This window comes from Bufo bufo, chromosome 6 (assembly GCF_905171765.1).
Source record: "Bufo bufo chromosome 6, aBufBuf1.1, whole genome shotgun sequence".
In the NCBI taxonomy this organism is placed as follows: Eukaryota; Metazoa; Chordata; class Amphibia; order Anura; family Bufonidae; genus Bufo; species Bufo bufo.
The window spans coordinates 14,761,513-14,833,601 of record NC_053394.1 but is presented as its reverse complement, the minus strand read 5'-3'; positions in this window follow the sequence as shown (position 1 = coordinate 14,833,601).

Sequence of the window (72,089 nt, the reverse complement as noted above, 5' to 3'; positions counted from 1 at the left end):
TGTAAATGTGTCCGCAAAAACTAGCAAAGCAACTTAATACATAAGTCCTAATATGTGAAGCATCTTTTTGGAAATGTCTGGCCTGTAAGTACCGCTGGGCGGAGGGAGTTGAGTCATATATTATATATGGTGCCCTAATTTCTGACATACAGTACTTGTGCCACTTTTCTGTCACAGACAGATCGCTGTTTATTTCTGTCGCTGAAGGTCACAATGTATTAAGCTCCTCTCATCAGAATTGCTTCTAGTGCTGTAATCCAGAGCAAAGCTAATAAACACATATTTGCATGATATTGTGACTCTAGGCAACGGGGCTTAACATCTAGGCACCTATCTCAGCTCCAAAGTCAATCTGTAGATGCATAGGGGTCCTCTTGTAGGCCTGATAATGCCTTCAGATCCGAGGCATGATCCAGCCAGAAACCTGTGCAAGAAACCCCGAAAGCAGGGGTCTACCATAGCAGGGGGCGCGGACCCCAACGGATTAAGGTAAGCGTCACCCACCAGCATTAGAAACCTGCTGCAGGCTTGCACACAGGACAACATAGTATGTCTATGAATATATGATGTTACTATATACAGTACTGTGTAGAGATGAGTGAATTGATTGTAAACATATTGGATTTGTTAGAAAACTTCTCAAAAACTCAGAAATTGATTTATACTGTAAAAAAACATTTCCCGAACTCGGGTTCGGTTCTAAGTGGTACTTTGCGAGACTTCGCGAAGTAATAACTTCGGCTCATCGGAGCCAATTCATTCTAATACTGTACGGAGCGCTCGCGCCGTACAGTATTGAAACGAAGTTTTATGCAAATCGACTTCGGATGTTTCATCTGAAGTCGATTCGCTCATCCCTACTTATAACCTGAGAGTCAGAATGTGGGTGGTGGCAGCAACAGCCATCCAGCCAGTAGTAGTAGTAGCAATAGGCCACATATATTCTGATTGGCGCCACATTATTATTGAGAAGAAAGAGCATGAGATTATGAACTGGATGGCTCACTCCTTATCTCAGTCACAGCAGGATGATGATTATACCCATTTTAGTGAAAGCATTTTCTGCAAAGACTGCATTATTGTACCTGTGTTACTGAACGCGTTTTAATGCAAAAACTGCATTATTATATCTGTTTTAAGGAAAATGTTATAGTAATTCAAGATACCATTCAGTTACAGCAAACAATTTTTGTATAAAAACTGCAGTGGTACCAAATTCAATTGTCAATACCAGTGTGCAGGGTGTTTGCAAAACATAAGGATGATTAATTGTGGATCTATCTTTAAATTACAGAGAAAACACTTGCAATATTGTGAGTACCATTCAATATTCTGTGTACCAAAGCTGTGGTTTTTCATATAGGTCTCATAATAAAATGTCTGGTATATGGAAGAATGCAAAGTAAAAGACCTAGGCCTCTTCATCAGAGAGTTAGAATGTGGATAGTACTGCAAACAGCAGTAGCAGCACCAGCCATCTGGTCAGTAGAAGCAGTAGTAGGCTGCAGTTATTCCAGGCTTCAAATAGGCACCACATTACTATTAAGGACAAAGAGCATGAGATTGAGGCTTACTCCTCCTCTTAGTCACAGCAGGATGATATGGAAGTCACCTATGAGTCTGACACCATGCCTTGGAGTCAGGGGTCAAATCATTCCTCCTGCTTCCCCTTCTTGAAGCCCCAGAAACACCTTTCAGTTGCATACTCTCTGTCTTCACTATCCTAGTGCTAGTCCTTCTTTTTTCATATGGCAGATAGTCAAAAGACCCTCCGTTTTGATGACTTGTGTCAGAAGAGTCAGCATTTGGACAGTTAAGAGGAGGAAGCTCAGAGGGAGATGCGGGACCCCATGATTTGCTGTGCTGGTGGTAGTGGTAGCAGTAGTAGTTTTTGTAGACATGATGGTGGCAGTAGGGACAAAGGTAACAACAGTGGCACTCAGGTCAAATACAGAGCAAGGGATCAGGAGGAGCCCACGATGACATATCACAGTTTGATATAAGTGGCGTGGAAAGTGAGGGCTACTATGATGATTGTGTGTTGGACAGGACCTGGGAGCCTCTTCAGGGTGCTGAGGAGGAGGTAACATCAGAGGAGGAGGAGGGTGGTGGCCAGCAATAAATAATAGACGCAACATTTGGCCAAAACAATCAAAAGAACTAGCAGGGCCAGATCTGCTTTTCTTATGGTCAGCTTGGGAACTGGTGATGCCGCTGATACTGTGTGCGCAGGCTGAAAACATGCCAGACCTAAGCCAAGCTCAGCTGCTGCTAGCTGTATGCGAGTACGTGTATCTCCCATCTGGCAGCGCCAGAAGACAAAAGCATTGTCATCTGCAGGATAGAAAATAATCCATGGGCGTTCAAACACAAATGTAGCGACCAGGGCTACAGCACATAAAGCAGCATCACCAATTACTGTGGGAAACTAAAAGTGTACACCACTTAGAACAACAACAGTGTCCTCCTTCTCTCAGTCTTTTTTTTGGCAGCCTGACCACATCCACGTGCAGTACAGTGTCTTTGTAATCATCATTAATAGTTACTGCTCCTCCTCCTCTGCTCTGTCAACAGTGATGGACAACAGAATGTGCGATCGGAAAGCAAATCTACATGCCCTGCAATCCACCAGTGCTTAAGTTTATCTCACACCTGGCCAAGTTGCTAGTGGTAAAGTCGCTGCCATACCACTTAGTGGATTCTGTTGCCTTTAGGAAGCTGATGGTGCATGCCAACATGGACACCTGGAGAAGCTGTTCAATGTCTTTCACTGCCCACAAAAGCAACAAAGCCAGATCCTATTGACACCTCCTCGGTCTGGTTCCCACACCACATGCTCATCCATAGCCTCCTCCATGAACATCCTACCATCATCAACAGCAGCAGGACAAAGAGTCACATGCCGTGTTAGAGCTGATCAGCCTGGGTGAGAGTAGCCACACAGCCAATCGCTTACTAAAGTAAGTCAAGCAGAAAACATCCCGCTGGCTGTCTCCCTGCCAAATCCAACTGGACAAGGAGGTCAGAGAAAATGGCAGGAACATCATGGCCGCACTTCATTTGAGGGAATAACACATGCAGTGTGTTAGCACATACCAAACAGACTTCTGGGCAGGCAGGCTGGAACAGTGGTACTATAAGGCCTCTTTCACTCGGAATTGCTCTGGATGCGTCGCGTTTGCAATGCGGGAAACCCGCATGAGTAGTCACGCAATTTCAGTCAGTTTTGACTGTGACTGCGTTCCGTTGTTCAGTTTTTTCAACGCGAGTGCAATGCGTTTTGCACGCGCGTGAGAAAAAACTGACTGTGGTACCCAGACCGGAACCCGGACTTCTTTACTGAAGTTCGGGTTTGGATTAGGTGTTCTATTCATTTTATTATTTAGTCTATAGAAGATCCTTCTATCTTCATTCAGCAGGACCTGCGCTGACGTCACCACGTGGTGAGCGCGATTACATCATCAAAGGTCCTTTTGCAGATCCTGAAAGATGAAGAAAGAAGACGATGCCGCAAGCGCGATCAATTGCATAAGGTGAGTTAATATATATATTTTTTTAACCCCTCAAGCCACATTTTAGTAAGCATTCTGTATTGAGAATGCTATTATTTTCCTTTATAACTAACATTATCTCCTAGCAACCATGCGTGAAAATCGCATTGCATCCACACTTGCTTGCAGATGCTTGCGATTTTCACGCATCCATATTCATTTCTATGGGGCCTGCGTTGCGTGAACAATGCAGAATATAGAACATGCTGCGATTTTCACACAACGCACAAATGTGATGTGTAAAAAATCACCGCTCATCTGAACAGCCCCATTGAAGTGAATGAGTCCGGATTCAGTGCGGGTGCAATGCGTTCACCTCACGCATTGCACCCACTCTGAATTCTCACCCGTTTGAAAAGGGCCTAATACTGCCTCCTATGTACAAGAATATAACTACCATAATACTACCTCCGACGTACAAGAATATAACTACTATAATACTGCCTCCTACGTACAAGAATATAACTACTATAATATGGCCTCCTATGTACAAGAATATAACTGCTATAATACTGCCTCCTATGTGCAAGAATGTAACTACTATAATACTGCTCCTGTGTACAAGAATATAACTACTATAATACTAATCCTATGTACAAGAATATAACTACTATAATACTGCCTCCTATGTACAAGAATATAACTACTATAATACTGCTCTTATGTACAAGAATATAACTACTATAATACTGCTCCTATGTACAAGAATATAACTACTATAATGCTGCCTCCTATGTACAAGAATATAACTGCTATAATACTGCTCCTATGTACAAGAATATATATACTATAATACTGCTCCTATGTACAAGGATATAACTACTATAATACTGCCTTCTATGTATAAGAATATAACTACTATAATACTGCCTCCTACGTACAAGAATATAACTACTATAATACTGCCTCCTACGTACAAGAATATAACTACTATAATACTGCCTCCTACGTACAAGAATATAACTACTATAATACTGCTCCTATGTACAAGAATATAACTACTATAATACTGCTCCTATATACAAGAATATAACTACTATAATACTGCTCTTATGTACAAGAATATAACTAATATAATACTGCTCCTATGTACAAGAATATAACTACTATAATACTGCTCCTATGTACAAGAATATAACTACTATAATACTGCTCCTATGTACAAGAATATAACTACTATAATACTGCCTCCTATGTACAAGAATATAACTACTATAATACTGCTCCTATGTACAAGAATATAACTACTATAATACTGCCTCCTATGTACAAGAATATAACTACTATAATACTGCCTCCTATGTACAAGAATATAACTATTATAATACTGCCTCCTATGTACAAGAATATAACTATTATAATACTGCCTCCTATGTACAAGAATATAACTATTATAATACTGCCTCCTATGTACAAGAATATAACTACTATAATACTGCCTCCTATGTACAAGAATATAACTACTATACTACTGCCTCCTACGTACAAGAATATAACTACTATAATACTGCCTCCTATGTACAAGAATATAACTACTATAATACTGCCTCCTATGTACAAGAATATAACTACTATAATACTGCTCCTATGTACAAGAATATAACTACTATAATACTGCCTCCTATGTGCAAGAATATAACTACTATAATACTGCCTCCTATGTACAAGAATATAACTACTATAATACTGCTCCTATGTGCAAGAATATAACTACTATAATACTGCTCCTATGTACAAGAATATAACTACTATAATACTGCCTCCTACGTACAAGAATATAACTACTATAATACTGCTCCTACGTACAAGAATATAACTACTATAATACTGCTCCTATGTACAGGAATATAACTACTACAATACTGCCTCCTACGTACAAGAATATAACTACTATAATACTGCTCCTATGTACAAGTATATAACTACTATAATACTGCTCCTATGTACAAGAATATAACTACTATAATACTGCTCCTATGTACAAGAATATAACTACTATAATACTGCCCCTATGTACAAGAATATAACTACTATAATACTGCCTCCTATGTACAAGAATATAACTACTATAATACTGCCTCCTATGTACAAGAATATAACTACTATAATACTGCCTCCTATGTACAAGAATATAACTACTATAATACTGCCTCCTATGTACAAGAATATAACTACTATAATACTGCTCCTATGTACAAGAATATAACTACTATAATACTGCTCCTATGTACAAGAATATAACTACTATAATACTGCTCCTATGTACAGGAATATAACTACTATAATACTGCTCCTATGTACAAGAATATAACTACTATAATACTGCTCCTATGTACAAGAATATAACTACTATAATACTGCTCCTATGTACAAGAATATAACTACTATAATACTGCCTCCTATGTACAAGAATATAACTACTATAATACTGCCTCCTATGTGCAAGAATATAACTACTATAATACTGCCTCCTATGTACAAGAATATAACTACTATAATACTGCCTCCTATGTACAAGAATATAACTACTATAATACTGCCTCCTATGTACAAGAATATAACTACTATAATACTGCTCCTATGTACAAGAATATAACTACTATAATACTGCTCCTATGTACAGGAATATAACTACTATAATACTGCTCCTATGTACAGGAATATAACTACTACAATACTGCCTCCTACGTACAAGAATATAACTACTATAATACTGCTCCTATGTACAAGAATATAACTACTATAATACTGCTCCTATGTACAAGAATATAACTACTATAATACTGCCCCTATGTACAAGAATATAACTACTATAATACTGCCTCCTATGTACAAGAATATAACTACTATAATACTGCCTCCTATGTACAAGAATATAACTACTATAATACTGCCTCCTATGTACAAGAATATAACTACTATAATACTGCCTCCTATGTACAAGAATATAACTACTATAATACTGCCTCCTATGTGCAAGAATATAACTAATATAATACTGCCTCCTATGTACAAGAATATAACTACTATAATACTGCCTCCTATGTACAAGAATATAACTACTATAATACTGCCTCCTATGTACAAGAATATAACTACTATAATACTGCTCCTATGTACAAGAATATAACTACTATAATACTGCTCCTATGTACAGGAATATAACTACTATAATACTGCTCCTATGTACAAGAATATAACTACTATAATACTGCTCCTATGTACAAGAATATAACTACTATAATACTGCCTCCTATGTACAAGAATATAACTACTATAATACTGCCTCCTATGTACAAGAATATAACTACTATAATACTGCTCCTATGTACAAGAATATAACTACTATAATACTGCTCCTATGTACAATAATATAACTACTATAATACTGCCTCCTATGTACAAGAATATAACTACTATAATACTGCTCCTATGTACAAGAATATAACTACTATAATACTGCCTCCTATGTACAGGAATATAACTACTATAATACTGCTCCTATGTACAAGAATATAACTACTATAATACTGCTCCTATGTACAAGAATATAACTACTATAATACTGCTCCTATGTACAAGAATATAACTACTATAATACTGCTCCTATGTACAAGAATATAACTACTATAACACTGCTCCTATGTACAATAATATAACTACTATAATACTGCCTCCTATGTACAAGAATATAACTACTATAATACTGCTCCTATGTACAAGAATATAACTACTATAATACTGCTCCTATGTACAAGAATATAACTACTATAATACTGCTCCTATATACAAGAATATAACTACTATAATACTGCTCCTATGTACAATAATATAACTACTATAATACTGCTCCTATGTACAAGTATATAACTACTATAATACTGCTCCTATGTACAAGAATATAACTACTATAATACTGCTCCTATGTACAAGAATAGAACTACTATAATACTGCTCCTATGTACAAGAATAGAACTACTATAATACTGCTCCTATGTACAAGAATATAACTACTATAATACTGCTCCTATGTACAAGAATATAACTACTATAATACTGCTCCTATGTACAAGAATATAACTACTATAATACTGCTCCTATGTACAAGAATATAACTAGTATTATACCACCTCCTACCCTATACTATGATCCGGTACCAGGTAGTGTAAGTTTCTTAGGTACAGTATGTAGAGGTTTAGTTTTCTGTCGTTTACACTGTACATCTTGCACTTTCTGCTTCTCACATTTCAATATCTCTTTTCCCCATTTTTCGGATAATAATCTATATTCAGGGTCAATGTTGATTATTTTTTCATTACGTTTTCTAGTCTATAATTTAATATTTATGGAGCTTCGATATTAAACTGTGAAGGGACGGGCGGATAATTCTTTGGTATCGATAACATGGAGCAAGATTTGTTTTCTTGTAATGAAATGATCCCGTCTCGCGCTCCCCTCCCCCACCGCTTCATTCTGTATCCCCATAGGGGGCTCCTGTGTACAGATATCTTCTGCATTCTCATATCAGCGCAGAGCCATGAATGACTAAATTAAATTATGCATAGCAAATGATTGGGTGGCGAGGCGGCGATTTTACACCGGAGAAACAATAGCTGTTATTCTACGTCTCACGCAGTAAACAATTTGACCCGGTGTCTCATTACTGTGTTTCCAGTGCGTGCAGAATTACAGGAACGGCTCCGAGAAAAACTGACATTAATAAAATGTGTCCTCGTTTAACAGATTACGGCCCTGGCTGCAGAGTAACCTGCAGTATTATTTTATTACAGGGTTTATTCAGGATACAAGGCAGCTTTAGTTAATGCATTGTTTATCTGTTTAATGGCCGGACTGCAGGGGGCGCTATAGCCTTCTAGTATATTCTTATCTCCACTGGCTTTACGGTAGACGCCTATGTATGGGTGTCTGATGTCGGGGTGAAAATGGATCTGTCTTGTCGGATTTCACAGCTAGTGGTGTCGGGCAGCAGTTTACTCCCCTGCCCTTTCACGTATAGAACACATGCATACTCAAGAATGCAAGTATATGTGGGGTCATGAAGAATAGCTGTCGGCCAAACCTGCATTTGTGTGGCCATTTATGTCTTACCAATCCATGAGTATAGCACTTAAAGGGGCTTTCCATTATTTGATATTGATCAATGTGTGATAGATGGAAGTCCTACATGGAGGATGACCACCCATCAGTAGCAGTAAGAACACTGTCCCTTAGGCTCTGTTCACATCTTCTCCATCAAAGATTGTACCAACAGGGCCACTAGCGCTAGTAATATCCATCATGGTGGTTTACATTATGAAAAAAATCCACAAGGCTAGTGTGAACAGAGACTAAACACAAGTAGCCAGTGGAGCACAAAAAGTAGAGAAGGTCCCATAGCGAAGTCCTCCATTGCAGTGCCTGGTATTGCACCCAGGACAGGTGCTCCTTCCTCCCTTACAGTCTTTTGCCAGTTCCTGGCCCCTTGTATGCAGCAGTTTCTTGCATATGTTCTCATAGTAATAGAGTTGTAACCAAATAAACAGGCGCCCTTCTCTCCAAGGGCCCCATGGGTGCCACACAGTCTGCCTCTTTAGTACATATGTTCAGCCAGCCCAAGTGAACTATACCAGAAGTTTACATATCAGTGGCTCACTCTGCTCCATCGAGAGCCACTGCCCTTCTTTTTGATGTTCAGGATTTTTTTTCTAAGGATTTCCTGAATGGATCTAAAACAAGTGGCATGAAAAGAAGATGCTGCTCCTCGGCCCATCTCGAAGAGTGAGAAGAATAGAAGCAGTGAATAGGGTGTGACTGTGACCCTAATTCTGAGTAGCCCATTGTTTCATAGCGTGTTCTTTATGCAGAAGTGATATGAACAGCTCTGTATGAAAACTTGGGATAAAGCAGCTTCTTCTCCCTTTCTCCCAGCAGGAAGTAACAGCACCATATTAATCACCAACTAAAATGCAGCCAGAAACTATAGACTGTCCTGTATGTTTTCCTAAATGCTGGTTATAATCTTCCTCACCAAGGCGAGGGCGACTTTTTGTATTGCTACTTTCTAATTTTTACAGTGACAGGTTTAGTTCATAGGAGTGTACTGCTCAGAATGCAACTCCATAAAAAAAAAAAAAATACAAGTCAACTGTGTTTCTCGGGATTGTAATACTGATTGTGATGATGATTGATGATCTTTAGGAAGAGCCATTGATATCTGATCAGTGGGCGACCATTTCCCAATACCCAGGAGTGAAGACTGCACCTCCTTCACTGTTTACTGAGGCACAGCACCATACTTTGGCTGTGGTTGTACCTGGTACTGCAGATGAAACGAGCTCCATTCTCTTGAGATGCAGTACCAGTTCAGACACGTCCATCTAGGATTTACCAGTCAGGGGCAGCACTGATTAGACAGTGTCAGACTGTTTAGGAACACGGCCCCCAACTCTTACCCCTCAGCTGGATCCCTATTACAGACTGTTGGTAATTCATTCATAAAACTCTAGTAGGAATCATAGAGGAATGGCATAACCTAGAGTCATAAGAATACACGCTCCAGAATTGTTATTACGTGGGGAATGCAAGTGGTTTCTAAATCAGACATGTCAGGAGAGGTCCGCTTTAAGAATGGACTATCACCAAAAAAAATTAAAAAAACTTTAATGCGGCCCTCCGATGAGCTTTCCACTTTAAATTCATTTCAAAATAAGTCGTATTGGTTTTAACCTAAAATGAGATACAATACCATAACTCCCAACTTTCTAAATGAACAAAGAGGGACACATTTCTTTGCGCGCCGCGGCAACTTCTTTCCACACTTGGCCACGCCTCTAACTTAGAGTGGCCACTGGCTTCACCCAAGAAAGGCGGACCTCACCGGCCACGCCCCCACCTCCGTGAAGCTATGCTCAACCCCCCCCTCCCCCCATCGCCAGCTGGGGAAAAAACGAGGGGAGGAGAGGGAAGACATTTCTGAGGGGAAGGTGAGCTGGGGGCAGCCGGGGTGCTTCTCTCCCCTCAGTCAGCCACAGGGAGCCATGTCTGCAGCTTTAGTGACTGGGGGTAAGAGAAGCCTCAGTCAGTTGCACCAGCTCAAGCTCAGACAGCGCAATGCTGCTGTCTGAGCGTGAGCCACTGAAAGGGTGGACATCCCTGTGTCCGTCCAGGCCCTGCGCCCGACGGAAGACAGGGAGCCAGAAACCCGGACTGTCCGGCCTAAAACCGGACGTCTGGCCACCTAACTCCACCCAAAACATAACTATGGACCTAATTCAAAACAGTCCTTTTAATGCCCCCACATAGTAATTATTCCCCCTCCATGCCACTGAACAGTAGTTATGCCCACATTGTGCCCCCTCACAGAATTATGCCCAGCTGTGCCCCCAGTAATATGACCAGTTATGTGCCCCCAGTAATATGCCCAGATGTGTCCCCAGTAATATGCCCAGATGTGTCCCCAGTAATATGCCCAGTTAATTGCTCCCAGTTATATGCCCAGTTATGTGCCCCCAGTAATTTGACCTGTTATGTGCCCCCAGTAATATGCCCAGCTATGTGCTCCAGTAATATGCCCAGCTATGTGCTCCAGTAATATGCCCAGCTATGTGCCCCCAGAAATATGTCCTGTTATGTTCTCCCAGTAATATGCCCAGCTATGTGCCCCCAGTAATATGCCCAGCTATGTGCCCCCAGTAATATGCCCAGCTATGTGCCCCCAGTAATATTCCCAGTTATGTTCCCCCAGTAATATGCCTTGTTATGTGCCCCCAGTAATATGCCTTGTTATGTGCCCCCAGTAATATGCCCAGCTATGTGCCCCCAGTAATATGGCCTGTTATGTGCCCCCAGTAATATTCCCAGTTATGTTCCCCCAGTAATATGCCTTGTTATGTGCCCCCAGTAATATGCCCAGCTATGTGCCCCCAGTAATATGCCTTGTTATGTGTCCCCAGTAATATGCCCAGTTATGTGTCCCCAGTAATATGCCCAGTTATGTGTCCCCAGTAATATGCCCTGTTATGTGCCCCCTGTAATATGCCCAGTTATGTGCCCCCAGTAATATGCCCAGTTATGTGCCCCCAGTAATATGCCTTGTTATGTGCCCCAGTAATATGCCTTGTTATGTGCCCCAGTAATATGCCTTGTTATGTGCCCCAGTAATATGTCTTGTTATGTGCCCCAGTAATATGTCTTGTTATGTGCCCCCAGTAATATTCCATGTTATGTGCCCCCAGTAATATGCCTTGTTATGTGCCCCCAGTAATATGCCATGTTATGTGCCCCCAGTAATATGCCTTGTTATGTGCCCCCAGTAATATGCCTTGTTATGTGCCCCCAGTAATATGCCATGTTATGTGCCCCCAGTAGTATGCCTTGTTATGTGCCCCCAGTAATATGCCTTGTTATGTGCCCCCAGTAATATGCCATGTTATGTGCCCCCAGTAATATGCCTTGTTATGTGCCCCAGTAATATGCCTTGTTATGTGCCCCAGTAATATGCCTTGTTATGTGCCCCAGTAATATGTCTTGTTATGTGCCCCAGTAATATGTCTTGTTATGTGCCCCCAGTAATATTCCATGTTATGTGCCCCCAGTAATATGCCTTGTTATGTGCCCCCAGTAATATGCCATGTTATGTGCCCCCAGTAATATGCCTTGTTATGTGCCCCCAGTAATATGCCTTGTTATGTGCCCCCAGTAATATGCCATGTTATGTGCCCCCAGTAGTATGCCTTGTTATGTGCCCCCAGTAATATGCCTTGTTATGTGCCCCCAGTAATATGCCTTGTTATGTGCCCCCAGTAATATGCCTTGTTATGTGCCCCAGTAATATGCCTTGTTATGTGCCCCCAGTAATATGCCATGTTATGTGCCCCCAGTAATATGCCATGTTATGTGCCCCCAGTATTATGCCATGTTATGTGCCCCAGTAATATGCCTTGTTATGTGCCCCCAGTAATATGCCTTCTTATGTGCCCCAGTAATATGCCTTGTTATGTGCCCCCAGTAATATGCCATGTTATTTGCCCCCAGTAATATGCCATGTTATGTGCCCCCAGTATTATGCCATGTTATGTGCCCCAGTAATATGCCTTGTTATGTGCCCCCAGTAATATGCCTTCTTATGTGCCCCCAGTAATATGCCATGTTATGTGCCCCAGTAATATGCCTTGTTATGTGCCCCCAGTAATATGCCATGTTATGTGCCCCCAGTATTATGCCATGTTATGTGCCCCAGTAATATGCCTTGTTATGTGCCCCCAGTAATATGCCTTCTTATGTGCCCCCAGTAATATGCCATGTTATGTGCCCCCAGTAATATGCCTTGTTATGTGCCCCCAGTAATATGCCTTCTTATGTGCCCCAGTAATATGCCTTGTTATGTGCCCCCAGTAATATGCCATGTTATGTGCCCCAGTAATATGCCTTGTTATGTGCCCCCAGTAATATGCCATGTTATGTGCCCCCAGTAATATGCCATGTTATGTGCCCCCAGTAATATGCCTTGTTATGTGCCCCCAGTAATATGCCTTGTTATGTGCCCCCAGTAATATGCCATGTTATGTGCCCCCAGTAATATGCCTTGTTATGTGCCCCCAGTAATATGCCATGTTATGTGCCCCCAGTAATATGCCATGTTATGTGCCCCCAGTAATATGCCTTGTTATGTGCCCCCAGTAATATGCCTTGTTATGTGCCCCCAGTAATATGCCATGTTATGTGCCCCCAGTAATATGCCTTGTTATGTGCCCCCAGTAATATGCCTTGTTATGTGCCCCAGTAATATGCCTTGTTATGTGCCCCCAGTAATATGCCATGTTATGTGCCCCCAGTAATATGCCATGTTATGTGCCCCCAGTAATATGCCATGTTATGTGCCCCCAGTATTATGCCTTGTTATGTGCCCCAGTAATATGCCTTGTTATGTGCCCCCAGTAATATGCCTTGTTATGTGCCCCAGTAATATGCCTTGTTATGTGCCCCCAGTAATATGCCATGTTATGTGCCCCCAGTAATATGCCTTGTTATGTGCCCCCAGTAATATGCCTTGTTATGTGCCCCCAGTAATATGCCTTGTTATGTGCCCCCAGTAATATGCCATGTTATGTGCCCCCAGTAATATGCCTTGTTATGTGCCCCCAGTAATATGCCTTGTTATGTGCCCCCAGTAATATGCCTTGTTATGTGCCCCAGTAATATGCCTTGTTATGTGCCCCCAGTAATATGCCATGTTATGTGCCCCCAGTAATATGCCATGTTATGTGCCCCCAGTATTATGCCTTGTTATGTGCCCCCAGTAATATGCCTTGTTATGTGCCCCCAGTAATATGCCATGTTATGTGCCCCCAGTATTATGCCTTGTTATGTGCCCCCAGTAATATGCCTTGTTATGTGCCCACAGTAATATGCCTTGTTATGTGCCCCCAGTAATATGCCATGTTATGTGCCCCCAGTAATATGCCTTGTTATGTGCCCCCAGTAATATGCCTTGTTATGTGCCCCCAGTAATATGCCCTGTTATGTGCCCCCAGTAATATGCCTTGTTATGTGCCCCCAGTAATATGCCATGTTATGTGCCCCCAGTAATATGCCTTGTTATGTGCCCCCAGTAATATGCCTTGTTATGTGCCCCAGTAATATGCCTTGTTATGTGCCCCCAGTAATATGCCTTGTTATGTGCCCCTAGTAATATGCCATGTTATGTGCCCCCAGTAATATGCCATGTTATGTGCCCCCAGTAATATGCCTTGTTATGTGCCCCCAGTAATATGCCTTGTTATGTGCCCCCAGTAATATGCCTTGTTATGTGCCCCCAGTAATATGCCTTGTTATGTGCCCCCAGTAATATGCCTTGTTATGTGCCCCCAGTAATATGCCTTGTTATGTGCCCCAGTAATATGCCTTGTTATGTGCCCCCAGTAATATGCCTTGTTATGTGCCCCCAGTAATATGCCATGTTATGTGTCCCCAGTAATATGCCATGTTATGTGCCCCCAGTAATATGCCATGTTATGTGCCCCCAGTAATATGCCTTGTTATGTGCCCCCAGTAATATGCCTTGTTATGTGCCCCCAGTAATATGCCATGTTATGTGCCCCCAGTAATATGCCTTGTTATGTGCCCCTCACAGAAAGTTAAAAAAAATAAACACCACATACTTACCTTGTTCCTAGCAGCAGCAGGACATCGGCTGCTCTGGTCTGTGAACGAGGCGGAGCTGAGGCTGACTGCCGGCTGGCCCCGCCCCCTGCACAGACCAGAGGTGTGGAGAGCCAGCAGGGGGAGGTATGATGAAGCAGGGAGCCGATTCCGGCTCTCTGCTTCATCATAACACAGGCAACTGTCTCTTCTTCCTATGGATGCTGAGACAGCTGCCAGAAAGCGGGACATAGCTCCCCTGTACCGGGACAGCGGGACAGCCACTGAAATCCGGGACTGTCCCGCCAGATCTGGGACGGTTGGGAAATATGCAATATGTACAGTACAGACCAAAAGTTTGGACACACCTTCTCATTCAAAGAGTTTTCTTTATTTTCATGACTATGAAGGCATCAAAACTATGAATTAACACATGTGGAATTATATACATAACAAACAAGTGTGAAACAACTGAAAATATGTCATATTCTAGGTTCTTCAAAGTAGCCACCTTTTGCTTTGATTACTGCTTTGCACACTCTTGGCATTCTCTTGATGAGCTTCAAGAGGTAGACCCCTGAAATGGTTTTCCAACAGTCTTGAAGGAGTTCCCAGAGATGCTTAGCACTTGTTGGCCCTTTTGCCTTCACTCTGCGGTCCAGCTCACCCCAAACCATCTCGATTGGGTTCAGGTCCGGTGACTGTGGAGGCCAGGTCATCTGGCGCAGCACCCCATCACTCTCCTTCATGGTCAAATAGCCCTTACTTTCAAAGTTTTCCCAATTTTTCGGCTGACTGACTGACCTTCATTTCTTATGTAATGATGGCCACTCGTTTTTCTTTACTTAGCTGCTTTTTTCTTGCCATAATACAAATTCTAACAGTCTATTCAGTAGGACTATCAGCTGTGTATCCACCTGACTTCTCCTCAACGCAACTGATGGTCCCAACCCCATTTATAAGGCAAGAAATCCCACTTATTAAACCTGACAGGGCACACCTGTGAAGTGAAAACCATTTCAGGGGACTACCTCTTGAAGCTCATCAAGAGAATGGCAAGAGTGTGCAAAGCAGTAATCAAAGTAAAAGGTGGCTACTTTGAAGAACCTAGAATATGACATATTTTCAGTTGTTTCACACTTGTTTGTTATGTATATAATTCCACATGTGTTAATTCATAGTTTTGATGCCTTCAGTGTGAATCTACAATTTTCATAGTCATGAAAATAAAGAAAACTCTTTGAATGAGAAGGTGTGTCCAAACTTTTGGTCTGTACTGTATATGTACCATATGTAAATAATAAGATGAAACAAAAAGTTCAAAAACTTTCTCAGCTATCGCTTTCTTTTATAGCAGGGGTAAGCAACCTCCGGCACTCTAGTTGTTGTTAAACTACAACTCCCAGCATGCATACTTGCACTGCTCTTCTGAGAACTATCATAGACATGAATGGAGCATGGGAATTGCAGTTTCACATTAGCTGGAGTGCCAAATGATTGCTGACCCCTGTTCTAGAGGTTCTAATAAAGTTTCTATCACAGTTTCAACAGGAATTCACTTCTTGTCCCGGTTGGTTTCTTGGCTGGAGTTCAGCTCTGTGGAGACTTGATGAAATACATCTTAATGAAAATCTAAAAAGGATTTTAAAAAAATTATCCCATATGATGCTGGATCTGGAACCCTTTCACTGCTGAGGAGGAGAAACAGCCCTGATTACTGGGGTTCTGATTGCTAATGGAAGAGTTAAGGAACCCCCCTTCCCCCGTCCCCCGAGGAGCCAGATTGGAAAGCTGCAAATCAAGTTCCCGGTTCCCTGTCGAGTTTTAAGGACTTCAGCAGCAATGAAAGGATTCATCAGGAAGCCTGCTTAACCTCGCTCCTCTCCCACTGTGTAAAATAAACATCTGCACTGCGAGACAAACCTGTATTTACAGCGCCGAGCACGCAATTCCTTAAAAGCCTATAAAAGCCTATAAACACAGTCAACGCGAGCGCCACTTCAGCTCACCCACCTGCATCATTATAAATGTGTGCAAAAAGCCAGAACAGACTCCCGACGAGCAGTTAAATTATTTGTAGGAGGGGGAAAAAAAAACCCTTAGTAACTGCTTTAGTGGAACCTTTTGTCACCGTAATGGGACAGCGGAGATTTAGCTGAATTTGGTGTAAATGAACCATTAGCGAACGCGCAGTGGTGTGTGGAGCATCTGCAGGGCGTGTGGCGGAGTCATAAAAGTGCATACAGAAGCCTCCGACAGCGCCGCATTTATCTCTTTTCCGATATGATGAATCTGCAGCTTAAGGCGACAAGCAGATGGTCGTTTTATCGCTCTCCGGGACAAGTCCTTTGGATGAAGCTCAGGCCAGAGGAGGATTTCAACTCCAAACTTACTCCATCATCGTGACAGGAGAATGATACGGCTGAGAAGACAAGCCACCGAGTCCCACAAGATCAGGACACGTAACTTTGCTTCAATCAATAGTACAATTGACAATGAGATACTTTGTATCTCCTTTCTCCACCTCCTGAAATAACATCCTCTGCTAAGTCCGTCTGGAGACGAGACTGGCTGCCTGCTTACTGAAGGATCACATTACATGCTGCCCATGCACAAATACAGAGAGGAAAGGGATGAGGAGAAATGAGCAGCTAGACGGAGAAAGAGGCATTTTCTTCAGATAAGATTTATTCCACTGTTTCTCATATTCACTTGTACTGTTGATTTATACAAAGCTTGATGAAAGTACAGAAAACACTTAAATTCTCTGTGTTGCTGGGGAAACTAGTCTGTGACCTCCAACAAGATCAACATGCTCTTCTTTTGAGAATCTTGATAAATACACTATGTAGCTATGATCTTCCGCTTTTACCCGATCCGCTGCTCACATCATGATAGCCCTGCCCTTGCTAACACCATGACTTCAATGAACAAGCCATTGCCCACGAAAAGATCAGCAACTTCCTCTCCTAAAATACTCTGTGCTGCTGGGGATCTTGATCAACATACTATGTAATTGTGATCTTCACTTGTCTCTGTACCCTTCCCCACATCATGACAGTCTTGTCCTCCGTAACACCATAACTTGAATGAACAGATCACTGCCGAAAAAATATCAGCACCTTCCGCTCCTGAAATACTTTGTGCTGAAGGGAAACCTGCTTGTTCCAGGTCACGTGCAGCCCTGTCCTCACTATCACTAACATAATCACAAATGAACAGTTCACCACTCGTAATCCTCTCCTGACATTCTCTGTGCTGCTAGTGGCACCGGCCTCAACAATATCATGCAGCCTGATCCTCTAGAACATGTTAAAGGGGTTGTCCCATTAAAAATATTCTACATTTTTTCAAACCAGTACCTGCATATAGCTGCTGAGTTATTAAATAAAACCTGTCTTTAAAGTGCCGCCTGTTGCTTGCTCTTTTCCTTATTTCTCTATCCACCTCACTGAGATGGTCGCACATGCTCAGTTTAACCCTTTCGCCACCAGCGCCATACATGTACGCCGCTGGAGCGATGTGTAAACATGGCGCCCGCTTGCATGTGCAGCGGGAGCCATGGCCGGCAGATCTCTGCTGTTTCAAACAGCAGAGACCTGCGGCTAATTACCGTGACTGGCAATAATGCCGATGGCGGTACATAAATGCTTTAGATGCAGTTACCGAGTGAGATCACGGCATCTAAATGCGCAAAAACTGATGCCCCGTGTGGCCAAATGGGGCATCGGCAGTTGCGCTGAACACTTTCAGCCTCGCTGACTAAGCTGAAAGTGTTCATTCTAAAATTCTTATTTTGTTTTCCAGATGGCAGGCCAGGATAAGAAATGAGCAATATTGGGTTTAAATGGCATTTTAAAAATCCCTGATAGAACAAAATCAAAAATTAAAAAACATTATTTATAGGCTCATATATCAGCTTGAAAATGATCACAAAAAATTTAAAAAAATTTAAAAAAAATATATAAAAAATATAAAAGTTTAAATCACCCCGCTTTCCGTACAATTAAAAAATAAATACCTAAATAACAATAAATATAAACATAATGGGTACCATTGCGACTGAAAACGCCCATACTATTAAAATCTAAAAAAAAAAATTCAATACGGCGAATGGCGTAACGGGAAAAAGGGTAAAAATGGCCAATTTGGCATTTTTTCATTGCTTCTCTTACCCCAAAAAAGGTAATAAAATTAGAGTTGAGCGAACCCGAACTGTAAAGTTCGGGTTCGTACCGAACTTTAGGTTTTTCAGCACCCGGACCCGAACATTTACGTAAAAGTTTGGGTTCGGTGTTCGGCGCTTTCTTGGCGCTTTTTGAAAGGTTGCACAGCAGCCAATCAACAAGCGTCATACTACTTGCCCCAAAAGGCCATCACAGCCATGCCTATTATTGGCATGGCTGTGATTGGCCAACTGCAGCATGTGACCCAGCCTCTATATAAGCTGGAGCCACGTAGCGCCGCACGTCACTCTGCTCGGATTAGTGTAGGGAGAGGCTGCAGTGTTGGCTACCTATTCCTCCTTCGCCGCCGCTTCCACCTAGACCGCCACGTGAGCCTACACCGCCACATCCACCCATTCACCGCATTTTCAACCTCTTCCTCCTACATCATTCCTAATTTTTATCTTTTTAAGGTCTTTCATGTTTTTTTAAGACATTTCCCTATCCACATTTGTTTGCAGAGCATTTGCCATGCTCTTAAGCACATTTTAGTGCCTTTTGCAGCCCTCTAGCTTTTTCCATGACATTTTTACAGCCATTTCCATCAACTTGCAGGATGACAGGCCGAACTGGATGGACAAATGTCTTTTTTCGGCCTTATGTACTATGTTACTATGTTATTTTAGTGCTCAAAAGTTCGGGTCCCCATTGACTTCAATGGGGTTCGGGGTCAAGTTTGGGTCAAGTTCGGGTCCCGAACCCGAATTTTTTTTTCAAGTTCGGCCGAACCTGCCGAACCCGAACATCCAGGTGCCCGCTCAACTCTACCTGTAAACGTACGACTAAACTCTATTTCTATGAGAAGGCACATACTTTAAGCAACTAATCTGTACCTTGGACCGTGGCCCCCAAATGTTTCTCCTGGGACGTCTGAGGTCAAAGGTTCATTTCTGTGATGGACACTAATACCAATACTGTATGGTAAGCGGATGAGCTGATGTTATATATTGATCTTAGCGTCCACCTTGATGTCTGGAGTAAAGGATCAAGGATTACAGTGATTTAGCTTCTCATTCATCCACAGTCAATGTATCATTGCAGCTAATGCCCTCCGCAGTGCCCGTCATTACAATAACCCCCCCTCCCCCCTTCCCAATCCCTCCTCCTTCAGTAGTGGAATAAAAGATGTAGTGGAGCTGGAAATGTGTGCAACCAGCAGATAGAAAGACCTTTCCTTCCCTCTGCAGCCTTCTCATTTTCTATACAAACGCAAAACACAAATGCAATAGCACTCTGCAACCAGCACTCTGCCCTGCCTCTATGCTGGATGAGGCATTGGTGTACATTTTGGCCAAAGCGTAATAAGCCACTCACCACGTCAAGGTCGCCTCTATGAGTGGTCCCTAACACTAGTACCTACCTGTTTATGGGCCATGATAGCCACACAAAGTCCAGGGAATGCAGGTACAGCATGCAAGCCAAGTACACTCTGCTTTTAACCCCGTCCGGTGCCGTGACAGCTTTCATTGGATCCAGGGATGCAAGTACCAACATGCATGCTGAGCCCACCATATACTTCTCCTGGAGCCAAATGGCTACTGGTAGGCGCTGTAAAAGTAGACTCAGTCTTATACTGACTTTAAAACCAGCCTCCAGGGCGCTCCCTGGACTTTGTGTGGCTGTCATGGCCCATAAACGGGTAAGAACTAGTGTTAGGGACCCCTCATAGAGGCGACCTTGACGTGGTGAGTGGCTTATTACGCTTTGGCCAAAATGTACACCAATGCCTCATCCAGCATAGAGGCAGGGCAGAATGCTGGTTGCAGAGTGCTATTGCATTTGTATTTTGCGTTTGTATATGTATTTCGCCATAGCGATGTGCATCTGCATACAGGGTTGTGCTGACTGAATCCCCCACATTTTTTCTCATTTTCTATGCCGGAGGATTTGTGGGCTCCTCAAGGTGACAACATCCATGCGGTGAGGTCTCTCCCCCATCCTCCCTCTCACAGCATGCAGCCTCATAGACATAGAGAGAAACTGCAGCTGCATCCTCCTCCTCCCTCTCTGCCTTGTATTTTTTTTTCTGGGCAGATTTCTTGGTAGTTCCTGAACATTAAAGGGGTTGGTGGCCACTTAAAGATGTTTGGCGTTATTTAAAGTAATAGAAGAAGTAAATGGAAATCTATCAGCAATTTTGACCATGCAAAAATCCTAACCGCACTGGGAAGGAGCTGGAGATAATAGTACAAACAGATCGTTCACTGAGTTTTTATCATCAGGATTAGTGTGAAAATGAGGTTTTATTCTGCCTAAGGCTACATGCACACATTGAAATGAATGGGTCCGCATCCTATCCGCCAAAAATACGGAACGGACACGGAAACAAACAACGTTCGTGTGCATGTAGCCTAATACTCTTCTTGCAAGTGCCATGGTTCCTATTGACAGCAGCATCTGAGGAGTTAAACTGCCAGTATTAATATTATCTCCGATCCCAGCTGTTGCAGGCGGGTGTCAGCTGTATAACATAACTGGACAATCGCAATACTGATTGCAGTGATGAGCGGCTTCATGCAACTTTGTGACAGAAATAAATAAATGGGGGAAGCTGGACAAGGAAGCTTAAAGGGGTATTCCCATCTCAGACAATGAGGGCATATCACTAGGAAATGCCCCCTTTGTCTGATAGGTGTGGGTCTCACCTCTGGGACCAGCACCTATCCCGTAAAAACTGAGCTGGCAAAGTGAAGGAAGGCTCAACGCACATGAGCGGCCGCCCTCTATTCATTTCTCTGGGGTCGTTGAAAATAGCCGAGTACTGGCTCGGCTATTCCCATCGATCCCATTGAAGTGAATGTAAGTGGTGGATACGCAAGCCCGATGCGCTACCATTCATTTATAGGGGGGGGGAAAGGCGGTGTAAATATCCGAGCTAGCACTTGGCTATTTTCGGCAGCCCCGGAGAAACGAATGGAGGGTGGTCGTGCATGCGGTGTGCACCCTTCTTCACTTTGCCAGCTCAGTTTACAAGATAGGTGCAGGTCCCAGAGGTGGGTCCCGCACCTATAAGACAATGGCGGCATATCCTAGCCATATGCCCCCATTGTTTGAGATGGGAATACCGATTTAAGTCTGTAAGGGCCTATCAAAAATGCACATATTTCTTTTTTTTCATCATTTATTTCTTGATATTGGATTATTTTTAGGGATCCCTACAATTTTCTATAATGCAGTTGCTTTACCTGCAGTCCTAGGGAAAAATGTAGGTATATCCTCATAATATTCTCCTTATTCTCCACTTGGCTTTTCCCTGGGGCCCCATGACTATTAGTGATGAGCGGCAGGGGCTATATTCGAATTCACGATATTTCACAAATATTTTGTAAAATATTCGTCATATATTCGTGAATTTCGAGAAATTGAGATTATTTAAATGAATGCGAAAGATCGGCAATGTAAAATTCGAGTAATGCGAATTTGTAACGCGAAATACAGGCGTGGGTCACTTTGGCTAAATTTTTCAAGCTGCTAGAAGTTTCACGAGTTTCTCCTGAGACTGGAGCAAATGGTTGGCACGGCAGAACATTACAATAGCTTTATCTGCAGATAGAGTCAAGTGCCCCAATATATTCGCGATTGCACTAATCGGCAGTGATTAGAATATTTTTTCGCACTACGTGAAACTTCACATTTTAGCGGGTCTGACTACAGATTACTGATTGGCGCACTAAGTATTGTTGTGAACTTGACATTGCTTCCTTCTCATTGGCCCGCAAGCAAGAAGCAGAGAGAGGAATCATGTGTTCAGATGGAAAAAAATGCTGAATATTCGATAAAACAAATATATAGCACTATATTCAAAATATTCGCGAACTCTCGAAGTGACGATATTCGCAATAAAAATTTGAATATTCGTGCTCAACACTAATGACTATAAAGGGTCCACCATGTAACTTTTGTAGAGAGTTGGCAGGAGATGGAGTAGTTAACAAAAATGAAACCCAAAAATCTTAAAAATGCAAAGTTGAAATACTTAGCGGATTACAGCCATGAGTAATTGCGCACCTTCATGCAACTTTGCGACAGAAAGAAAAAAAAAAATGCATGAAAGTTCAATGATGACCAGATTATTTTGTTGTCAGCTGTTAAATAAGACCCTAATCACAGCTCCAGACACAATTCTGAACACATTTAAACCTGTTCTAGTCAAGACAGTAGACTTACGCCCTTGCTTGGTAAAGCCCATCTCTGCTAGGACATGAGTCTCCTATAACCGTGGCAGAGAACGGGCTAAATGTTAGCGGTTGCGTCTGACTGCTTTTCCTGGGCACCGAGTAAATCCGAGTTATTAGAAACTTTTTTCTTCTCATTCATCTCTTGCATTTTGATCATTTTTAGGGCTCCCTGCAACTTTTTGAAATATAATCGAACATATACATATGCAATGGATTACAGACATCAGACGCCTTCACGCAACTTTGTGCCAGAAGGATATATATTTTTTTTTTCTAAATGACATCTAACCATGCTTCTGTAGCCAACCCTCTTACAAGCTAAATGTGTTAGGAGATATTTGTCTTTTTGTTTGCCTTCTTGGTAAAGAAGATAAATTTTACTCTTCTTGACCATGGGGCTGGACTGGGAATGAAATTCCACCCTGGCATTGTTAAAGCCATTTTCTGTGTGTTGAAGGTGGAATACAGGAGAGAGTATAGAGTATCACATACCTGTTACATTTAGTGACATCTCCTCTGGTGCAGAAGCTCTTCTTCCTCATCTTCTCTATTGGAAGCAGACATCTTAGATTTCTCACTGAACAGTGTTAGCCCCAATACTGTGCCTGCTGTGCTCCCCAATGTCCCCAAATACTATACTGAAGAAATAACAGTACCATACAATGGTCCCTAAAAGTTCTCCAAAAAGTCCCACCAATTGTAATTCTCTCCCAGAGTGCCCTCACTTCTAATAGTGCCCCCTACAGTGAGAATGCTCCCCAATAGTGCCCCCATTAGTAGTTGTGCCCTCCATATTGTACCTAATAATAATTCTCGATAGTGCCTCCAGTAGTGATCAAGCTCCCCAAAGTGCCCTCAGTAATAATACAGCCCCTAAAGTGCCATTATAGTAATAAGGTCACTTAAAGTGCCCCCTGTAGAGTCCCCCTTAGTAATAAGTCCCCTAAAATGCTCACTGTAGAGCCCCTATTAGTAGTAAGGCCCCCTATAGTTATTACACAGTTATAATGCATCCCTATAGTGCCCCCAGTAGTTATAATGCCTCCCTGTATTGCCCCAGTAGGTAATAAAATGCCCCCCTCCCCCCCCAAAAAAGTCATACAAGTTATACTGCTTCACTGTTTTTTATTGCCCCAGTACTTATGTCCCCCCACTAGTTATACTGCTCCTCTATGTTGACCCAGGACGTATGTCCCCCTATAGTGCCCCCACTAGTGATACTGCTCCTCAATATTGTCAAAGGATGTATGCCCCCCTGTAGTGCCCCCACTAGTTATACTGCTCATCTATGTTGTCCGAGGACGTATGTCCCCCAGTAGTGCCTCCACTAGTGATACTGCTCCTCAATATTGTCCCAGGATGTATGCTTCCCCTGTAGTGCCCCCACTAGTTATACTGCTCATCTATGTTGTCCGAGGACGTATGTCCCCCAGTAGTGCCCCCACTAGTGATACTGCTCCTCAATATTGTCCCAGGATGTATGCCTACCCTGTAGTGTCCCCACTAGTTATACTGCTCCCCAATATTGTCCCAGGACGTATGCCCCCCCTGTAGTGCCCCCACTAGTTATACTGCTCCTCAATATTGTCCCAAGACGTATGCCCCCCTGTAGTGCCCTCACTAGTTATTCTGCTCCTCTATGTTGTCCCAGGACGTATGTCCCCCCTGTAGTGTCCCCACTAGTTATTCTGCTCCTCTATGTTGTCCCAGGATGTATGTCCCCCCTATAGTGCCCCTCAATATTGTCCCAGGATGTATGCTTCCCCTTTAGTGCCCCCACTAGTTATACTGCTCCTCTATGTTGTCCGAGGATGTATGTCCCCCAATAGTGCCCCCACTAGTTATACTGCTCCTCTATGTTGTCCCAGGACGTATGTCCCCCCTGTAGTGTCCCCACTAGTTATACTTCTCCTCTATGTTGTCCAAGTACGTATGCCCCCCCTGTAGTGCCCCCACTAGTGATACTGCTCCTCAATATTGTCCAAGGACGTATGCCCCCCCTGTAGTGCCCCCACTAGTTATACTGCTCCTCTGTATTGTCCCAGGACGTATGCCCCCCCTGTAGTGCCCCCACCAGTAATGCTGCTCCTCTGTATTGCCCCAAAAGTAACAGTAAAAAAAAGCAAAATACTCACCTGAGCGCTGCTCCATGCTTCAGTTTTCCATGATCCGGTGCAGGCAGTTGCAGTGATGTCATCACTTCGCGAACGCCTGCATTACATCATAGCCTTCCAGCCTAGTGGTCTATTAGAGTGAATGGATCCTCTGGTTCCCATGCCCCACTGTATTATTTTACAGTTGCATCTTCGGCGGTCACTACTTTCAGGGCACTGGGAAAAACATGCAGGGCCCAAGCATTGGACTTTTGTCCTAGTGACTAGGGATGAGCGAACCCGAACCCGAACATTTTCGTAAAAGTCCGGGTTCGGGTTCGGTGTTCGGCGCTTTCTTGGCGCTTTTTGAAAGGCTGCAAAGCAGCCAATCAACAAGCGTCATACTACTTGGCCCAAGAGGCCATCACAGCCATGCCTACTATTGGCATGGCTGTGATTGGCCAGTGCAGCATGTGACCCAGCCTCTATATAAGCTTGGGTCACGTAGCGCTGCACGTCACTCTGCTGATTCAAGCATAGGGAGAGGTTGCAGCTGCGACGTTAGGGCGAGATTAGGCAGATTAACTCCTCCAAAAGACTTCATTCTGTGATCGATCTGCAGCTGTGGATCATTGAAGTGCTATTATTGACTTGCTCACTTTTTTGAGGCTGCCCAGAGCGTTTTTAGATCACTTTTTTTCTGGGGTGATCGGCGGCCATTTTGTGACTTGTGGTGCGCCAGCATGAGCTATCACCAAGTGTATTTAACCATCGATAGTGTGGTTATTTTGTGCTATATCCTACATCAGCTGCAGGCTGAGCCTGTGTCACCGAAGTGCATTTAACCATCAACAGTCTGGTTATTTTTTGGCCATATACTACATTAGCTGCAGGCTGAGCCTGTGTCAAAGAAGTGCATTTAACCATCAACAGTCTGGTTATTTTTTGGCCGTATACTACATCTGGTGCAGGCTGAGCCTGTGTCACCCAAGTGCATTTAACCATCAACAGTGTGGTTATTTTTTGGCCATATATTACATCAGGGGCAAGTTGAGCCTGTCAACCAGCGCCTAAAAAAAAAAACCTGACATTTCTATTCAACCAAATCTGCACAGTTTTAGCTGGTCAAGTTATTTGTAGTGACCGTAAAAGCAGACTTTTTGTTCTGGGTTGAAAAAGCATTCCCAAATTTGCCATTCTCAAAATTACTAGTTTGTGGTATTTGAGGCCTACTTGAAATCTATCCCAAAAAGAAAATCTTACATTGAAGGTATTGATAGTGTGATTCAGAAAAACCTAAGACACACGCTAGCGTGCTGATAGAAGTGTCATTCTGTGATTAAACCTATAACTGTCACACAGCGCAAAAAAAAAACAGGTCTCACATCTCTATTCAACCAAATCTGCACAGTTTTAGCTGGTCAAGTTATTTGTAGTGACCGTAAAAGCAGACTTTCTGTTCTGGGTTGAAAAAGCATTCCCAAATTTGCCATTGTCAAAATTACTACAGGGAGTGCAGAATTATTAGGCAAGTTGTATTTTTGAGGATTAATTTTATTATTGAACAACAACCATGTTCTCAATGAACCCAAAAAACTCATTAATATCAAAGCTGAATATTTTTGGAAGTAGTTTTTAGTTTGTTTTTAGTTTTAGCTATTTTAGGGGGATATCTGTGTGTGCAGGTGACTATTACTGTGCATAATTATTAGGCAACTTAACAAAAAATAAATATATACCCATTTCAATTATTTATTTTTACCAGTGAAACCAATATAACATCTCAACATTCACAAATATCCATTTCTGACATTCAAAAACAAAACAAAAACAAATCAGTGACCAATATAGCCACCTTTCTTTGCAAGGACACTCAAAAGCCTGCCATCCATGTATTCTGTCAGTGTTTTGATCTTTTCACCATCAACATTGCGTGCAGCAGCAACCACAGCCTCCCAGACACTGTTCAGAGAGGTGTACTGTTTTCCCTCCTTGTAAATCTCACATTTGATGATGGACCACAGGTTCTCAATGGGGTTCAGATCAGGTGAACAAGGAGGCCATGTCATTAGATTTTCTTCTTTTATACCCTTTCTTGCCAGCCACGCTGTGGAGTACTTGGACGCGTGTGATGGAGCATTGTCCTGCATGAAAATCATGTTTTTCTTGAAGGATGCAGACTTCTTCCTGTACCACTGCTTGAAGAAGGTGTCTTCCAGAAACTGGCAGTAGGACTGGGAGTTGAGCTTGACTCCATCCTCAACCCGAAAAGGCCCCACAAGCTCATCTTTGATGATACCAGCCCAAACCAGTACTCCACCTCCACCTTGCTGGCGTCTGAGTCGGACTGGAGCTCTCTGCCCTTTACCAATCCAGCCACGGGCCCATCCATCTGGCCAATCAAGACTCACTCTCATTTCATCAGTCCATAAAACCTTAGAAAAATCAGTCTTGAGATATTTCTTGGCCCAGTCTTGACGTTTCAGCTTGTGTGTCTTGTTCAGTGGTGGTCGTCTTTCAGCCTTTCTTACCTTGGCCATGTCTCTGAGTATTGCACACCTTGTGCTTTTGGGCACTCCAGTGATGTTGCAGCTCTGAAATATGGCCAAACTGGTGGCAAGTGGCATCTTGGCAGCTGCACGCTTGACTTTTCTCAGTTCATGGGCAGTTATTTTGCGCCTTGGTTTTTCCACACGCTTCTTGCGACCCTGTTGACTATTTTGAATGAAACGCTTGATTGTTCGATGATCACGCTTCAGAAGCTTTGCAATTTTAAGAGTGCTGCATCCCTCTGCAAGATATCTCACTATTTTTGACTTTTCTGAGCCTGTCAAGTCCTTCTTTTGACCCATTTTGCCAAAGGAAAGGAAGTTGCCTAATAATTATGCACACCTAATATAGGGTGTTGATGTCATTAGACCACACCCCTTCTCATTACAGAGATGCACATCACCTAATATGCTTAATTGGTAGTAGGCTTTCGAGCCTATACAGCTTGGAGTAAGACAACATGCATAAAGAGGATGATGTGGTCAAAATACTAATTTGCCTAATAATTCTGCACTCCCTGTAGTTTGTGGTATTTGAGGCCTACTTGAAATCTATCCCAAAAAGAAAATCTTACATTGAAGGTATTGATAGTGTGATTCAGAAAAACCTAAGACACACGCTAGCGTGCTGATAGAAGTGTCATTCTGTGATTAAACCTATAACTGTCACACAGCGCAAAAAAAAAACAGGTCTCACATCTCTATTCAACCAAATCTGCACAGTTTTAGCTGGTCAAGTTATTTGTAGTGACCGTAAAAGCAGACTTTTTGTTCTGGGTTGAAAAAGCATTCCCAAATTTGCCATTCTCAAAATTACTAGTTTGTGGTATTTGAGGCCTACTTGAAATCTATCCCAAAAAGAAAATCTTACATTGAAGGTATTGATAGTGTGATTCAGAAAAACCTAAGACACACGCTAGCGTGCTGATAGAAGTGTCATTCTGTGATTAAACCTATAACTGTCACACAGCGCAAAAAAAAAACAGGTCTCACATCTCTATTCAACCAAATCTGCACAGTTTTAGCTGGTCAAGTCATTTGTAGTGACCGTAAAAGCAGACTTTTTGTTCTGGGTTGAAAAAGCATTCCCAAATTTGCCATTCTGAAAATAACTAGTTTGTGGTATTTGAGGCCTACTTGAAATCTATCCCAAAAAGAAAATCTTACATTGAAGGTATTGATAGTGTGATTCAGAAAAACCTAAGACACACGCTAGCGTGCTGATAGAAGTGTCATTTTGTGATTAAACCTATAACTGTCACACAGCGCAAAAAAAAAACAGGTCTCACATCTCTATTCAACCAAATCTGCACAGTTTTAGCTGGTCAAGTTATTTGTAGTGACCGTAAAAGCAGACTTTTTGTTCTGGGTTGAAAAAGCATTCCCAAATTTGCCATTCTGAAAATAACTAGTTTGTGGTATTTGAGGCCTACTTGAAATCTATCCCAAAAAGAAAATCTTACATTGAAGGTATTGATAGTGTGATTCAGAAAAACCTAAGACACACGCTAGCGTGCTGATAGAAGTGTCATTCTGTGATTAAACCTATAACTGTCACACAGCGCAAAAAAAATAACTAGTTTGTGGTATTTCAGGCCTACTTAAAATCTATCCCAAAAAGAAAATCTTCCATTAAAGTTATTGATAGTATCATTCAGAAAAACCTAAGACACACGCTAGCGTGCTGATAGAAGTGTCATTCTGTGATTAAACCTATAACTGTCACACAGCGCAAAAAAAAAACAGGTTTCACATCTCTATTCAACCAAATCTGCACAGTTTTAGCTGGTCAAGTTATTTGTAGCGACCGTAAAAGCAGACTTTTTGTTCTGGGTTGAAAAAGCATTCCCAAATTTGCCATTCTGAAAATAACTAGTTTGTGGTATTTGAGGCCTACTTGAAATCTATCCCAAAAAGAAAATCTTACATTGAAGGTATTGATAGTGTCATTCAGAAAAACCTAAGACACACGCTAGCGTGCTGATAGAAGTGTCATTCTGTGATTAAACCTATAACTGTCACACAGCGCAAAAAAAAACAGGTCTCACATCTCTATTCAACCAAATCTGCACAGTTTTAGCTGGTCAAGTTATTTGTAGTGACCGTAAAAGCAGACTTTTTGTTCTGGGATGAAAAAGCATTCCCAAATTTGCCATTCTCAAAATTGTTGTGAACGGGAACAATGAGAAAAACATCTAATAAGGGACGCGGACGTGGACATGGTCGTGGTGGTGTCAGTATACCCTCTGGTGCTGGGAGAGGACGTGGCCGTTCTGCCACAGCTACACGTCCTAGTGAACCAACTACCTCAGGTCCCAGTAGCCAGCAGAATTTACAGCGATATTTGGTGGGGCCCAATGCCGTTCTAAGGATGGTAAGGCCTGAGCAGGTGCAGGCATTAGTCAATTGGGTGGCCGACAGTGAATCCAGCACGTTCACATTATCTCCCACCCAGTCTTCTGCAGAAAGCGCACAGATGGCGCATGAAAACCAAGCCCATCGGTCTGTCACATCACCCCCATGCATATCAGGGAAACTGTCTAAGCCTCAAGTTATGCAGCAGTCTCTTATGCTGTTTGAAGACTCTGCTGCCAGGGTTTCCCAAGGGCATCCACCTAGCCCTTCCCCAGGGGTGGAAGAGATAGAATGCACTAACGCACAACCACTTATTTTTCCTGATGATGAGGACATGGGAATACCACCTCAGCATGTCTCTGATGATGACGAAACACAGGTGCCAACTGCTGCGTCATTCTGCAGTGTGCAGACTGAACAGGAGGTCAGGGGTCAAGACTGGGTGGAAGACGATGCAGGGGACGATGAGGTCCTAGACCCCACATGGAATGAAGGTCGTGCCACTGACTTTCACAGTTCGGAGGAAGAGGCAGTGGTGAGACCGAGCCAACAGCGTAGCAAAAGAGGGAGCAGTGGGCAAAATCAGAACACCCGCCGCCAAGAGACTCCGCCTGCTACTGACCGCCGTCATCTGGGACCGAGCACCCCAAAGGCAGCTTCAAGGAGTTCCCTGGCATGGCACTTCTTCAAACAATGTGCTGACGACAAGACCCGAGTGGTTTGCACGCTGTGCCATCAGAGCCTGAAGCGAGGCATTAACGTTCTGAACCTTAGCACAACCTGCATGACCAGGCACCTGCATGCAAAGCATGAACTGCAGTGGAGTAAACACCTTAAAAACAAGGAAGTCACTCAGGCTCCCCCTGCTGCCTCTTCTGCTGCTGCCGCCTCGGCCTCTTCTGCTGCTGCTGCCGCCGCCTCGGCCTCTTCCTCTGCCTCTGGAGGAACGTTGGCACCTGCCGCCCAGCAAACATGGGATGTACCACCAACACCACCACCTGCGTCACCAAGCATCTCAACCATGTCACACGGCAGCGTTCAGCTCTCCATCTCACAAACATTTGAGAGAAAGCGTAAATTCCCACCTAGCCACCCTCGATCCCTGGCCCTGAATGCCAGCATATCTAAACTACTGGCCTATGAAATGCTGTCATTTAGGCTGGTGGACACACACAGCTTCAAACAGCTCATGTCACTTGCTGTCCCACAGTATGTTGTTCCCAGCCGCCACTACTTCTCCAAGAGAGCCGTGCCTTCCCTGCACAACCAAGTGTCCGATAAAATCAAGTGTGCACTGCGCAACGCCATCTGTGGCAAGGTCTACCTAACCACAGATACGTGGACCAGTAAGCACGGCCAGGGACGCTATATCTCCCTAACTGCACACTAGGTAAATGTAGTGGCGGCTGGGCCCCAGGCGGAGAGCTGTTTGGCGCACGTCCTTCCGCCACCAAGGATCGCAGGGCAACATTCTTTGCCTCCTGTCTCCTCCTCCTCCTACTCAGCTTCCTCCTCCTCTTCTTCCACCTGCTCATCCAGTCAGCCACACACCTTCACCACCAACTTCAGCACAGCCCGGGGTAAACGTCAGCAGGCCATTCTGAAACTCATATGTTTAGGAGTTGTGGCGGGGTATAGAACAACAGACCGATGAGTGGTTGCTGCCGGTGAGCCTCAAGCCCGGCCTGGTGGTGTGCGATAATGGGCGAAATCTCGTTGCAGCTCTGGGACTAGCCGGTTTGACGCACATCCCTTGCCTGGCGCATGTGCTGAATTTGGTGGTGCAGAAGTTCATTCGCAACTACCCCGACATGTCAGAGCTGCTGCATAAAGTGCGGGCCGTCTGTTCGCGCTTCCGGCGTTCACACCCTGCCGCTGCTCGCCTGTCTGCGCTACAGCGTAACTTCGGCCTTCCCGCTCACCGCCTCATATGCGACGTGCCCACCAGGTGGAACTCCACCTTGCATATGCTGGACAGACTGTGCGAGCAGCAGCAGGCCATAGTGGAGTTTCAGCTGCAGCACGCACGGGTCAGTCGCACTGCGGATCAGACACACTTCACCACCAATGACTGGGCCTCCATGCGAGACCTGTGTGCCCTGTTGCGCTGTTTCGAGTACTCCACCAACATGGCCAGTGGCGATGACGCCGTTATCAGCGTTACAATACCACTTCTATGTCTCCTTGAGAAAACACTTAGGGCGATGATGGAAGAGGAGGTGGCCCAGGAGGAAGAGGAGGAAGAGGGGTCATTTTTAGCACTTTCAGGCCAGTCTCTTCAAAGTGACTCAGAGGGAGGTTTTTTGCAACACCAGAGGCCAGGTACAAATGTGGCCAGACAGGTCCCACTACTGGAGGACGAGGAGGACGAGGATGAGGAGGAGGTGGAGGAGGATGAGGATGAAGCATGTTCACAGCGGGGTGGCACCCAAAGCAGCTCGGGCCCATCACTGGTGCGTGGCTGGGGGGAAACACAGGACGATGACGATACGCCTCCCACAGAGGACAGCTTGTCCTTACCTCTGGGCAGCCTGGCACACATGAGCGACTACATGCTGCAGTGCCTGCGCAACGACAGCAGAGTTGCCCACATTTTAACGTGTGCGGACTACTGGGTTGCCACCTTGCTGGATCCCCGGTACAAAGACAATGTGCCCACCTTACTTCCTACACTGGAGCGTGATAGGAAGATGCGCGAGTACAAGCGCACGTTGGTAGACGCGCTACTGAGAGCATTCCCAAATGTCACAGGGGAACCAGTGGAAGCCCAAGGTGAAGGCAGAGGAGGAGCAAGAGGTCGCCAACGCAGCTGTGTCACGGCCAGCTCCTCTGAGGGCAGGGTTAGCATGGCAGAGATGTGGAAAAGTTTTGTCACCACGCCACAGCTAACTGCACCACCACCTGATACGGAACGTGTTAGCAGGAGGCAACATTTCACTAACATGGTGGAACAGTACCTGTGCACACCCCTCCACGTACTGACTGATGGTTCGGCCCCATTCAACTTCTGGGTCTCCAAATTGTCCACGTGGCCAGAGCTAGCCTTTTATGCCTTGGAGGTGCTGGCCTGCCCAGCGGCCAGCGTTTTGTCTGAACGTGTATTCAGCACGGCAGGGGGCGTCATTACAGACAAACGCAGCCGCCTCTCTACAGCCAATGTGGACAAGCTGACGTTCATAAAAATGAACCAGGCATGGATCCCACAGGACCTGTCCATCCCTTGTGCAGATTAGATATTAACTACCTCCCCTTAACAATATATTATTCTACTCCAGGGCACTTCCTCATTCATTACTATTTTTAATTTCATTTTACCATTATATTGCGGGGCAACCCAAAGTTGAATGAACCTCTCCTCTGTCTGGGTGACGGGGCCTAAATGTGTGACAGTGGCCTGTTCCAGTGGTGGGTGACGTGAAGCCTGATTCTCTGCTATGACATGAAGACTTATTCTGTGCTGACATGAAGCCAGATTCTCTGTTACGCGACCTCTCTCCTCTGCCTGGGTGCCTGGGCCTAAATATGTGACAGTGGCCTGTTCCAGTGGTGGGTGACGTGAAGCCTGATTCTCTGCTATGACATGAAGACAGATTCTGTGCTGACATCATGCCAGATTCTCTGTTACGGGACCTCTCTCCTCTGCCTGGGTGCCTGGGCCTAAATGTGTGACAGTGGCCTGTTCCAGTGGTGGGTGACGTGAAGCCTGATTCTCTGCTATGACATGAAGACAGATTCTGCGCTGACATCAGGCCAGATTCTCTGTTGCGGGACCTCTCTCCTCTGCCTGGGTACCTGGGCCTAAATGTGTGACAGTGGCCTGTTCCAGTGGTGGGTGACGTGAAGCCTGATTCTCTGCTATGACATGAATACAGATTCTGCGCTGACATAAGGCCAGATTCTCTGTTACGGGACCGCTCTCCTCTGTCTGGGTGCCGGGGCCTAAATGTGTGACAGTGGCCTGTTCCAGTGGTGGGTGTCGTGAAGCCTGATTCTCTGCTAAGACATGAAGACAGATTCTGCGCTGACATCAGGCCAGATTCTCTGTTACGGGACCTCTCTCCTCTGCCTGGGTACCTGGGCCTAAATGTGTGACAGTGGCCTGTTCCAGTGGTGGGTGACGTGAAGCCTGATTCTCTGCTATGACATGAATACAGATTCTGCGCTGACATAAGGCCAGATTCTCTGTTACGGGACCGCTCTCCTCTGTCTGGGTGCCGGGGCCTAAATGTGTGACAGTGGCCTGTTCCAGTGGTGGGTGACGTGAAGCCTGATTCTCTGCTATGACATGAAGACAGATTCTGCGCTGACATAAGGCCAGATTCTCTGTTACGGGACCTCTCTCCTCTGCCTGGGTACCTGGGCCTAAATGTGTGACAGTGGCCTGTTCCATCGGTGTGTGACGTGAAGCCTGATTCTCTGCTATGACATGAATACAGATTCTGCGCTGACATAAGGCCAGATTCTCTGTTACGGGACCTCTCTCCTCTGCCTGGGTGCCTGGGCCTAAATATGTGACAGTGGCCTGTTCCAGTGGTGGGTGACGTGAAGCTTGATTCTCTGCTATGACATGAATACAGATTCTGCGCTGACATAAGGCCAGATTCTCTGTTACGGGACCTCTCTCCTCTGTCTGGGTGCCGGGGCCTAAATATGTGACAGTGGCTTGTTCCAGTGGTGGGTGACGTGAAGCCTGATTCTCTGCTATGACATGAAGACAGATTCTGTGCTGACATAAGGCCAGATTCTCTGTTACCGGACTTCTCTCCTCTGCCTGGGTGCCTGGGCCTAAATGTGTGACAGTGGCCTGTTCCAGTGGTGGGTGACGTGAAGCCTGATTCTCTGCTATGACATGAAGACAGATTCTGCGCTGACATAAGGCCAGATTCTCTGTTACGGGACCTCTCTCCTCTGCCTGGGTGCCTGGGCCTAAATGTGTGACAGTGGCTTGTTCCAGTGGTGGGTGACGTGAAGCCTGATTCTCTGCTATGACATGAAGACAGATTCTGTGTTGACATAAGGCCAGATTCTCTGTTACGGGACCTCTCCCCTCTGTCTGGGTGCCGGGGCCTAAATATGTGACAGTGGCTTGTTCCAGTGGTGGGTGACGTGAAGCCTGATTCTCTGCTATGACATGAAGACAGATTCTGTGCTGACATCAGGCCAGATTCTCTGTTACGGGACCTCTCTCCTCTGCCTGGGTGCCTGGGCCTAAATATGTGACAGTGGCTTGTTCCAGTGGTGGGTGACGTGAAGCCTGATTCTCTGCTATGACATGAAGACAGATTCTGTGCTGACATAAGGCCAGATTCTCTGTTACGGGACCTCTCTCCTCTGCCTGGGTGCCTGGGCCTAAATGTGTGACAGTGGCCTGTTCCAGTGGTGGGTGACGTGAAGCCTGATTCTCTGCTATGACATGAAGAAAGATTCTGTGTTGACATAAGGCCAGATTCTCTGTTACCGGACCTCTCTCCTCTGACTGGGTGCCTGGGCCTAAATGTGTGACAGTGGCCTGTTCCAGTGGTGGGTGACGTGAAGCCTGATTCTCTGCTATGACATGAAGACAGATTCTGTGCTGACATCAGGCCAGATTCTCTGTTACGGGACCTCTCTCCTCTGCCTGGGTGCCTGGGCCTAAATGTGTGACAGTGGCCTGTTCCAGTGGTGGGTGACATGAAGCCTGATTCTCTGCTATGACATGAAGACAGATTCTGCGCTGACATAAGGCCAGATTCTCTGTTACGGGACCGCTCTCCTCTGTCTGGGTGCCGGGGCCTAAATGTGTGACAGTGGCCTGTTCCAGTGGTGGGTGATGTGAAGCCTGATTCTCTGCTATGACATGAAGACAGATTCTGTGCTGACATGAAGCCAGATTCTCTGCTATGGCATGAAGAGACTGATTCTGTGCTGACATGAAGCCAGATTCTTTGCTATGGCATGAAGAGACTGATTCTCTGCTGACGTGAAACCAGATTTTCTGCTATGGGACCTCTGTCCAATTGATATTGGGTCATTTTTTTTTTTTTTTTTTTAATTCATTTCCCTATCCACATTTGTTTGCAGGGGATTTACCTACATGTTGCTGCCTTTTGCAGCCCTCTAGCTCTTTCCTGGGCTGTTTTACAGCCTTTTTAGTGCCGAAAAGTTCGGGTCCCCATTGACTTCAATGGGGTTCGGGTTCGGGACGAAGTTCGGATCGGGTTCGGATCCCGAACCCGAACATTTCCGGGAAGTTCGGCCGAACTTCTCGAACCCGAACATCCAGGTGTTCGCTCAACTCTACTAGTGACGCCTGCAGCTGCCGGCTCTGGGATTGGCCCATCTAGCATTTGTCGGAATTGCCAGATGGTCAGTCCGGCCCTTCCGGACCCACTGTCAAAAACAAAAATGCCTCAAACTCTCGTACCAGCCGACGGCAGACACAACACCTTGTAGGCTCTAGACACAATGGCTCGGCTCCTCGTCTAATCACTCCACACAGAAGGCCTTATGAGAAGCCATTAATAAGAGAATATGAAATTGTGCCATTAAAAACCCCCGACATGGCACTCCGGGCCCTAATGAGATAATGCATCTGAGAATCACAATAAACACAGATGTGTAATGGATCATTAAAAGGCGAACAGATGACTTGCAGGAGCTGTACCCAAAGTGTCAGCTGTAATTGGAAGATAAATTAAATGATCCATCTGTTTCCCATCATCTCATCTCCTCTTGCCCTGGATGCACCAAGATGAGGTGCTCGCGGCATTATTAATAATAATTGTTCACAAACAGAAGAAAAACTCCAATATGGAATTCGATCGCGGGTGAATGATGATTTCCCTGAAACGGTATTAACTTCGTAGAGCGGTGGAACCTGCTGACACCGGTGGAACAAGAGAAAAAAGAAGCCGGAATCTCTCTCTGGGGCTCGGACACGTGTTACGTGCGTCCTCCTGCAACTTGCTCCAGATGGCTTATTATTACACAGCACAAAATATTGCAGACACGTTGGGTTCTGGGAATCTCAATCCAAATGAGAATTTCATTTTCCACAAAATAAACGTTTTTAGATCGAAATTGGCTTCTGCTCACCTTGAAATATTGCATGGAAATAACTACATTGTTAATCAGAATTAAAGGAGTCGGGGAACTGTAACTTGCACAAGATACATTGTTTCTTATGTGACAGAATGTTCTTAAAGGGAACTTACTGTTACAATGTATCGAGGCAGCGATGAGTGAGTTTTTTTTTTTTTTTTGCTAATATATGTGTTAAGGTCCTGCTACTTATAGTTGTAAAACTGTGCTGTCTGTTATTACCACTAGGGGGCCATCTTTGGACTCTTTGGCCTCTTTCACACGGGCGTCACGTGTGAGGGCCGGATAAGATGATGGTGCGTTGCGGGAAAATGCACGATTTTTTCACCCGAGTGCAAATCGTTTTAATGGGTTTTGCACGCGCATGAGAAAAATCGGCATGTTTGGTACCCAGACCCGAACCCGGACTTCTTCACAGAAGTTTGGCTTTGGGTTAGGTGTTGTGTAGATTTTATTATTTTCCCTTATAACATGGTTATAAGGGAAAATAATAGCCTTCTTAATACAGAATGCTAAGTAAATTAGTGATGTAGGGGTTAAAAAATAACAAAAAAATTATTAAACTCACCTCATCCACTTGTTCGCGCAGCCCGGCTTGTCTTCTTTCTTCTTCTTTGAGGACCTTGGAGGAAAAGGACCTTAAGTGACGTCACTGCGCTCATCACATGGTCCGTCACATGGTCCATCACCATGGTGATGGACCATGTGATGAGCGCAGTGATGTCACCAAAGGTCCTTTTCCTCCCAGGTCCTCAAAGAAGAAGAAAGAAGACAAGCCGGGCTGCGCGAACAAGTGGATGAGGTGAGTTTAATAATTTTTTTGTTATTTTTTAACCCCTACATCACTAATTTACTTAGCATTCTGTATTAAGAAGGCTATTATTGTACTAAGCATTCTGTATTAAGAATGCTATTATTTTCCCTTATAACCATGTTATAAGGGAAAATAATAAAGATCGGGTCCCCATCCCGATCGTCTCCTAGCAACCATGCGTGAAAATCGCACCACATCCGCACTTGCTTGCGATTTTCACGCAGCCCCATTCACTTCTATGGGGCCTGTGTTGCGTGAAAAACGCACAATATAGAGCTTGCTGTGATTTTCACGCAACGCACAAGTGATGCGTGAAAATCACTGCTCATGTGCACAGCTGATTGGAGTGAATGGGTCCGGATTCAGTGCGGGTGCAATGCGTTCACCTCACGCATTGCACCCGCGTGGAATTCTTGCCCGTGAGAAAGGGGCCCTTACTGACCTGAATAGGAACCATTTGTAGTGTGTCCCCCAGTGGCAGCAAAGAGAAGGCTGCATTGTTAGAGGTTTGAATGGGAGGAACAAAAGGTACAGTGACCCGTCCTAAAGAAATGGAGCCCAGATGAAGTATTTTAAGAAAACGTTATAGAGGCAGTTGCCCCGAATATAAAAGTCCTATCTACTGTAGTAGTTTAGAGTCCTGATCGCCTTCCTGCAACTTTGTAGCACATAATGATTTTTTGCCAAAATGGCAAGAAAATGCAAGCATGTGACTTAAAAACTGACACCCAAACAGACCTGTTATCGTCATATGACCTTCTGAAGATGGAAGGCCAAAGTGTGTGAGGTTTATACTCGCTTGTCTTCACATAAAGCGCCAAAAATACAGGGGTGCAAAGATTCGTTTCCCAAGAATTTTTTTTGAGAATTTTCAATGTGCAGGTCATCATCAGGCAAAAAATCAACCCAAACTTTTCATATTTCAGAAGAAAGCGCAAAGCTGTACAACTGTAATATGAGATTACAGCCCTGACCACCTTCATGCAACTTTGTGACAGAGATTATTTTTTATTTTTTTAATCGCATGAAGGTACAATGGTGATCACACTATTTTTGGGGATGAAGAGTTAAGAGCTTTGAAATATGTCCCAAATCACAGCCGCAGACACAATTGTCAAATATTAAGAGTATTTTATAGCCAAAATATTAGACTAGAAAATGTTATCCCTGCCAGATCAATCCCAAGGCCACAAGAAAGGAGATAAGATATGATGAGGAGACCGGGGCACCTTGTGTGAATGGAGGGGTGGTGTGCATGTGCGACCACTGATATATTCACTTCCATGAGACGGCTTGAGAGGTCATGACAGGAGAATGGAGTGGTGGTTATGCAACTTTTTGAAATGCAGTCGATTTACCTGCGGTCCTATGGACAACAACATACATTGTGCCAACTGGCAAACAGCTGCTCTTCATGCATATCCCTCACCCTTAAAGGGGTAAAAGAAATAAAGGGGTTGTCCCAGCAACTTGTCACCTACCTGCAACATAAGAGATTGTTCACTTGGGGTTGTACCTAGGATTGAGCAAATAATGGACTTCGATCCACAAAGCCGAATCTCCTTGTGCTTCGTGGTAGCGAATCGATTTTCCCTGAATGGTGGTAAAAAATAAATAAATCACTTATCCGATTGAGTGCAAAGAGATGGACGCAGTCTTGATTGAAGATCCCGCACGAAATCACCATGTCACCATGCCGGCCGATGTGATAACATCATCACGGGCCACGCGAGATCTCGCTCTAGATCTTCAATCGAGATGTCGGTGGCCAACTCTTCACGATCAAATAGATGAGGGAAGTATGATGTTTTTTATTTTTATTTTAAACTGTAATATCAATGTCACATGCTGCTGTCATCTATGAATGTGGCATATGAGGGGTACAATGACGGGGGAGGGGGGGGGCCCAATCGCCACTCCCTGTTGTTGCACCCACTACTTACAAAGAATTGCACTTCGTTTTTGTAAAATTCAGCTGGCAGCTGAATCAAATCTTGGCGTACTTTGCACATCACTAGTTGTACCAATAGGGTTTTCACCAATCCCAACAGTGGAGCTCCAATTAATTCCTTAGGGGACTGAAGATGATAGCCAAGTCCTATAGAGGATGAATGGAGTGGAGTTTCTCCTGATCCATGGGGTTCCCAGAAGGTGATCATTTGTAATGGTGGAAATATCTCTATAAAGGAACTTCCACTGACCCTTCTGGCCCCTGCAATCGAGAGCTGCCACTCCGCCCCGGCCCCAGGCTGCAACCAGTGATTTATTGTTGCGTTGGCCAAGGTGGTGTCCCATATACTTGCCTCGGAGGTGTCCGACCTAAGAGCTCTGAGGCCAGTGATTGGCTGCAGTGGTGTACGGGACATCACATTAATTCCCGGTGAGAGGAAGGAGCGGCTGCGCTGGATCGGAGCTGGCTGTAGTGGTGAGTGAAAGTGCTGTTATTATTTTATCAAGGCCCAAGCTATTTGGATTTATTAAAAAAAAATAAGGTGGACAGCCCCTTTAAGTTTTGCTAGGAATCTTCCGGCAATGATTTTCATACAGCGTTACCTTCTGACTATGCATGTCATTCAAACACTTTACAGAACATAATAACATTGCTGGAAAATCCTGCTGTTTCCAAGCATTGTGTCATTTAAATAACAGGATTATTTCAAATGTTGCTTGGCAACAACTTCCCGAAATTAAACATTTATTTCAGTGATTTCCATAATGCGGCCCAAGGTCCATCTGAGGAAAATGTGCGCAGTGGAGGAAGAGTGCGACATTTGTCAGAAGTTATCTTCATTTTCTTCTATTCATTTTCATAAATCAGGGACTGATTTTGGACAGTTTTGTTAGGAAATGACCCCAATGATGGGATCTCCAGAAATCTGAAGTGATCTATAAGCGAATCTCGCAACAAATGTTTCATTTCCCTACAGCTCCCCTAGAGGTGGAATGAAGTATTGTGCCATTCATATTGAAATCAATCAGATAGTACATGGGTAGGCAACCTCTGACACACCAGCTGTTGTCAAACTACAAGTCCCAGCTTGCATACTTGCTCTGCTCTTCTAAGAACTCTCATAGAAATGAATGGAACATGCTGGGAATTGTAGTTTCCCAAAAGATGGAGTGCCGAAGGTTGCTGATTCCTGAGCTAGTAATGTAAGGCCAGACATACAGATTGTGTCTGGCATGGAGGCTGTATGGCAGTGCATGGAGGCTGTATGGCAGTGCATGGAGTATGTATGGCAGTGCATGGAGTATGTATGGCAGTGCCTGGAGTTATATGGCAGATTGGTTGCATGCGGGATGTATGGCAGTGCATGGAGGCTGTATGGCAGTGCATGGAGGCTGTATGGCAGTGCATGGGGGCTGTATGGCAGTGCATGGAGTATGTATGGCAATGCAATTAGAGGACTGTCTCCCTGGAAACAGCTGCTGATGACTGATCTTAGGCTACTTTCACACTTGTGTTTAAATACAAAATGCTTTTCGTTCCATTTGGTCGCATTCCCATACCGGAAACTGCAGTTTTTTTTTGTGCCCCACTTACTAGCGCCCCAACAAAATGAACAGCGCCATCTATTGGTTTCATAGTCTTATGACAAGACTATTAGTCTTGTCATAAGACTATGAAACCAATAGATGGTGCTGTTCATGAGGAGTGTAGATTGCGAATATTCTAATCGCAAATTTTTATCGCAAATTTTCCATGCAAAAGGCTACACTAATAATCTTGTCATAAGACTATGAAACCAATAGATGGCGCTGTTCATGAGTAGTGTAGATCGCAAATTTTCCATGCAAATGGTTTTTTAGCTGAAAAACAAAGCAGATTCAGCTTATTTGCATGTCTTTCCTATATGCCCATGTTTATGCAAATGAGTTTTTACATGACAAAACTGTATAGAAAGGTTATTGAATTTTATGTTAGGACAATCAGAAAACTTTGTCGCCCTAATGATATTGATCTAGGTGTGCAGGTCCACCCAAGCCATCCAACAGATGCAAAATAACTTTGAGGCTTACTGGTTCTCAGTCAGATGAGAGCTGGTTTTGAATGTCTCATAGTGCACAAGGCTGCCATTGTAAGGTATGCTGGCTGTTATCTGTCTCATGGATAGATTGTTGGCTTGCACATATGTGGCTTTTGGCATATAGCCTTTGTGTTGTTGTCTATTGTATGTTGTAGATAATAGGAGTCCAAGATGCATCCAGCCATCCTCTTAATGCTGTTTCCAAACTGTTTTGATGGGGCTTCCATCAATTTCTAACCTTTCTTTGTGAACCAGACACCCTCTTCTCTTCCGAGCAGGGGTTGCCTGGGGTTCTCCCATTGACTTCCATTGTGCTCGGTAGAGCACACGAGCATACCGATGTGTTTGGCCAGAGCACCCGAGCACACAAGCACTTTGGTGCTCGATCAACACTAACAGTTTCCTTGCTGTCTTACATTTAGAAAATTTTCTATGCCTAAAACAGGTATAGAAAATGATAAATGACAGGGCCCAGCCGGTCCGTCCTCTTCACATGGCGTTCAACAGAATCTGCGCCAGATATACGCCACAAAAGTGACTTATATCTGTTCGTAAATGACCCCGTAGTATTTTTGTCTGGTGCATGTGAACATGGATATTAAAACCCCATTCACATGTATTGGAAGAGGATTTCAGAGCAGAATTTACTTTTTAATACTTTTTAGTGTAACTTTGTTGCTAGTTTTATATAGAAGTAGCTAAACACATCAGTCACTGAAAAAGGTCTGCTGCTCCTGTATGTTCCATGTTATGGGGGACACACTGAACCTTCACTGCCCCCTTTCTGGTGCTAGCTGCTGGTGATGGTTTCAGATTTGGGGAGGAGGGCTCCTCTCATCGGCCGAGTTACTGTCTGCCTCCTTACATGCTGTAAATGAGGAGTTTTCCATCAGACACTTGGTGCCTTACTGAGTTTAAACGTCGTCTCGTCTTTTTCTTTACTTGTCTTGATTGACAGTCCCTTCTCATCTAAGCAGCTCTGCCTTCATCTTAAACTCTCCGAGGAGATGAACGGGAGGTTTGTTACTCTTCGGGCTTTTACTATTGTTGCTTAGATTTTTATTGAGACTATAAAATGTAAACATGGTAACAGCATCTCTTCCCTCTCCTTCCAGCTTCCTGCGTAGACATCTCATCTGGCTCTGTCAATCAAGGAGAGGGAGGGGCTGGTGGAGGAAGTGGGAGGAGCAAGGGTGCACAGAGTGGCTTGGCCCCACCCTCATTGCACTTAACAGCTCATTTGCATATAATTTCAAAATACTTTTTCTCCATAACGAAGCAACTGAACACTAAGTGAAAGGTGTCATAACGTTCAGCTGAGCTAGACTTACAAGGAGTGGTGCCCGTTTATTGACTCCCTTTAAAGACACTTCACATTGCTTTTGCCCTAACAGTTGCTGCACGTTCTCCGGAGACGAAAGCGTCTTTTTTTCTGTATTTCCCACATCCATTGCCAGTGTTGTTGCAGTTTTTGCTCATTTTGCAGACAATGAATCACTCTCATATATGACAAATCCATCATCCAAATTTAATTTGCTCTTAAATAAATGTAACAGAACAAACACCATCGACTTCTAGGAAACGCTCATCGTGAAGTCGTCACCAGTATTGCTCGATCCTATTCTAGGAGTTTGCTATAATTAATAGACTTATGAAATTCCCTTGAAATGTTGTATCATCAGATGTGGGACTGACGCATGTATCAAAGCCAATATAAATATTATAATGGAGTAAGATAATGAGAGATAGGAGATTGTTGTACAATTTAAAGGAACACTCCAGGTAAAACCAATGCTGGGTGCACTTTGTAGTCCAGGGTCTGATTAAGGGATTCAACACATAAGTAATGCTTATTTTGTTAATAATACTATTGACTGCCTTTGCCCTAGTTTTTAGGACCCCCGAGATCCCCTCTCAGCTTTAATTCCATGTAGCACTCTGTATCAGTTCTATCTCGTGTCCATGGAAGATATCTTACCACTAGGCTTTGAATGAAGTCTCCATAGAGGGACCCATAGGATACAATGCAACAACTTAACAATGGACTGAAAACAAGTTTTCTACTGTGCTGCACGGAGGTTATACCGCAGTGTGGAAACCGTATGGCAGACTGACAGTGCATGACAGCTGTATTGCAGTGTATGTAGGCTTGAGGCATTGAGGCTGTATGGCTGTGCAAGGAGGTTATAGAGCAGCACATGTAGGCTATATGGCAGTGCATTGAGGCTGTATGGCAGTGCATGGATGATGTACAGTATGGCAGTGCATGGAGACTGCATGGCAGCGAATGGAGGCTGTATGGCAGCGAATGGAGGCTGTATGACATCGAATGGAGGCTGAATGGCAGTGCATGGAGGCTGTATGGCAGTGCATGGAGGCTGTATGGCAGTGCATGGATGATGTACAGTATGGCAGTGCATGGAGACTGTATGGCAGCGAATGGAGGCTATATGGCAGTGCATGGAGGCTTTATGGCAGTGCATGGAGGCTGTATGGCAGTGCATGGATGATGTACAGTATGACAGTGCATGGAGACTGTATGGCTGCGAATGGAGGCTGTATGGCAGTGCATGGAGGCTGTATGGCAGTGCATGGAGGCTGTATGACAGTTCATGGAGGCTGTATGGCAGTGCATGGAGTCTGTATGGCAGTGCATGGAGTCTGTATGGCAGTGCATGGAGTCTGTATGGCAGTGCATGGAGTCTGTATGGCAGTGCATGGATACTGTATGGCAGTGCATGGAGTCTGTATGGCATTGAATGGAGCATGTATGGCAGTGCATGGAGGCTGTGTAGCAGTGTATGAAGGCTGTATGGCAGTGAATGGAGGCTGTGTGGCAGTGTATGAAGGCTGTGTGGCAGTGTATGGAGGCTGTGTGGCAGTGTATGGAGGCTGTTTGGCTCCGTAAACGTCTGAGACAGATCTATCCACAGGACTACGCCATGTAGAGAAGCCCTGAGAGAAACAATCGCGTTCCCAGCTTCCCTCCAGCAAGTTATCCTTTCATTGCGACCATTTAGAGCTGCGGCTGCACAATACGAGGCAGGTGTTCGCTGACGGACGTCGACTAGACCAGTTTTACCTTTTATAGAAGTAAGTACCTATAATAGAAATACAAATCCCATTATCCAATTATCCCATTATGTTAACACCTGCGTTTCCTCTCCGCCGTTCTGTTGTGTTTAATTGTCACCAGCGACTATAATCCGGAGACGCTTCCAGAGCTCATCAGGAGAATTAAGCTTCATTATTGTCGCAAGCAGCGAGGGCGGCTCGTGCTGCGTTGTCAGTGCTACACGCTGTAGGTTGTCAACATTCGGATCAGACAATTATTTTCAGAGGACATTAATGCAGAACGGAACGGGCGGCCCATTGTAGAAATGCCGCAAAACGGACAAGAATAGGACATGTTATATTTTTTTTGCGGGGCCACGGAACGGAGCAACGGATGCGGACAGCACACGGAGTGCTATCCGCATTTTTTGCGGCCCCATTAAAGTGAATGGCTCCGCACCCGAGCCGCAAAAACTGCGGCTTGGATGAGAACCAGAACAACGGTCGTGTGCATGAGGCCTAAGGCTGTAATCACACATGCAGTTTTTTAGCCACAGCCAGGAGCAGATTAATAGGTAACATGAAATATGAAGGAAGGCCGTATACTCCTCGCGGCACAAACTGCATAATAGGGAGTAATAGGGAGGCCAACATTTGTCACACGGGTCCCCAGCAGTCACCGTACGGAGTGAGAGTGAGGGGCTGTGCGTCAGCTCAGGGCTTGTGGAGGCCCCAACACTGCAAGAGCGCCATACACAAATAAAGCTACACAAAAGCACAATCGGTACAATGGTTCATCGGGCCCATAAAGCATGTGTCCAATTAACAGTGTCCTGTGGAATAAAGGTGACACCGTAAAATAACGATGCTATACAATGCCGAAATATAGTGTCTTAAACAGCACAGTTAGGCCTCATGCACACGACCGTTGTGTGCATCCGTGGCCGTTGTGCCGTTTTCCGTTTTTTTTTCCGCTGACCCATTGACTTTCAATGGGTCCGTGGAAAAATCGGAAAATGCACCGTTGTTCATCCGCGGCCGTGATCCGTGTTTCCTGTCCGTCAAAAAAATATGACCTGTCCTATTTTTTGGACGGACAACGGTTCACGGACCCATTCAAGTCAATGGGTCCGTGAAAAAACATGGATGCACACAAGATTGGCATCCGCGTCCGTGATCCGTGGCCGTTGGCAACTTTCACACAGACGGATCACAGATCCGTCTGCATAAAAGCTTTTTCAGATATGCGACAGTATATCGGACAGTATATTCTAACACAGAGGCGTTCCCATAGTGATGGGGACGCTTCAAGTTAGAATATACTGAGAACTGTGTACATGACTGCCCCCTGCTGCCTGGCAGCACCCGATCTCTTACAGGGGGCTGTGATCCGCACAATTAAACCCTCAGGTGCCGCACCTAAAGGGTTAATTGTGCGTATCATAGCCCCCTGTAAGAGATCAGGTGCTGCCAGGCAGGAGGGGGCAGACCCCCTCCCTCCCCAATATTATATTCATTGGTGCCCAGTGCGGCCTCCCCTCTCCACCCCCCCCAGTTAAAATCACGTTGCGAATCCCCCATCATTGGTGGCCAGTGCGGCCTCACATCTCCCTCCCCCCTACCTAGTTAAAATCACGTTCCCCCATCATTGGTGGCAGTGGAGAGTTCCGATCTGAGTCCCAGTTTAATCGCTGGGGCTCCGATCGGTAACCATGGCAACCAGGACGCTACTGCAGTCCTGGTTGCCATAGTTACTTAGAATTTTTTCGAAGCATTATACATACCTGCAAGCTGCGATGTCTGTGACCGGCCGGGCGCTCCTCCTACTGGTAAGTGACAGATCTGTGCTATAAGCAATGCGCCGCACAGACCTTTCACTTACCAGTAGGAGGAGCGTCCGGCCGGTCACAGACATTGCAGCTCGCAGGTAAGTATAATGCTTCTAAAAATTGCTAAGTAACCATGGCAACCAGGACTGCAGTAGCGTCCTGGTTGCCATGGTTATTGATCGGCGCCCCAGCGATTAAACTGGGACTCCGATCGGAACTCTCCACTGCCACCAATGATGGGGGAACGCGATTTTAACTAGCGGGGGAAGATGTGAGGCCGCACTGGCCACCAATGATGGGGGATTCGGAACGTGATTTTAACTAGGGGGGGGGAGATGTGAGGCCGCACTGGCCACCAATGATGGGGGATTCGGAACGTGATTTTAACTAGGGGGGGGGAGAGGTGAGGCCGCACTGGCCACCAATGATGGGGGATTCGGAACGTGATTTTAACTGGGGGGGGGATGTGAGGCCGCACTGGCCACCAATAAATATAATATTGGGGAGGGAGGGGGTCTGCCCCCTCCTGCCTGGCAGCACCTGATCTCTTACAGGGGGCTATGATACGCACAATTAACCCTTTAGGTGCGGCACCTGAGGGGTTAATTGTGCGGATCACAGCCCCCTGTAAGAGATCGGGTGCTGCCAGGCAGCAGGGGGCAGTCATGTACACAGTTCTCAGTATATTCTAACTTGAAGCGTCCCCATCACTATGGGAAATCCTCTGTGTTAGAATATACTGTCGGATATGAGTTTTCACGATGTAACTCAAATCCGATGGTATATTCTAACATAGAGGCGTTACTATGGTGATGGGGACGATTCAAGTTAAAATATACCATCGGATTGGAGAAAACTCTGATCCTATGGTATATTAACTCCTGACTTTACATTGAAAGTCAATGGGGGACGGATCCGTTTGCAATTGCACCATATTGTGTCAACGTCAAACGGATCCGTCCACATTGACTTGCATTGTAAGTCAGGACGGATCCGTTTGGCTCCGCACGGCCAGGCGGACACCAAAACAACTTTTTTTTTCATGTCCGTGGATCCTCCAAAAATCAAGGAAGACCCACGGACGAAAAAACGGTCACGGATCACGGACCAACGGACCCCGTTTTGCGGACCGTGAAAAAATACTGTTGTGTGCATGAGGCCTTAATATGCCTTAATATGTGAATAATAGCACCACGCAGCAGCCAAGGAGGTCCATACAGTGTCCAAGTGGTGGTGTCATATAGGCTTAACTGAGAGAATCTTACAGTGCCCAAAAAATAGCGCCATGCAGCGGCCAATAGGTGCCATACAGTATCAAAATAATAGCACCATGCAATGGTAAAATAATCCTATACAGTGCCCAAATAACAGCGCCATGCAATGGTAAAGGAGAACCATACAGTGCCCAAATAACAGCGCCATGCAGTGACCAATGAGTGCCATTCAGTAACCAAATAATAATACCATGCAATAGTAAAGGAGAACCATAAAGTATTCAAATAATAGCACCAAACAGTGGCAAAGTAGTCCCATATAGTGCCCAAATAATAGCACCATGTGGTGGTAAAGGAGTCCTATACAGTGCCCAAACAGTAGCACCAAGCAGTGGCAAAGTAGTCTCATACTGTCACGGCCATGGTTATGGTCATGACTCTTTGGTCGCATGCAGTTGTCAGCGGTTTGTTCTTTGTTGTCAACCACAGATGAGGGCTCTGGGTTTGTTGCCTCAGGTGTGGTTGCCGATGGCAACATATGGTTGTTGGCAGTGTAGCAGCTGGAGCTGGTGGCTAGGCGGCTCGCTGTCACGGCATGCGGTTGCCTCTGGCAACGTGTGATTTTAAGTGTTCACTTTCTATGTTTGGTGTTAGGGAGTTTGTTCTGTGTACACTTCTCCTTTAAGTGACACTTACCTTCTTTGGTGATGAAAGGGTTAACTCCTTTCCTGCTGTGTGTGGGGGTGGCTACTTGGGCTTTTTAGCTCCTGGTGGAAGCCAGAAGTCTGAGGGGTCCTCCTGCCATGTTTATGCTGGAGTCATCCTCCTGGTTCATTTACCATCTGTCCAGTGAGGGCCACCCTTGTGGTCATAAAAGTTATGCATGATGTTAAGTTGATGTTGCTATCCTTTCTATGTTTATTGCAGCTATGGATGTCCTGGTTACCTGTGTGTTTTGTGGTGTGTGCTGTGTCCTTAGTGTTTGTGTGGACAGCAGTACTGGTGCATGGTTCCAGTCAGCGAGGCTGTGGCAGGTAGGTTTGGTACTGGTGTAGTTCACCTGCCATATCCATATGTCTGTATATGTTCCCCCTTTCCTTGCAGCTTGGCCAGTAAGACTCCTGTTCCTCCGTGTCTAGGAGGAAGAGGTTGTCTTACCCTGCTCCTAGCACAGGGTTGGTCCTGAGGGATAGTAGGGACCCTAGGTTCCAGAGTATGAGCCCTCCTACCATCTGGGTTGGCTCATACAGTTAGGAGTCAGGGTCAGCATTAGGGACGCGATAGGAGGTGACCTGCTCCCTGATCCTGTGTTCCTGGCCTAGCAGCTACCATCCATCCTCTTACATCGCACGGCTGAGAGTTTCCCCCACTCTCAGTTGTGACACATACAGTACCCAAATAATAGCACCATACGGCGGTAAAGAAATCCCATACAGTGCCCAAATAATAGCACCATACGGTGGTAAAGAAATCCCATACAGTGCCCAAATAATAGCACCATATGGTGGTAAAGAAATCCCATAGAGTGCCCAAATAATAGCACCATACGGTGGAAAAGAAATCCCATACAGTGCCCAAATAATAGCACCAAGCAGTGGCCAATGAGTGCCATACAGTATCCAAATAATAGTGCCATGCAGTGGTAAAGTAGTCCCATACATTACCCAAATAATAACACCATACGGTGGTAAAGAAATCCTATAAATCTTATACATTGCCCAAATAATAACACCATACGGTGGTAAAGAAATCCTATAAATCCCATACAGTGCCCAAATAATAACACCATACGGTGGTAAAGAAACCCCATACAGTGCCCAAATAATAGCACCAAGCAGTGGTTATGGAGTCTCATACAGTACCGAAACATTGGCGTCATTATTGTGCATAAATAGTGGCGTCATACAGTGCCCAAATAATGACAACACGGAGTAGTCACAGTGTCCCATGAAGTATTGGTGCCATATAGTGTTTAAATAAGAATCTCCACACAGTGCCCACATGACAGTCCCCTGCATTGCCCATTTAAGGTCCCTGAGTTAGTGCAATACTTGTCCCCTGCCACTCCGAGCGCTGGACTCCGCTATCCCATAGACGCTGACCCCCTTTTGTAAGAGATCCTAATGGATCCCGTTGACTTATAATGGGCCAGTCAGGGAATAATGATGGAAGTGCTCCATGGCGCCGGTGCATCTGCTGTATAATCCTGGATCCTGGTCTGGAAGGGCAGTGAGACGACCTCGTCACCATAGGACTCTGCGTCCTGCACCCAGAGAGGAAACATCACTTCTCGTCTCCAAATGCACCTTCACTGAGTGATTGACCGAGCGACAGTAAATACACCCGGTGACTAAATATTCACAGACAGTTTAATGGTCACGAATCTTGGCTTTTATGATATAATACCGAAAATCAGGGGGGGGGGGGGGGGGGGGGGGGGCGCGGGGCGACGATGATAAATCCAAGATCAGGGAGAATGGAGGCTGTTCTACGGCTGTACACAAGCACAGTAATTGTAATAACTGCCTTAAGGGTGTGTATACTTTAGCAATTTTTTTTCCTCAAATTTATCGGAAATGAAAAACAGAGAATTTTTTAAATAGAATTGATGAAACGTCTCCCATCGTTTTGTGTAAACAGCTCCTGCGCAAACGTATGGTAGCGATAACCCCGGCATTCATGTAACTACGCTCTACCTCAACCTATGACATCTACAGTCAGTAGAAGATGGGAGACGGCAAACAGAACAAAGGTATACATATCCTAGCATTTTTTATATATATATATATATATATATATATTTTTAAAATATCATTACAAAATATCAAAATAAATAATAATATCCAAATCTATATAAACAATTACATCCAGACATAATCATATAATCCCTTCAAAGCCCCGACCCATGTAATATTTTTAATTTTCAAAAATTCCCTGTATCTAATCCTGGGCACAATTGGGCACATTTGTTTTAGGCACCGGTCTTAATAAACCCCTGTGCTGGCGGAGGATCCGCCGAAGCTATGAAAAGACACTGGCTTCTGCATAACCTTGGCGCATCCACTGCTAGTCTAAATGTAAGACAGCTTCCGCGCTGTCTTACATTTAGACCGTTCTCTACACCTAAACCAGGCGCAGAAAAATGATGAATGAGACGGGCTTGCCGTCCCGTCCCGTTCCCCGCCCGCACCATGCCCACAATTTTAGACCTGGCGTGAGCGGGGCAAAGCCGCAGAAATCGACTCAGCAATTTAGGTGTATTTCAGAATAGTAAATGACCCCCAATGTTACTAATACGCAGGCTGCTGAACTTCTGCACCACTGAGGCCACATCTCAGCTTCCAGAGACGTTCTACCTCTACTTAGACACCTGCGCACGTTGTAGAGTAAGTGCGGTTTTTCTGCATGGATTCTCGAGTGGAAAAAATGCAGCATGCGGTTTGCTTTTTCATTCTGCAACAGTTATGACACAGATTTCCCCTTAGCCTTGAAAAACAGGCTGACGTGCTGTGGATTTCAATTTCTACACGGAATGAAAAAGCAAACCGCATGCTGCATTTTTTTTCACTCGAGAATCCATGCAGAAAAACCGCACTTACTCTACAACGTGCGCAGGTGTCTAAGTAGAGGAAGAACGTCTCTGGAAGCTGAGATGTGGCATCAGTGGTGCAGAAGTACCAGCTGCTCCTGGGGCATGAAGGGCTCAAATGTCCCTCAACAGGCCCAATGTAGATTTGTGAAGGTCTGATAATGACTTTTAGTCCGATGCTGCTCAAACCGAAAGTGCTTTAAATGCTTGAAATATACACTCACCTAAAGAATTATTAGGAACACCTGTTCTATTTCTCATTAATGCAATTATCTAGTCAACCAATCACATGGCAGTTGCTTCAATGCATTTAGGGATGTGGTCCTGGTCAAGACAATCTCCTGAACTCCAAACTGAATGTCAGAATGGGAAAGAAAGGTGATTTAAGCAATTTGGAGCGTGGCATAGTTGTTGGTGCCAGACGGGCCGGTCTGAGTATTTCACAATCTGCTCAGTTACTGGGATTTTCACGCACAACCATTTCTAGGGTTTACAAAGAATGGTGTGAAAAGGGAAAAACATCCAGTATGCGGCAGTCCTGTGGGCGAAAATGCCTTGTGGATGCTAGAGGTCAGAGGAGAATGGGCCGACTGATTCAAGCTGATAGAAGAGCAACGTTTACTGAAATAACCACTCGTTACAACCGAGGTCTGCAGCAAAGCATTTGTGAAGCCACAACACGCACAACCTTGAGGCGGATGGGCTACAACAGCAGAAGACCCCACCGGGTACCACTCATCTCCACTACAAATAGGAAAAAGAGGCTACAATTTGCACGAGCTCACCAAAATCGGACTGTTGAAGACTGGAAAAATGTTGCCTGGTCTGATGAGTCTCGATTTCTGTTGAGACATTCAAATGGTAGAGTCCGAATTTGGCGTAAACAGAATGAGAACATGTATCCATCCTCTGATGGCTACTTCCAGCAGGATAATGCACCATGTCACAAAGCTCGAATCATTTCACATTGGTTTCTTGAACATGACAATGAGGTCACTGTACTAAAATGGCCCCACAGTCACCAGATCTCAACCCAATAGAGCATCTTTGGGATGTGGTGGAACGGGAGCTTCGTGCCCTGGATGTGCATCCCTCAAATCTCCATCAACTGCAAGATGCTATCCTATCAATATGGGCCAACATTTCTAAAGAATGCTATCAGCACCTTGTGGAATCAATGCCACGTAGAATTAAGGCAGTTCTGAAGGCAAAAGGGGGTCCAACACCGTATTAGTATGGGGGCACTAATAATTCTTTAGGTGAGTGTATTTCTCTGTATTGGAAAATTTTACCCAAATAATTCTAAAGAAATTCTGATTCTATCGATTCAGAATAAAATAAAAAAAATTGGGTCGAATAACGAATCAATTCGCTCCACTCTAGCCCAATCCCTTGGTTCTTCGATAATTCGCCACCAGAGAGGTCTGACACACAGGCATGCTCAGCCAAGTAAAGCATTATTCACATGTCAGTGTTTCGTCAGTGATTGTGAGCCAAAACCAGGGTTGGAGCCTCCACAGAGATAAGGTATAAGGGAAAGATCTGCACCTGTTGTATGTTTAGAGCCGCAATGACAGAAACCACTGACCGAACACTGACGTGTGAATGAGGCATAAAGGATGCATGTGTATGGGGTAGTTGGAGGAGATAGATGTTGGCTTAATGCAGCTATCTGATGTGTATGGCCGGCTTAAAGGAGCCTATACTAATTCAAGGAACGTCAGCTGAACACCCATCTAATGCATATGGTGGGGTCTCCTTACCTCTACCTTTGGTGGGAAAAAGGCTCAGGCAAGTTTGATTTCAACATGCCTGATCATTGTTTCTTAAGAGAGATGAAGGCTGGCAAACATCAGAATGGGAGTCCTATCAGCACCGCCCATGAGGACCCACATTTCAGAAATCTCCAGCCCCTGAGATCCATTAGAAGTGGGTGGAGAAACACTGACCTCTTGGTGCCACTTTGAGGCAGGTTGTTGTATAAGGATATAACAAGTCCTATCTTTAGGGCTCAAAATGTCCCTTTGAGGGCGATTTAGCGCACAAATTACCTATTGGAAAGCCAATTTAGGAAGGAACTCCCAGATTTACCATTCTGTGATAGGGACATAGGGACATCGTGCAAGAAACAGCTCAATGCATCGTAGCTAAGTCTCAAACAGTCAACCAGGCGCGTTTCAGTCAAAATAATAGCTGCTTATGCCTCCAATAAATAAGTCAAGGCTCTGCAGAAGACAATAAGTCTGGGAGGCTCGAGCCTCCTAATTGTGTCTCATGAATAAACAGTCCTGTGGTTCGTAATTAGCGCTGTCATTGCATTTAATGGTATGTTATTTGCAAGGACCCATAACACATCAGCATCCCAAAACTCCTGACAGCTGCCGCAATTATCACGTGTCATGTTTACAATGGAAATTATTTTAGCAAACGCGCCCGTCAGGCACCTTAACCCCTTTTAAGCTCTGACATTCTCTTTTCGAGAGATCCACAGGGCAACAAAAACTAAAATGAGACAAGAATGGAAACAAAAACACCGGGAGGTCTATGATGAAGCCATGTAGACCTCCTTTACATACTGCATGCTCGCCAGGGGAGTGGGGTAGTTCTTGTAGTCCATGACCACGGAATGTGGAATTATCACATTTCCGGAGCATTTTGAAACACTAATTCCAGCAGTCATATTAAACATGGCTGATCCCTCCAGAAACAGCACCAATCCTGTCTATGGCTTGTGTTTGGTATAGCAGCACAGCTCTATTGAAGTGAGTTAGGCTGAGCTGCAATACCGCACACAACCTGTGCAGAGGTGTGGCACTGTTCTTGTAAGAAAGCAGCCCTGTTGCACAGCGCCGTGATTGTGTGAGTGGTTGTTCCTGATACTGCAGCTTCACGTGAATGGCACTGAGCTACAGAGATCTCCACACAGTCACTACAAAGTAAATGGCTCTGTGTCTGGTAAGCAATGGAGGGTATGAGTGGCATAGCCCTTTCAGTCAGGTTATCGGTGGTGGTGCCGAAACGCGATATCTCACTTGTCAGATATTGACAGACTACTCTAAGAACAGGTCGTCAATATACAGTAAAAGTGTCACGGGACACCGAGGGCGCACTCGGTCTCCCATCAGCCGCAGACCTGCTGCTTAGCTTCGGGAGCAAGGATCTGTGTTTGGCCTTGTTCCCAGGGCGGCTTTGCTAGCTGGGAGGCTCCCTGCTCCTAGGTCTGCCTTGAGCGCCGAGCTGATCACTCGGTGCTCGACTTGTCTGTCTGTCGGTCATGTGACGCTGGCCACGTCACATGGCCCTCAGACCCCACTATAAATACAGGCAGCCTGCTGGCCACAGGTTGCCCGTTAATTCTAGGTTCCTGGCTATTTGTTGGACTACTGAATACTCACCTGTTCCTCTTCCCTGACGATCCTTTGCATGCTCCTCCTGTACTGCGCATCCCTCCTGGTATTGTGACCTCGGCTCCCACCTGACTACTCTTTGCGGACTCCTCTGGTACTTCTCTACTCTCCTGGTATTTGACCCCGGCTTCTCCTGACCATTCTTAGCTTAACCCTTTGTACTGCGTAGCTCTCTTGGTTCTTACCCGGTCCATTCACGTTCCGTATTTTGTCTTGTCTGTCTTCCCTGCACATATCCTAAGTAAGGGACTGTCGTCCAGTTGTCCCCTGTCATCAGGACTCGTGAGGCCAGGGGTGAGGGTGGAGCGCAGTGGTCACTATCCTTTCCCCTGTGTGTGTGTGTGGATGTGACCGTCACAAAAAGTCCTTGAAAAACCTGTTTAAAGAAACACTCCAGCCTATGTAATTATTAAGGAGTAATGTAGGGACAGCAGTGTTAGCCTTGTGTATACTTGATTTAGTTGATATGTCCCTCATATATGGTTCCCTTAATGCAGCCTACTCTGGCTTTTTAGAGACAGAAGAAGCAGAGTCTCATCACATCAAGTGCATCCAATAGTAGATCAATGACATAGGACTGCTGTTCCTTGCAGAGTCCCAGTGTATCCTATGTGATGTAACTTCAGCCTGTCTCCCCTGCCCCCTGCTTGTAATAGTTTCCTCCTTTCATCCCTTTTAATCTGGAGGGAGAAAGAACAGTGTGAATTAGCATTTCATAGGATACACTGTTAATTCTACACACAGATAGTATTAACAGGTAGTGTGAATCAAGGAGAGCAGTGTGAAGCTACATCTCATAGGATACACCGGAGATTCTCCACACAGCAAACACATATAATAGAGACAGGCAGTATAAGTCAGGAGAGAGAAGTGTGTAGCAAAATGTAATAGTATACACTAGAGATTCTGCACTCAGCAAAAACATATAATATAGACAGCCAGGATAAGTCTGAAGAGAGCAGGGTGAAGCGAAATCTAATAGGATACACTGAAGATTCTACACACAGCAAAAACATATCATATAGAAGACAGGTAGTGTGAGGCAGAAGAGAGCAGTGTAAAGTTAAATGTAATAGGATACACTGAAGATTCTGCACACAGCATAAACATATAATATAGAAGGGCAGTATAAGTCAGGAGAGATTAATGTGAAGTGAAATCTAATCGGATACACTGGAGATTCTGCACTCAGCAAAAACATATAAGTTAGACAGGCAGTGTGATGCAGGAGAGAGCAGTGTAAAGTGAAATGTAATAGGGTACACTGAAGATCCTGCACACAGCAGAAACATATAATATACAAAGGCAGTATAAGGCTACTTTCACACTGGTGTTTTGGCTTTCCGTTTGTAAGATCCGTTCAGGGCTCTCACAAGCGGTCCAAAACGGATCAGTTTTGACCTAATGCATTCTGAAAGGATCCGCTCAGAATGCATCAGTTTGCCTCAGTTTGCCTCTGTTCCGTCTCCATTCCGCTTTGGAGGCGGACGCCAAAACGCTGCTTGCAGCGTTTTGGTGTCCGTCTGACGAAACTGAGCCAAATGGATACGTTCTGACACACAATGTAAGTCAATGGGGACGGATGCGTTTTCTAGGACACAATCTGGCCGAATAGAAAACGCATCCGTCCTCCATTGACTTTCAATGGTGTTCAAGACGGATCCTTTTGGCTATGTTAAAGATAATACAAATGGATCCGTTCTAAACGGATGCAGATAGTTGTATTATCTGAACGATCAGTCTGTGCAGATCCATGACGGATCCACACCAAATGCGAGTGTGAAAGTAGCCTAAGTCAGGAGAGATCAATGTGAAGTGAAATCTAATCGGATACACTGGAGATTCTGCACACAGCAAAAACATATATTATAGACAGCAGTATAAGGCAGGAGAGAGCAGTGTGAAGCAAATCTAATCAGATACACTAAAGATTTTGTATACGGCAAAAACATATAACATAGACAGTATAAGTCAGGAGAGAGCAGGGTGAAGTGAAATCTAATAGGATACACTGAAGATTCTGCACACAGCAGAAACATATAAGGCTACTTTAATACCAGCGTTTTCCCTTTCCGCTATTGAGATCCATCATAGGGTCTCAATAGTGGATGAAAAAGCTTTAGTTTTGTCCCCATTCATTGTCAATGGGGACAAAACTGAATTGAAGGGAACAGAGTGCACCAGAATGCATTCCGTTCCATTTGGTTGTGTTCACATTTTTGAGCGCGTCCTGGGATGCAGAGCAAGACGGATCCATCATGGCTCACAATGTAGACGGATCCATTTTCTCTGACACAAAAGAAAACGTCCGTCCCCCATTGACTTAGAATGGTTTTAGAGGTGGATCCGTCTTGGCTATTTTAAACTTAATACAACCGTACCCGTTCATATCGGATGCAGACGGTTGTATTATCATGACGGAAGCGTTTTTGCTGATCCATGACGTATCCAGCAAAACGCTGTTGTGAAAGTAGCCTGATATAGACAGACAGGGGAGCTTTATCATGTTAAAACTAACCCATTAGACCCTGTGTTGATACTTAATTGGATAAATCAATAATCTGCCAATACTGGATTTTGTGTGATCTTGTAATATCGATGCCTGGTGGAAAATGTTTGGCTAGGACAAGTGTAGATTAGTGTTGAGCGAGTATGATCGCTATGCTCGGCACATGGCGGTACTCGCCGTGCAGGTAAGTACTGCCCTCACTGTAATGCCAGTAGTCATGTTGGGTACTGGCATTACAGTGATTCACTTGCCCGGAACACATCATCCGGTGCTATATAGCACCCGATGATGCGTGTTCGGCTCATTTGTAGTCAGGGAGAGCTGCGCTTAGGAAGGGACAGATAGTGTAGGGAGTGCGATCGCAATCTAGTTGAAAAATGTTTCAAAAACCCAAATATCCTTTTAAGGACTATTGTGTGTGGTGGCAGCAATATAATATAACCATCAATTTTTTTGTTTCCATCATTTTCAATACTTTTTCTATAGAGGGTGTCTGCAGTGACTTGTGACATCTGTCCAATACCTTCTGTGTGTCAGGGCCAAAGACAGGAAAAATGTAAGTGAAATCTATTTTCCTTTATCCATACTTTTACGTACTTTTTCCATATACTGTGCTTGCTGTGAACTGTGACATCCGTGCCATATCTTGTGTGTCAAGCGTGCATATAACATTTAATATGAAGAAGGCGAGCAGTAAGGGACGGGGAAATGACCGTGATGCTGATGGTTCACGCAGAGGCCGTGGCCCTGGGCTCGGTGAAACTGTGCCTGCTGCTGGAGCACAAGAAAACCAATCATCCACGATACCTAGCTTCATGTCCCAGTTTGTAGGGCGTCGCAGGACAAAAGTATTGAAGTCAGACCAGTGCGACCAGGTGGTCGGTTGGATTGCAGCAGATAATGCTTCCAGTCGGTTAAGCACCACCCTGTCTTCCACCAAGTCCAGTCTCAGTAGCCAAGAGTCTGGTCAACAGAATCCTCACCCTGATCCTCCTTCCTCCCACCATGGAGAGTCTGGCCAAACAAGTGATCCCACACACGGATATTCCGAGGAGCTCTTTTCATCGCCATTACTTGACTTGGCCCTCTCGCCAAGCCCGCTTGAAGCATATAATGTTTTACAGGGTCATCTCACCTTATGATGACAGCAAAGTCTTGCCTGTTGGACATCCTCCCCCTGCTGTTCCCGAACCATTTCAGTGGCGTTTCCATTAATTTCTGACCTTTTCCTATGAACCAGGCGCCCTCCCCTCCGCAGAGCAGGGGGTACCTGGTTTAATGCTCAGGTCCTCCCATTGACTTCCATTGTGCTCGGGGGCTCGGTAGAGCACCCGAACATCCCAAAGTGTTCGGCCCGAGCACTACGGTGCTCGATCAACACTAGTGTAGATCAGTCGGGTGTCCATCTTTATAGTCAGTTTGCTTCTTATAACTTCATAGCTTTGACCATCTTTAAGATGGGAATCTCAGAAAAACAATTTGCTGGACAAATCTCAGACTCTGGAATCAACATTTAGCACCAATTTTCCCTTCACTCCCGTCTCTATCATCTATTATACATCACAGCCTACAGACTGAGGGAAAATTTTGCAATTGATGAAAGGGTGTAAATGCAGGTTTTTGGCTTTGGCTTCTGCCAAAAAGGACATGCCCCCCTAAACTGTAGTAGAGAGAGCTGCAGCAGAAAGGACATGCCCCCCTAAACTGTAGTAGAGAGAGCTGCAGCAGAAAGGACATGCCCCCCTAAACTGTAGTAGGAAGAGAACTTCCGCAGAAAGGACATGCCCCCCTAAACTGTAGTAGAGAGAGCTGCAGCAGAAAGGACATGCCCCCCTAAACTGTAGTAGAGAGAGCTGCAGCAGAAAGGACATGCCCCCCAAACTGTAGTAGGAAGAGAACTTCTGCAGAAAGGACATGCTCCCCTAAACTGGAGTAGAGAGAGCTGCAGCAGAAAGGACATGCCCCCCAAACTGTAGTAGGAAGAGAACTTCTGCAGAAAGGACATGCCCCCTAAACTGGAGTAGGGAGAGAGCGGCAGCAGAAAGGACATGCCCCCCAAACTGTAGTAGGGAGAGAACTTCTGCAGAAAGGACATGCCCCCCTAAACTGTAGTAGAGAGAGCTGCAGCAGAAAGGACATGCCCCCAAACTGTAGTAGGAAGAGAACTTCTGCAGAAAGGACATGCCCCCCCCCTAAACTGGAGTAGGGAGAGAGCGGCAGCAGAAAGGACATGCCCCCCAAACTGTAGTAGGGGGAGAACTTCTGCAGAAAGGACATGCCCCCCTAAACTGTAGTAGAGAGAGCTGCAGCAGAAAGGACATTCCCCCCTAAACTGTAGTAGGAAGAGAACTTCTGCAGAAAGGACATGCCCCCCTAAACTGGAGTAGGGAGAGAGCGGAAGCAGAAAGGACACATGCACTGAGCTGTGGTAGGGATTTCACTGCAGCAGAAAGGACACGTCCCCTGTGCCAAGAAGCGTTCCTGTGATAGATAGGAGGGAAAACCCAGAAAATACAAGATTCAATGGATCAGACGTACAGCAGAAGAATTGTCACCATTACCTACCATCCGTCATTAGGGCGGCTAATGCGCAATTTTTATTTCCGTGAATTTCATTTTAAATATGAATGCAGCTCAAAGTTGAAATAAACGTCTGGTAGGGGAACATCTGGTGGCGGAGGCGCCCGAGGAGACATCCGAGACCCACGGCCAGATGCACAGTCATGGCTCGTCTGCAGGAGCCATACATCACCCGGGCCGGCTTTGTCTGAGCAGCATCGCCACGGACCCTGGAAATTGATTATCCCATGAAAATATCTAATAGAGTCATACTTTTCTCTTGTCTGCTGGAATAACCGCGCTCCCCGCCGCTGCCTTTAAATTAATAACCCAATATTATACATTACACGTGTGCAGTCCATATATTCACATTACGGCTTCCGACGGCGTCTAACATAGAGACGCAGACTGCCGGGACCTGGTTAGACGCCCCCTCGAGCTTACATCTCTGTATAATCTTCCTGTTAGGAGGCAAATACTTGGTTCTGAACTAGAGTTACATTATTTGTTATCCTCCAGTCACATCTAGAGCTGCATTTATCATTCTGCATGCTGCGGAGCTCATCTTATATTGTATCTTATACTCCAGTCACATCCAGAGATAGATGCATAATTCTGCATGCTGCAGAGCTCCAGTTATCACATCTTAAACTCTAGTCACATCCACAGCTGCTGAGTTTAGTTTATCTTATACTCCAGTCCCATCCAGAGCTGCATTTATAATGCTGAACTCATGCTATATGATATCTCATATTCCATTCACATCCAGAACTGCATTTATATTCATGCAGGCTGAAGAGCTCATGTTATATAGTATCTTATACTCCAGTTACATCCAAAGCTGCATTTATACTGCTGAAGGCTGCTGGACTCATATCTTATACTGTAGCCATATCCAGAGTGACAGTCATAGTTCATAGTAATAGTCACAGTAATTCTGCATTCTGCTGAGATCATCATGATATATTATATCTTACACTCTAGTCACATCCACAGCTGCATGTATAATTCTACAGGCTGCTGAGGTCACTTTATATTATATCTTATATTCCAGTGACATCCAGAGCTGTATTCATAATACTCCAGGCTTCTGAGGGCAAGTTATATTGTACCTAATGCTCTGGTCACTTCCAGAGCTGCATTCATAATTAACTTGAATTAAGTGTATCCTATTGACATGCACTTGGCTATATTCTAGCTCCATCTGTATACACCTCCATTTACACATAGTCAGGATGAGTTTTCAGCCTTTAGATGCGAACATGAATTGTTCCAGTCATTGACAGCAAGCAGAGATCTTGCAAACGGTAGGAAACTGCAATGCATGCTATTTTAGAAACTTGTATCAGTTGCTGTTGATGTCTCATTGATACATTGTTTTCCCAGTCATCACCAGCAGCCAGGAAATCACAGGATCTTTCCACTATAGCTGCTGTCGTTACAATGTGTCAGGGAGAAAAGGTGGAAGATGCAGAATTATTTGGTATAATTTGGATGATCTTGGCTTACAGTTTATGAAACCCCCAAAGTCACAATCTCCGGTCCCCTTTGCTCAGGGGGTATGGATTAATTAGCCGACTAGAGGGCGACACTTTGAGCCGAGAATATTCAGCCTTTTCACGATATTCTAAATTTTCCAGTTCCACCTGTGGGGCCCGGCAATTGATCAAATGATTCCCTCTGATGATTTTCGTTGTTTTTTGAAAATCATCATATTGACTTTTTCTGTTGTGGAGCATTGTGTCAGCGCAGCCTGTGTCCTCCCCGCCGTCCTGGCACCAATAATCCAGATGCGACTCTGCACAGGCTGCGCTGACGCAGTGTTCCGGATCACCATGGGGGCTCGGCACTGACTGTAGCGACCAAATCCAATCGGAACACTGACCCTGGCGGTTTAACTTCCTAGACATCGTTTTCATAGTCATGCAGCCTTAGGCCCCTTTCACACGGGCGAGTATTCCGTGTGGGTGCGATGCGGGAGGTGAACGCATTGCACCCGCACTGAATCCGGACCCATTCATTTCTATGGGGCTGTTCACATGAGCTTGTGCGTTGCGTGAAAATCGCAGCATGCTCCTCTTTGTGCGTTTTCCATAGAAGTGAATGGGGCTGCGCGAAAATCGCAAGCATCCGCAAGCAAGTGCGGATGCGGTGCGATTTTCACGCACGGTTGCTAGGAGACGATCGGGATGGAGACCCGATCATTATTATTTTCCCTTATAACATGGTAATAAGGGAAAATAATAGCATTCTGAATACAGAATGCATAGTACAATAGCGCTGGAGGGGTTAAAAAAATAATAATAATAACTTAACTCACCTTAATCCACTTGCTCGCGCAGCCGGCATCTCCTTCTGTCTTCTTTTTTGCTGTGTGCAGGAAAAGGACCTGTGGTGACGTCACTCCGGTCATCACATGGTCCGTCACATGATCCATCACCATGGTAAAAGATCATGTGACGGACCATGTGATGACCGGAGTGATGTCACCACAGGTCCTTTTCCTGCACACAGCAAAAAAGAAGACAGAAGAGATGCCGGCTGCGAGTTAAATTATTTTTTATTTTTTTTAACCCCTCCAGCCCTATTTTACTATGGATTCTGTATTCAGAATGCTATTATTTCCCCTTATAACCATGTTTTGTTTTTTTTTACAATTTTGCGGACCCATTCATTTTCTATGGGGACGGAATGGATGCGGACAGCTCACAGTGTGCTGTCTGCATCCGCATTTGCGGAGGGCGGCCCCGATCTTCGGGTCCGCAGCTCCGCAAAAGATAGAGCATGTCCTATTCTTGTCCGCAGCTTGCGCACAAGAATAGGCATTTCTATAGGGGGTGCCGGGCGGGTGTGTTGCGGATCCGCAATTTGCGGGTCGGCAACACACCACGGACGTGTGAATGGAGCCTAACTCTGGCGGATCCACCGCCAGCTGTAGGGATTATTAAGACCAGCGTCTAAAGCACCAGTCTTAATAAATGACCCCCATAGTGATTATCCCGTAGGCTAAATGTAAAAAAAACAAAAAAAAAAGGTTTTACAAATATAAAAGATGTAAAAAAATTCTAATCTCTCCCTTCCCTCAAAAAAATAAAATTAAAAAAAAAGACCTGGCGTGAGTGTGGAAAAGTCGCAGATTGTGGCGCAAAGGACCTTAGTGCCGCAATCAACGCCAGAAATACACCTAATTTAGGCGCATTTCTGTTTAACAAAGGACCCGCTGTGTTTCTCTATTTGTTATGGTAAATGCAGCTTTAGCGCTGCTTCACATCTGTGGTGACGGACCTGACGGTGGGATTTAGTTGTTTGTGTTCCATTTTATATTTTTCTCAATTGACTGAATATGAAATTGGTGCAGTACTACAGAATTTGGGGCCACAATTTTAATTTTGCCCGGGGCCACATTTTGTCTAAAACCGGCCCTGCTCATAGTGACCGAGGCATCTAAGCAGTTACACAGAGGCTCCCACCCCTGTAAAGAGAATTGCAGGGTGCCAATGCATGGCCATGACACCTGGAGGTCTAACAAAGGCCATGACTGTACGTCTATTAGGCCTCCTGCCCACGGACGTGTACTGCCAGTGCCGCGGACTGCACAGGCAACGACCGTGGGGCAGCCGCATGCAGATCACAGACCCATTCACTTGAATGGGGTCTGCGATCCGTCTGTTCCGCAACAAGTTCTATCTCCTTGCGGAACGGAACACCGCAGAAGAGCGCCGTAGTGCTTCCGTGGGGTTCTCTTCCACATCTCCTGATTTGCTGACCCATTCAAGTAAATGGGTCCGCATCCGTGATGCGGAATGCATAAGGAACGGTGCCCGTGTATTGCAGATCCGCATATGCGGTCCGCAATACAGCAACGGGACACCTAGGGTCGTGTGCAGGAGGCCGCAGAGATAGCCCAATAGACTGTGCTGCAGAGATAGCCTAAGGCCCCTTTCACACGGGCGAGTATTCCACGCGGATGCGATGCGTGAGTTGAACGCATTGCACCCACACTGAATACCGACCCATTCATTTCTATGGGTCTGTTCACATGAGCGGTGATTTTCACGCATTACTTGTGCGTTGCATGAAAATCGCAGCTTGCTCTATATTGTGCGTTTTTCACGCAACGCAGGCCCCATAGAAATGAATGGGGTTGCGGGAAAATCGCAAGCATCTGCAAGCAAGTGCGGATGCAGTGCGATTTTCACGCACGGTTGCTAGGAGACGATCAAGATGGAGACCCGATCATTATTATTTTCCCTTATAACATGGTTATAAGGGAAAATAATAGCATTCTGAATACAGACTGCATAGTAAACTAGCGCTGGAGGGGTTAAAAAAAAAAAAAAAAAAATTAAACTCACCTTAATCCACTTGATCGCGCAGTCCGGCTTCTCTTTTGTCTTCATCTTAGCTGTGTGGAGGAACAGGACCCGTGGTGACGTCACTGCACTCATCACATGGTCCATCACCATGGTAAAAGATCATGTGATGGACCATGTGATGACCGGAGTGACGTCACCACGGGTCCTGTTCCTCCACACAGCTAAGATGAAGACAGAAGAGATGCCGGCTGCGCGATCAAGTGGATTAAGGTGAGTTAAAATTTTTTTTATTTTTTTTTAACCCCTCCAGCGTTAGTTTACTATGCATTCTGTATTCAGAATGCTATTATTTTCCCTTATAACCATGTTATAAGGGAAAATAATACAATCTGAAGAACACCGATCCCGAGCGGTTTGGGTACCAAACATGCGCGATTTTTCTCACGCGAGTGCAAAACGCATTACAATGTTTTGCACTCGTGCGGAAAAATCGCGCATGTTCCCGCAACGCACCCGCACATTTCCCCGCAACGCCCGTGTGAAACCAGCCTTATAGACTGTGCTGCAGAGAGAAAGCCTAATAGACTGTTGCCGTTTTTTGCGGTTCACAAATTGCGGATCTGCAAAACACGAATACCAGCTGTGTGCATTCCATATTTTCCAGAATGGAACGTCCTGCCCTCTGTAGAACTATTATTATTAGTTATATAGTATTAATATTATTATTATATATTACCGTGTCATAAAAATAATAATAAAGTTTATTGAAAGAAAAACCACACACACAGACTGTATCGCCGAGTTTGTTGCAACCCGTATAATAAAGATGACTTTGTAAATCACCCCGTGAACAATGTAAGAAAATAAATGTTTTTTTTCCCTATTAGGCCTTATGCACACGACCGTTCCGTTTTTTGCGGTCCGCAAACCGCAGATCCCCGAATGCCTTCCGCAATTTGCGGAACGGAACGGGCGGCCCATTGTAGAAGAATAGGACATGTTCTATTTTTTTTGTGGGGACACGGAACGGTGCAACGGATGCGGACAGCACACGGAGTGCCTTCCACATCTTTTGCGGCCCCATTGAAGTGAATGGGTCCGTATCCGAGCCGCAAAAACGGCGGCTCGGATGCGGACCCAAACAACGTCCGTGGGCATGAGGCCTTAATCAAGAAACCCAAGAAACCCAAAATTATACCAAGGGAAACTAGATTTTGCCCCGCAAAAAAACAGCCCCATATGCAGCTACATCCGCAGACAGATGGATACGTTCTGGCTTTTGGAACGCGGTGGTCTAGACTCTAGATTATCGTTTTTCCATGACATTTTTGATGACTAGAATAAAAGTAACGCGCTGAACAGTGAATGTCGTAAAGTGCAAAAACTTCTGTCAGAAAGCTTGTAACATCTTATTACGGCAGAAAAATAACAAAAGTTAATCGGTTATACCGCACGTATCTCAGAATAGTAGCGCGACAAACGCTGACTCCTCCCACAATTACAGCTCTCCTACAGCTGCAGGGAAATAAAAAAGTTATCTCTATAAAAAAATGAACCACAAATTAGGCTTAGGCCACTTTCACACTTGTGGTTGCCGGATCCGCGCTAACGCTGGCCCACCATGCCGCCAGATGTCCGCTCCGACCCCATTCACTATAAGGCTCCTGCACACGAACGTGTGTGCGCCCCGTGGTCGTGCTGCGGCCCGCAATGCACGTACACCGTCCACCGTCCACTCACTTTAACGGGTCCGCGATCCGGCCATTCCGGAAAAAGATAGGACATGTTCTATCTTTTTGCGTAACGGAAGTACGGGACGAAACCCTACGGAAGCACTCCGTACTGCTTCTGTAGGGTTCCGTTCCGTGCTTCCTTCCCGCATCATTCCGCATCTCCGGATTTGCGGACCCATTGAAGTGAATGGGTCCGCATCCGTGATGCGGAATGCCCAAGAAATGGCACCCGTGTATTGCGGATCCGAAAATGCAGTCCGCAATACAGCAACGGGGCGCGCACGACCGTTTCCCCCCCCCCCCCATTTACGAGACATTTTTTACGTTCTGTATACGGTCCGTATACGGAACCATTCATTTTAATGGTTCCGCAAAAAAAACGGAATGTACTCCGTATGCATTCTGTTTCCATATTTCAGTTTTTTCCGTTGAAAGATAGAAGATGTCCTATTATTGCCCGCAAGTCACGTGCCGTGGCTTCATTCAAGTCAATGGGTTCACAAAAAAATTGGAACATATATGGAATGTCTTCCGTATCCATTTCCGTTTTTGCGGAACCATCTATTGAAAATTTTATGCCCAGCCCAATTTTTTTTTTTTTTTATGTAATTACTGTATACTGTATGTGGCATACGGAAAAACAGAACGGAAACTGAAACACAACAGAAACAAAAAACGGAACAACGGATCCGTGAAAAACAGACCGCAAAACACTGAAAAAGCCATACGGTCGTGTGAAAGAGGCCTAATGGGGACGGGCCGGAGGTCCAGCCGCAGCACGGCAAGCATGCCGGACCCTGCTACCGCAAGTGTGAAAGTAGCCTTAGATACAGCAGCCGCACAATCCCAGCAGACAGTATCACACATGAATGGATTGGATACAGAGGCTCCACAGACAGTATCACACATAATAGGATTAGATACAGTTTCTCTGCAGACAGTATTTCACAAGGTAGGATTAGATACACTGGTTCAGCAGACAGTATCACATGCGGTCCCCGATGTGCGGGCACCATCCATGTGGCTGGCGCAGACTTCAATGGGTCCATGATCCGTCCGCACCGCAATCATGTTGCAGGCCGCAATACAGGTGCTGACCGCTGACGGCAGTGCGCATGAGCCCATAAGGCTTAGATACATGCGTTTAGGAGATGGTATTTCAGCAGAAGCAGCAGACGCGTCAGTGTGAGTGTATATAGTCCTGGTCCAGATCTGTATCCACAGGACCGCAGACGTTCCGTGGCCGCCCCCTCTCTCCTCACCCCCAGAACACGGAGCATTTTCACAGCTTATAACGTCCTTTCACACGGCAGAGATCAGCGGCCGCCTGGAACTGGCCACAGGCACAATGTGATACGCGGTGCGCTTCATCTGTGGAGAATGGTCGGTACTGGTGCTACCAGAGCCGGCCGATCAGTGACCCACATCATGTATCTCCATGATCTAATCCTACCATCTGCTGAGCCTCTGTATCTAATCCTATCCTGTGTGACACTGTCTGCTGAGCTGTGTATCTAATCCTATCCTGTGTGATACTATCTGCTGAGCTGTGTATCTAATCCTATCCTGTGTGATACTGTCTGCTGAGCTGTGTATCTAATCCTATCCTGTGTGATACTATCTGCTGAGCTGTGTATCTAATCCTATCCTGTGTGATACTATCTGCTGAGCTGTGTATCTAATCCTATCCTGTGTGATACTGTCTGCTGAGCCTCTGTATCTAATCCTATCATGTGTGATACTGTCTGATGAGCCTCTGTATCTAATCCTATCATGTGTGATACTGTCTGCTGAGCCTCTGTATCTAATCCTATCATGTGTGTGATACTGTCTGCTGAGCGGTGTATCTAATCCTATCCTGTGTGATACTGTCCGATGAGCCTCTGTATCCAGTGGCGTGCCCAGGGTGTTTGGCACGGGGTCCTTTCTCTGGCACCCCCCTCCCCCCAATACTTGACCACATGCCTCTTACTTCCAGTGACTTCTCCTGTCATGTAGACCTTCTCTTTCCTCTTCTCCTCCGTTAGACCCAGACCGCCATGGCAAATTCTTTCAGCCGCATCTCATCTCTACAGAGTTTGTAACAGACACGTTATGCCATCGTGCTGCCACCCCCAATACTGTGCCCGTTGTGCCCCCCAATGCCCCAGAAACTATGCTTCTGAAAAAATAGTGGCCCTAATAGAAATAATTGGGGTCATTTATCAAACTGGTGTAAAGTAGAACTGGATTTCCAAAAGAGCTGTCAAATAAGAAAGGTGGAATCTGATTGGCTGCTATGGGCAACTAAGCCAGTTCTAGTTTACACCAGTTTGATAAATTACCCCAAATGTTCCAATAGTGTCCACAGCAGCTATAATGTCCCCTAGAGTGCCCCCAGTAATAATAACACCCTCTGTTGTGCTCCAAGCCATAATCCCTAATTAGTGTCCATAAAAATAATAGAATGGCCCCTACAGTGCCTCCCCAATAGCAACGTCCCCCACACAGTAGTTTCCCCCACGCAGTAGTGTCCCCCACACTGCCCCCACACAGTAGTGTCCCCCACACTGCCCCCAAACAGTAGTGTCCCCCACACTGCCCCCCACACAGTAGTGTCCCCCACACTGCCCCCCACACAGTAGTGTCCCCCACGCTGCCCCCACTCAGTAGTGTCCCCCACACTGCGCCCACACAGTAGTGTCCCCCACACTGCCCCCCCACACAGTAGTGTCCCCCACACTGCCCCCACACAGTAGTGTCCCCCACACTGCCCCCCACACAGTAGTGTCCCCCACACTGCCCCCACACAGTAGTGAGCCCCCCCACAGCCCCCCACACAGTAGTGTCCCCCACACTTCCCCCACACAGTAGTGTCCCCCACACTGCCCCCCACACAGTAGTGTCCCCCACACAGTACTGTCCCCCACACTGCCCCCACACAGTAGTGTCCCCCACAATTCCCCCACACAGTAGTGTCTCCCACACTGCCCCCCACACAGTAGTGTCCCCCACAATTCCCCCACACAGTAGTGTCCCCCACACTGCCCCCCACACAGTAGTGTGCCCCACACTGCCCCCCACACAGTAGTGTCCCCCACACTGCCCCCCACACAGTAGTGTCGCCCACACTGCCCCCACACAGTAGTGAGCCCCCCACAGCCCCCCACACAGTAGTGTCCCCCACACTTCCCCCACACAGTAGTGTCCCCCACACTGCCCCCACACAGTAGTGTCCCCCACACTGCCCCCACACAGTAGTGTCCCCCACACAGTAGTGTCCCCCACACTGCCCCCACACAGTAGTGAGCCCCCCCACAGCCCCCCACACAGTAGTGTCCCCCACACTTCCCCCACACTGCCCCCACACAGTAGTGTCCCCCACACTGCCCCCCCACACAGTAGTGTCCCCCACACTGCCCCCACACAGTAGTGTCCCCCACACTGCCCCCCACACAGTAGTGTCCCCCACACTGCCCCCACACAGTAGTGAGCCCCCCACAGCCCCCCACACAGTAGTGTCCCCCACACTTCCCCCACACAGTAGTGTCCCCCACACTGCCCCCACACAGTAGTGTCCCCCACAATTCCCCCACACAGTAGTGTCTCCCACACTGCCCCCCACACAGTAGTGTCCCCCACAATTCCCCCACACAGTAGTGTCCCCCACACTGCCCCCCACACAGTAGTGTGCCCCACACTGCCCCCCACACAGTAGTGTCCCCCACACTGCCCCCCACACAGTAGTGTCGCCCACACTGCCCCCACACAGTAGTGAGCCCCCCACAGCCCCCCACACAGTAGTGTCCCCCACACTTCCCCCACACAGTAGTGTCCCCCACACTGCCCCCACACAGTAGTGTCCCCCACACTGCCCCCACACAGTAGTGTCCCCCACACAGTAGTGTCCCCCACACTGCCCCCACACAGTAGTGAGCCCCCCCACAGCCCCCCACACAGTAGTGTCCCCCACACTTCCCCCACACTGCCCCCACACAGTAGTGTCCCCCACACTGCCCCCCACACAGTAGTGTCCCCCACACTTCCCCCACACAGTAGTGTCCCCCACACTGCCCCCACACAGTAGTGTCCCCCACACTGCCCCCTACACAGTAGTGTCCCCCACACAGTAGTGTCCCCCACACTGCCCCCACACAGTAGTGAGCCCCCCCCACAGCCCCCCACACAGTAGTTTCCCCCACACAGTAGTGTCCCCCACACTGCCCCCACACAGTAGTGTCCCCCACACAGTAGTGAGCCCCCCCACACAGTAGTGTCCCCCACACTTCCCCCACACAGTAGTGAACCCCCCACAGCCCCCCACACAGTAGTGTCCCCCACACTTCCCCCACACAGTAGTGTCCCCCACACTTCCCCCACAGTAGTGTCCCCCACACTGCCCCCCACACAGTAGTGTCCCCCACACTGCCCCCCACACAGTAGTGTCCCCCACACTGCCCCCCACACAGTAGTGTCACCCCACACTGCCCCCACACAGTAGTGTCCCCCACACTGCCCCCCACACAGTAGTGTCCCCCACACTGCCCCCCACACAGTAGTGTCCCCCACACTGCCCCCCACACAGTAGTGTCACCCCACACTGCCCCCACACAGTAGTGTCCCCCACACTTCCCCCACACAGTAGTGTCCCCCACACTTCCCCCACACAGTAGTGTCCCCCACACTGCCCCCCACACAGTAGTGTCCCCCACACAGTAGTGTCCCCCACACTGCCCCCCACACAGTAGTGTCCCCCACACTGCCCCCCACACAGTAGTGTCCACCACACTGCCCCCATACAGTAGTGTCCCCCACACTGCCCTCATACAGTAGTGTCCCCCACACAGCCCCCACACAGTAGTGTCCCCCACACAGTAGTGCCCCCCACAGTGTAGTGTCCTCCACACAGTAGTGTCCCCCACACTGCCCCAATACAGTAGTGTCCCCCACACTGCCCTCATACAGTAGTGTACCCTACACTGCCCTCATACAGTAGTGTCCCCCACACTGCCCCCCACACAGTAGTGTCCCCCACACTGCCCCCACACAGTAGTGTCCCCCACACTGCCCCCCACACAGTAGTGTCCCCCACACTGCCCCCCACACAGTAGTGTCCCCCACACTGCCCCCCACACAGTAGTGTCCCCCACACTGCCCCCCACACAGTAGTGTCCCCCACACTGCCCCCATACAGTAGTGTCCCCCACACAGTAGTGTCCCCCACACAGTAGAGTCCCCTACACTGCCCCTTGTAATGCCCCCAGTTGAGCTAATGTTCCCATAATGTGCCAATATAAAATACCCCTTCTCAGTGCCCCCGTAGATGATCCCATAGTGCTCCCCCCTTCCCTATTGTACCCACCATAATGTGTCCCAGTATAAAATGCCCCTATACAGAGCCCCCCATATAAAATACCCCTTCTTTTTAGCCTCAGGCCTCATGCACACGACCGTTGTTGTGTTCCGTTCCGCTAAATGGGTTTCGTTGTTCTGTGAACCGTTTCCGTTTTTGTTTCCGTGTGTCTTCCTTGATTTTTGGAGGATCACCAGACATGAAGGAAAGCATAAAAAAGTCTAAGTCAAGTTTGCCATGCAAATGATAGGAAAAAAACAGACGCGGATGACAATCTTGTGTGCCTCCGTGTTTTTTCACGGACTCATTGACTTGAATGGGTCCGCGAACCGTTGTCTGTGAAAAAAATAGGACAGGGCATATTTTTTTGACGGACTGGAAACACGGATCACGGACGTGGATGACAAACTGTGCATTAGCCGAGTTTTCAACGGACCCATTGAAAGTCAATGGGTCCGCAGAAAATCACGGAAAACGAAACAGCGGACACGGAACACAACAACGGTCGTGTGCATTAGGCCTCAGTAGATGACC